This window comes from Mustela putorius, unplaced genomic scaffold (genome assembly GCF_011764305.1).
Source record: "Mustela putorius furo isolate JIRA1106 unplaced genomic scaffold, ASM1176430v1.1 tig00537227_pilon_pilon_pilon, whole genome shotgun sequence".
Lineage (NCBI taxonomy): Eukaryota > Metazoa > Chordata > Mammalia > Carnivora > Mustelidae > Mustela > Mustela putorius.
Genome location: NW_025422368.1, coordinates 6,201,579 through 6,273,667, shown reverse-complemented (window position 1 = coordinate 6,273,667; position 72,089 = coordinate 6,201,579). Strand labels below are relative to the sequence as shown.

At 40.8% G+C, this 72,089-nt stretch overlaps 1 protein-coding gene and 1 long non-coding RNA gene across 2 annotated transcripts; one reads left to right on the top strand and one right to left on the bottom strand.

Moving 5' to 3' along the window:
* Positions 1–15,095: 15,095 nt before the first annotated feature.
* On the bottom strand, positions 15,096–19,341 carry LOC123389978 (tubulin alpha-1A chain). The gene is made up of 4 exons (XM_045073177.1): positions 19,197–19,341; positions 16,896–17,118; positions 16,616–16,764; positions 15,096–16,287 (listed from the first exon to the last, which is right to left on the bottom strand). Exons 1-4 carry the CDS (start codon positions 19,197–19,199, stop codon positions 15,307–15,309), a joined length of 1,356 nt encoding a protein of 451 aa, XP_044929112.1. The 5' UTR covers positions 19,200–19,341; the 3' UTR covers positions 15,096–15,306.
* Positions 19,342–19,439: 98 nt separating this feature from the next.
* Positions 19,440–68,967, top strand: LOC123389979. Its single transcript, XR_006604658.1, has 6 exons — positions 19,440–20,628; positions 46,399–46,490; positions 51,228–51,400; positions 59,614–59,686; positions 61,041–61,256; positions 66,027–68,967. It is a non-coding gene; the product is annotated as an uncharacterized LOC123389979 (long non-coding RNA).
* The last annotated feature ends 3,122 nt before the right edge of the window (positions 68,968–72,089 follow it).

Sequence of the window (72,089 nt, the reverse complement as noted above, 5' to 3'; positions counted from 1 at the left end):
TATTTGACACAAAGAGAGATCACAAGTAGGCAGAGAAGCAGGCGGGGAGGGGGGGGAGCAGGCTCCCCGCTAAGCAGAGAGCCTGATGTGGGGCTTGATCCCAGGATCCTGAGATCATGACCTGAGCCGAAGGCAGAGGCTTAACCCACTGAGCCACCCAAGTGCCGCAAGTTGTAGGCCTTTGGGGGTCCAAACTAAAAGTAAAGGAGTTTACCAAAGTTCTGTAATCGTAGTAGGTCCCGAACATCCAGTTTTCCCCACCATGCTCTGTAAGACTACAGGTAGACCAGTTTTCAGTCTTTAGCTACTGCTTTCTGCTCAGCTTCTCAAACTATCATTATTCCTTTGAATCACTAATGCCTTGAGAGGAAAAGTGGCATCAAATGTCAGATTTACCTCTTTGCACTTCTTTTCTGTCTGAGATTTTAGCTCCTCGGCTGGCTTGGTAGCTCTCTGATTCCTATGCATAGATTTTTAATTTTAATTTTTATTTTATGTTTTTAAATTTATTTCAGTAATCTCTATACCCCATTGGGGCTTGAACTCATGAACCTGAGATCAAGAGTCACATGCCCTGGGACGCCTGGGTGGCTCAGTTGGTTAAGCAGCTGCCTTCGGCTCAGGTCATGATCCCAGCGTCCTGGGATCGAGTCCCGCATCGGGCTCCTTGCTCAGCGGGGAGCCTGCTTCTCCCTCTGCCTCTGCCTGCCATTCTGTCTGCCTGTGCTCGCTCTCTCCCCGTCTCTCTCTCTGATAAATAAATAAAATCTTTAAAAAAAAAAAAAAAAGAGTCACATGCCCTTCTGAGTCAGCCAGAATCTCCTAGATTTTTAAATTTTAAATTTTGTCCATATTTTCCAGTTGTTTTTTACTGCAGGTTTGGCCTACAACAAGATACTCTATCATTGCTGAGAACAAAATGCCCTGAAGAATAAAAAAATAATAATAAGAAGAAGAAAACAATTGAAGAAAAGCAGTGATACTCAAATGTACCTTAAGTTATTTACATTTGTGTAAATATTGTATCAATGTCAGCAAAGCTGATTTTCTTTCTTTTTCTTTTTTTCAAAGATTTTATTTTATTTTAAGATTTTCTTTATTTATTTGACACAGAGAGATATCCCAAGTAGCCAGAGAGGCAGGCAGAGAGAGAGAGATCCTACTGAGCAGAGAGCCCAGTGCAGGGCTCAATCCCAGGACCCTGGGATCATGACCAGAGCTGAAGGCAGAGGCTTTAACCCGCTGAGCCACCCAGGCACCCCTCAAAGATTTTAACTAATCTCTACTCCCAATGTGGAGCTTGAACTCACAACCCTGAAATCAAGAGTCACATGCTGTGCTGACTGAGCCAGCCAGATGCCCCAAAGAGGATTTTCTATTTACCTTTGAGATGCCTTGAGTTTCAAGGGCATCAAGTGATTTTTTCATTTGAAATTTCTCCTTACTTGTCTTATTTCTACTATAGCCATTATTTTCTTCATTTTTTTCCCCACCTCTTCCTTCATAGTTCTGAGAGTCTTGCAATTTTGCTTAGACAAGACTTATCTAAATTATCCCATTAAATTGTATCTACAGGTGATAAAATGATGCTTACTCTCTCCCTTTAGCTCTAGAGAATAAGGCAGTCATGAAACTGATTGAAAACATGCCATAGCTTTATTTCCCAATACTCAGTCTCAAATTAATCTTTTTAGTTTTTACACAGTTCTTTTTTTTTTTTTAAGATTTTATTTATTTATTTGACAGACAGAGATCACAAGTAGGCAGAGAGGCAGGCAGAGAGGAAGGGAAGCAGGCTCCCTGCTGAGCAGAGAGCTAGCTCAACATGGGGTTTGATCCCAGGACCCTGGGATCATGACCCAGGCTGAAGGCAGAGGCTTCAACCCACTGAGCCACCCAGGCGCCCCTTTTACACAGTTCTAATAATAGCTTGATAGTGTGTCTTTGTAACACATTTTCATGTGGCTAGCAGGCCTACAACAATTTCCTATTCTCTAGAAATGGCTTATATTCGTTGCCCCTTCTAGTCAAGGCTGATCAACCCACAGAAGAAGATTTGACCCACACTGGGCCAATGAGATCATTATTCCCAGGAATCTGACATTTGCAGCAATTAAAAACAGGGATAGAATTTTTAGAGCTGAGTAATTATGATACACAACTCTAAGATGGTCCCCATTGTTCCTTCTCCTCATATTCATGTCCTTATGTAATGCTTTCTCCTTGACTGTGGGCTGGATCTAGTATTTTTCCAATAGACTACAGCAAAAATAAAAAGATGTCACTTCTGAGGTAGGTTACAAAACGACTGTGGCTTCTGTTTTGGGGGCTCTCTTTTGCTTTCTTTCTTACTTGCTCTGAGGGAATCTAGTTGCCATGTTGCATACTACCCTTTGAAGAGGCCCATGTGTTAAGGAACTGCAGAGCTCCAGCCAATAGACAGCAAAGAACCGAGGCCCTCAGTTGAACAGCAAGGAGCTGAGGCTCTCAAAATAGGTAATGAATTCTGCCAACAACCAGAGGAATGAGGAGGGAAACTAATCTGCCCTCAGTTGGGCCTTCAGATTGACTGCAGCCCTGGCCAACAACTGAAACCTTTTGAGAGATCTTAAGCCAGAGGGACTCAGCTTAAGTGCACCCAAATTTCTGACCCTCACTGTTTCTCTTCAAATGCTTGTTGCTCTAATCTCTCCTGTGTAGCATTCCAACTGATCAGCTCTTTTAGTTCTCACCTCATTTTCCTCTTTTTCATCATCAAGGGTTTCTCCATGAGTTCTGGCATTTAACTCATTTGGTCTGCTTTCCAGGAAATTCTCACTGGGCTGGGCCTTTTTATGATATTCTATAGCAAGGATTACTTTTAATGCCACCCAGAATCCTTGGTTTTGCCTTCTTCTCCATGTCAGACCTTTGTATATTTTGACCTTCAATAACATGGACACTTGAAAATCTGCTGCTTTCTATGGGACACCTGGGTGGCTAAGTGGGTTAAGCCTCTGCCTTCAGCTGGGATCATGATCTCAGGGCCCTGGAATCGAGCCAGGCGTCAGGCTCTCTGCTCATCGGGGATCCTGCTTCCCCCTTTCTCTGCCTGCCTCTCTGCCTACTTGTGATCTCTCTCTCTATCTTTCTGTCAAATAAATGAATAAATATCTAAAAAAAAAAAAAAAAGAAAGAAAGAAAGAGAAAAAGAGAGGAAGAAAGAAAGAAAAAATCTGCTGCTTCCCGAAATATGGGAACATGCAAGTCAGACATTCTGCCTAGCAAGCCTCTGCCCAGGTACTTGAAACATTCTCTTTGAACTATTTCTGAGTTTCTGGCCTGATCTCCTTAAGCTCTTTTTCCCAGGGTTAGCTTCTCTTTGCTATATTATCTTCTACCCTTCTGATCCGTTTCATCTTTTACTGGATTAAAACTAATGGCCCACAGTATTGTCATATTCCTTCAAACCCTCTGCCTTACCCCACCCCATTCACCAGATGGAAGCAATGCTCTATGTCTCAGTTATTTTTTATTTACACTCTGTGGGGATAGGCTCTAACTCAGTTTTATATCACATTGACTTCCCATGATGGCTGTTTTGATGATAGTTTTGATGGTAGTTGAATACATCCAGCTGGTTCATATATGCAAACACTTTTTACCATATTTTATGGTATAGAATTTTGGGTCTGCTTTTGTTCATTTCCCTTTGTATAACTTTTGGTTGTATATTTTCAGCATGTTCTTGCATATAATTTTTTGTGAAGCATTTTGGTCTAGCCCTAAAATACCACCTAAACTTACTTCAGAGTGGAGAAGAGATGGTCCAGTATGTTTTCACATTTTTTACCATAGGTTGTCAGTCTCTTTAGATTGCTAAGCATATGAATTTTCATTTAATGGCCAAATTCAATAACTTTACTCTGCTTACTCAGGTCAAAAGATTATAATCTTGAGCACACTGCTATTAATATCTACCAAAAACACTGAAAAAAAGGGTATTTATGAGGTATTTCCCAAATAATCTTCAGTATTTAATTTCTCTGGTGGTTTTAATCATTTTAGAGAATCTGATGAAAACTGTATATATTTTCTCAAGATGTATGTGTAACTTTGTTTCAGTTATCTGTTGCTGTTTATCATCCCACCCCAAAACTTAGTGACTTAAAACAACTATTATTTCTCATGATTCCATGGGTCATGGACAGCTCCTCTGTTTCACAGAGTGTCATCTGGCTCATTCCCATAGTTGCATTCAGCTGGGATCTTAGCTGGGGCGAGAATGCCTAGGATAGTGGCATTTGCAGGTCTGGGGTCTATTTGGTGGCTCTTGGGTAGGGTGCCCTGGTTGTTTTTCACCTGACCTCTCTGAATGAAAACAAGCTGCCAGGCTTCTTAAGAGATTGACCTGAATCTGGCACAGCTTCCTTCTGTCATGTTCTATTAATCAAAGCAATCATAAGGCCAATGAAGATTTATAGAGAGAGGAATAGACTTTATTTCTTGATAGGAGAAATACCATGTACCTACAGGAATGAGAGAAATGGTTAGAAATTTGAAAGTGCTAATGGTAGATTGTCTTTGGTTTCATACTCAAAAAGCAATGAATCAAATTCACCATATGAATACAAGAATTAAAAACCACCCATATGATCATCTACTTTAGTAGATGCATGCAGAAGAATTTGACAAAATCCAACATCCATTAATTTAAAAAAACTCCAAACTTTCAGCAAACTACAAATAGAAGGAAATGTCCTCAATCCAATAAAGAACATCTATGAAAAACTGACAGCCGACTTTATACTCAATAGTGAAATATTCAACACTCCCTAAGATTGGAAACAAGACAAAGATATCTGTTCTCATCACTTCTAGCCATCAAGAATGAACTCCTGATTTTGATACTCTAAATTCTGTCTCTGAATTGAGTTTGATGATCAAAGGTCTACTTGCCCAGACACGCACTTTTTTCCCTTTCTGTTATATGCTGTGGTGTGATGCCACAGTCTATATTAAAAAAATAACATTAAGACTCAGCAGTATGCTAACATACACTACTGGTGGGAGTGAAAATTCATATTATTAGACAGAATCTAGCAACGTACTAGAAGAATAATCACTATAAATTAGTTTTTTGTACTGGAAATGCCATGATGATCTAACATTAGGAAAGATTTTAAAATAATTCATCATAGGAGCCCTTGGGTGACTCGGTTAAGGATCTGACTCTTGATTTTGGCTCAACTCATGACTTCAGGGTTGTGAGATCGAGTATGCTGAAGATTCTCTCCCTCTCTCTTTATACTCCCCTACCCTCTCTTAAAAAAATAATAAGTTAAATAAAATAATTCATCATAATATGTTGAAGAAGAAAAATGATGTCAATCTCCAAGTATTGTTGAAGACATTTAATAAAATTCAACATACTTTCAGGGCACCTGGGTGGCTCAGTTGGTTAAGTGACAAATTCTTGGTTTCCGCTCAGGTCATGATCTCAGGGTCCTGGGATCAAGCCCTCTGTCAGGTTCCGCACTCAGTGGAGAGTCTGCTTGTTCTGTTTCCTCCCCCTCTGCTCTGCCCCCTGCTCACATGTGTGCATACAAGCACAAGCACTTTCTCTCTCAAATAAACAAACAATCTTTAAAAAATTCGACATGCTTTCTGATAAAAATTCTTAACATATAAATAATATAGAAGTTCTGTATTTTTAAAGAGATTTTATTTATTTATTTGAGAGAGAGAGCATGCACACGTCTAAGCGAGAGAGCATGAGAGAGAGAGAGTGCACAAGCAGTGGGGAGTGGTAGAACAGGAAGCAGCTTCTCTGCTGAGCAGAGAGTGTGAAGCAGGAGGACTTGATCCCGGGACCCTGGATCATGACCTTAACCAAAGGCAGGCGCTTAACTGACTGAGCCACCCAGGAGCCCCAGAAGTTTCTATATTGATATGTGTTTTTCCATATATTGATAAAAACTTATGTATTTTTATTTACTTATTTATTTTAAAGATTTTATTTATTTGACAGACAGAGATCACAAGTAGGCAGAGAGGCAGGCAGAGAGAGAGAGGAAGGGAAGCAGGCTCCCTGCTGAGCAGAGAGCCTGATGTGGGGCTTGATCCCAGGATCCTGAGACCATGACCTGAGCCAAAGGCAGAGGCTTAACCCACTGAGCCACCCAGGTGCCCCAAAACTTATGTATTTTTTTGTTTATAATGTCTTAAGGCCAAAAGCTACATTCTAGTTAAAGATAGAAAAAAGGATAGGATAGATATCATAGCCACCACTGTTACTTTTTATTTTTTAATATGAAGGGATTAATACATAGAGAGAACTATAAAGTTTATATAATGGTATCAACAAAAATATTTACTTTGTTGTCAATTTTTAATCTTTTACATTTTAATTATCTCAAAATTCTTAGAGCCTCATCGATTAAATAGCAAGATAAAAACATTTTAATTAGGGGTGCCTGGGTGGCTCAGTGGGTTAAGCTTCTGCCTTCGGCTTGGGTTATGATCCCAGAGTCCTGGGATCGAGCCCCACATTGGGCTCTCTGCTCAGCAGGGAGCCTGCTTTCCTCTTCTCTCTGCCTGCCTCTCTGCCTACTTGTGATCTCTGCCTGTCAAATAAATAAATAAAATCTTTAAAAAAACATTTTATTTATTTATTTTTTAAAAAGATTTTATTTATTTATTTGAGAGAGAGACAGTGAGAGAGAGCATGAGCGAGGAGAAGGTCAGAGAGAGAAGCAGACTCCCCGTGGAGCTGGTAGCCCAATGCGGGACTTGATTCTGGGACTCCGGGATCCTGACCTGAGCCGAAGGCAGTCGTCCAACCAACTGAGCCACACAGGCATCCCTAAAAAAACATTTTAATATAAACAATCCAGTTAAAAGGTGAACAAATTTTAGACATAGCAAACAGATTAGTGATTGCCAGAGGTGGGGGAGGTGGGGTCATAGGTGGTCAAAATGGGTGAAGATGGTCAAAAGGTATAAATTTTCAGTTGTAAATAACTCATAGGGATATATAACATGCAGCATGGCAACTGTAGTTAATGATACTATATTGAATGTTTAAAAATTGCTGTGAGGGGCACCTGGGTGGCTCAGTGTTAAGTTAAGCCTCCGCTTTTGGCTCAGGTCATGATCTCAGGATCCTGGGATCAAGCCAGAATTTTGAGATAATTAAAATGTAAAAGATTAAAAATTGACAACAAAGTAAATATTTTTGTTGATACCATTATATAAACTTTATAGTTCTCTCTATGTATTAATCCCTTCATATTAAAAAATAAAAAGTAACAGTGGTGGCTATGATATCTATCCTATCCTTTTTTCTATCTTTAACTAGAATGTAGCTTTTGGCCTTAAGACATTATAAACAAAAAAATACATAAGTTTTGGGGCACCTGGGTGGCTCAGTGGGTTAAGCCTAAGCTTTTGGCTCAGGTCATGATCTCAGGATCCTGGGATCGAGCCCTGCATCGGGCTCTCTGCTCAGCGGGGAGCCTGCTTCCCCCACCCCCCACCCCCCCTGCCTCTCTGCCTACTTGTGATCTTTGTCTCTGTCATTAATAAATAAAATCTTTAAAAAATAAAAAAATAAAAATTGCTAAGAGAGTAGGTCTTAAAAGTTCTCATCACAAAAAAATGTTTAAATATATATGGTGACAGATATTAACTAGACTTACTGTGGTGATCTCTCTGCAATATATATGAATATCAAATCATTATGTTGTACACCTGAAACTAATATAATGTTATATTTTAATGATACACCAATTAAAAAATTATTACACTAAAAAAAGTAAACAAAGGATTTCTCCAAAGAAGATATCCAAATGGCCAGTTAGCACATTAGAAGATACTGAACATGAGGCACCTGGGAGGCTCAGTCAGTTGAGCATCTGACTTTTTTTTTTTTTTTAAAGATTATTTATTTATTTATTTGACAGAGAGAAATTACAAGTAAGCAGAGAGGCAGGCAGAGAGAGGAGGAAGCAGGCTCCCTGCTGAGCAGAGAGCCCGAGAGCATCTGACTTTTGATTTAGCTTGAGTTGTGATCTTGGGGTCCTGGGATCGAGCCCTGTGTTGGGCTCTGTATTCAGCGCAGAATCTGCTTGTCACTCTCCCTTTTCCCATTTGCACACACACTCTCTCTCTTTCTCTTTTTCTCTCAAATAAGTAAAAATAAAAAAAATAAAAAATAAAAGATAGTGGGGTGCCTGGGTGGCTCAGTTGGTTAGGTGTCTGGCTTTGGCTCAGGTCATGATCCCAAGGTGCTAGGATTGAGGCCTGCATCAGGCTCCCTGCTGAGCATGGAGTCTGCTTCTCCCTCTCTCAGCTCATGCTCTCTCTCTCAAATAAATTAATAAAATCTTTAAAAAAATAAAAGATACTGAACATCACCAATCAGGGAAATGCAAATCAAAGCCACAGTGGTATACCACCTCATACCCACTTAAATGACTATCATCAAAAGACAAAACAACAGAAAAGAACGAGTGTTGGCAAGGATCTGGAGAAATTGGAACACTTGTACACTGTTGGAATGTAACACATATAGACTCTATGGAAAAGAGTATGGAAGTTCCTCAAAAATTTAAATGTAGAATTACCATATGACCATTTCTGCATATATAAATAAGATAATTAGGAATAGGGTCTGAAAGAAATATTTATATACCCATATTCATAACAGCATTATTCACAATAGCAAGAAGGTAGAAGCAACACTAATGTCCACAGATAAATGATTGGATAAACAAAATGTGGTATATACAATGTGGAATATTATTCAGGCTTAAAAAGAAAGGAAATTCTGACACATGCTATAACATGGATGAAACTTGAGGATGTTATGTTAAGTGAAATGAGCTAGTCACAAAAAGACAAATATCTGATTCTATTATTTGAAGTTCCTGGAATAGTCTAATTCATGGAGACAGAGTGTAGGATGATGTTTGCCAGAGGCTGGGGGAGGGGGAATAGGGAAGTTATTTAACGCATACAGAGTTTTACTTTTGCAAGATGAAGAGAGTTCTAGAGATTGGTTGCACAACTATGTGAATGCACTTAATACTGATTTGTCTATTTAAAATATGGTTAAGATGACAAATTTTATGCTATGTGTATTTCACCAAAATTAAAAATAAAGTAAAATGAATATATATAAAAATTTTAAAAAACCAAAGTTTTAACATTATGTAATTCTAATGTTAAAAAGACCTCTTTAGGGCCTCCTGGCTGGCTCAATAAATTAAAGCCTCAGCCTGCGGCTCAGGTCATGATCCCAGCGTCCTGGGATTGAACCCCACATTGGGCTCTCTGCTCTGTGGGGAGCCTGCTTCCTCCTCTCTCTCTCTCTGCTTGCCTCTCTGCCTACCTGTGATCTCTGTCCGTCAAATACATAAATAAAATCTTCAAAAATTTTTATTGTAAATTTGTCTGTAGCACTGTACTCTATGTTGAAAGCAATTTGTTTTTTTTTTAGATTTTATTTGTTCATCTGGGAGAGCAAGAATGAGAGAGAGAGAGAGAGAGAGAGAGAGAGCGCGCACAACAGCCTGCTTGAGCCAGCAGGGAAGGGCAGAAAGAGAGGGAGAAGCCGACTCTTTGCTGAGCGGGGATCCTCACTTGGGGCTGTATTCCAGGACCCTGGGATCATGACCTGAGGTGAAGGCAGACTGATCACCTAGGTGCCCTGAAAGCAATTTGTAATTGAGAAAATATGATACAAAAAGTTTAAGACCTCATTACAGAAGCTTTATAAACTGTTTAAAAATGCTGAGTCATCCTCAGTCTGCTTCTGTTTATGTCCTATTTAGTATCTATTTATTCTTTTTTCCCAGTTTATTTTTGTTCTGTATTTAATTTTGGATAAGTTTTATTGTTTATCTTCAATTCATTTATCTTTTCTACTGTGGTGACTAACTTACTGTTAAGCCCATTTGGTATATTTTTAATTTCAGATATAGTTTTCATCTCTAGAATTTTTACATCTCTTTTCCCATATCTCTACTTAAAACTCATCCACTTTCTTGAATATGTATAATGTAACTTTTTTTTTCAAGATTTTAGACAGATCACAAGTAGGCAGAGAGAGAGGGGAAAGCAGGCTCACTGCTCAGCAGAGAGCCCAATGTGGGGCTCAATCCCAGGACCCAGGGATCATGACCCGAGCTGAAGGCAGAGGCTTTAACCCATTGAGCCACCCAGGCACCCCTGTATAATGTAACTTTTGAGGGTTTTATATACGAATACATTAATAAATCTTTAGTTTATATGTTATTTACATATAATTTCAAAACTATAATATTTCTAGTATGTTTACTGAAGATAGCTTATTTTTTTGGATTTCCTTTTTTTAGGTTAGATCTCTCTGGCTATACAATCAAATTACTGTGTGTTGGGGTGCCTGGGTGGCTTAGTCATTAGGTGTTTTTAGGTCCAGTCGTGATCCTGGGATCCTGGGATCACCCCACATTGGGCTCTCCACTCAACAGGAAGCCTGCTTCTCCCTCCCCACTCCCCACTGCTTGTGTTTCCTCTCTCTGTCAAATAAATAAATAAAATCTTAAAAAAAAAAATTACTGTGTCAAAGTCAGGTGAAATAATTCTGAATTCTCTCTGTAGTTAAGCTACAACTTGATACTTGGTTACCCTCCCCACTCCCCACTGCTTGTATTTCCTCTCTCTGTCAAATAAATAAATAAAATCTTAAAAAAAAAAATTACTGTGTCAAAGTCAGGTGAAATAATTCTGAATTCTCTCTGTAGTTAAGCTACAACTTGATACTTGGTTAAATTCATTTGTTTCATTTTGTTTTTAATTTTTAGAGATTTTTTTCCACCTTGATTTAAATCTTTATTATAGTTATGAAATACAATTACATGTTTCTGTAGTCAATAGACTATATCCATATTTTTTAGTTTTTGGTTTATACTTTGTTTTGTTTTGTTTTTTAAAGATTTTATTTATTTGACAAAAAGAGACAGCAAGAGAGGGAAAGCTAGCAGGGGGAGCGGGAGAGGGAGAAGCAGGCTTCTCGCTGAGCAGGGAGCCCGATGTGGAGCTCCATGTGGGGCTCCATGTGGGGCTCCAACGGGGGCTTGATATGGGGCTCGATGTGGGGTTCGATGTGGGGCTCGATGCCATGACTCTGGGATCATGACCTAAGCAGAAGGCAGATGCTTAACAACTGAGCCAACCAGGCGTCCCTATACTTTGTTTTTTAAACTGTGGTGAAATACATATAACGTAAAATTTACCATTTTAACCCTTTCAGTTATTTATTTTCTAGTTTTTAAAAAGATTTTATTTTTTTTAAATTTTATTTATTTGACAGAGAGAGACACAGCAAGAGAGGGAACACACGCAGGGGGAGTGGGGAGAGAGAGAAGCAGGCTTCCCGATGAACAGGGAGCCCAACATGGGGCTCGATTCCAGGACTCCGGGATCGTGACCTGAGCCAAAGGTAGAAGCTGAACTACTGAGCCACCCAGGCACCCCAAAGATTTTTTTTTTAAAGATTTTATTTATTTTTATTTGACAGACATCACAACTAAACAGAGAGGCAGACAGAAAGAAGAGGAAGCAGGCTCTCCGCTGAGCAGAGAGCCCGATTGCAGGGCTCGATCCCTGGGCTCTGGGATCATGACCTGAGCGAAGGCAGAGGCTTTAACCCACTGAGCCACCCATGCACCCCAGATTTTTTTTGATTTTTTAAGTAATTTCTACACCCAGTGTGGAGCTTGAACTTACAATGCCAAGATCAAGAGTTGCATGCTTTACAGGCTGAGCCAGCCAGGCACCCCATTTTAACCCTTTTAGAGTACAATTTTGTGGCATTAAATAGATTCTCATTGTTGTACAAAATCACTACCTTTCATTTCCAGAAAATTTTAAGTGTATCTTTTTTAGTTATCTCTGTACCCAACCTGGGACTTGAAGTCATGACCAGGAGAGATCATGTGTAGTCACTTGCTCTTCTGACTGAGCCAGTTAGGCACCCCTCAAGAACTTTTTCATCATTGCAAACTGAAACTCTGTATCTGTTAAACAATAACTTCCTATTACATCCTTCTCCCTAGCCCCTGGTAACCACTATTATACTTCCCATCTCTCTGAATTTGACTATTGTAGGTACTTCTTGTAAATAAAATCAGATAATATTTGTCCTTTTATATCTGGCTTATTTTACTTAGCTTACTATTTTCAGAGTTTATCCATGTTTTCATATGTGTCAGAATTTCAGTTCTTAAGGCTAATAATATTATATTGTATGGACATACTACGTTTTGCTTATCCATTCATCTGTCAATGAGTGTTAGGGTTGCTTCTGACTTTGGGCTATAGTAAATAAAGCTGCGGTGACACAGGTACACAAATACCTGTCTGAGTCACTGCTTTCAGTTCTTTTGGGTATATACCCAGAAGTAGAATTCTGAGATCATAGATCTATGTTCAGTATTTTTGAGGAACTGTATCCTGCTTTCAGTTGTTTTTTAAATCACACTGAAATACATGAGCTTACAGGTTTTAACATATTTTATATGGTTCAACCCACTGCTGTCACTATTTATTTTCAGTGCTCAATTTGTGCCATCAATGAGAGCCTCCTCTACTAGACTTCTGTATCCCTTTGATATAACTTTGTCTTTGATTATCTTCCTTGCTTTCTGGAATGAGAAAATATTTGGGGCTGAATTTGCATATTTCCTGCTCCCGGCTTGAACATCTCTAAAACATTGTGATTCCTTTTAGTGGAAAATGGTATTTAAAGACCACCATCAGGATGCCTGGGTGGCTCAGTGGGTTAAGCCACTGCCTTCGGCTCAGGGTCCTGGGATCGAGTCCCGCATCGGGCTCTCTGCTCAGCAGGGAGCCTGCTTCCCTCTCTTTCTCTCTCTGCCTGCCTCTCTGTCTACTTGTGATCTCTCTCTCTGTCAAATAAATAAATATTAAAAAAAAAAAAAAGACCACCATCTGGGGCACCTGGGTGGCTCAGTGGGTTAAGCCTCTGCCTTTGGCTCAGGTCACGATCCCAGGGTTCTGGGATCGAGCTACACATCAGGTTCTCTGCTCAGCAGGAAGCCTGCTTCTCCCCTTCCCACTTCTCCTACTTGTGTTCCTTCTCCTATTGTCTCTCTCTCTCTGTCAAATAAATAAATAAAATCTTAAAAAAAAAAAAAAACCTAAACTTTAAAAAAGTAAAAAATAAAAACCAACGGGGCGCCTGGATGGCTCAGTCGGTTAGGTGTCTGCCTTGGGCTCAGGTTGTGGTGCCAGGGTCCTGCAATTGAGCCTTGCATCAGGCTCCCCACTTACCTGGGAGCGTGTTTTTCCCTCTGCCTGCCACTCCCCCCTGCTTGTGTTCTCCCTCTGATAAATAAAATCTTTAAAAAAATAAAAAAATAAAGACCACCATCTAAGTGGTAGAGGTACTCATTCCTAAATTGGTCCTCAGCCTTTTCAGTGGACAAAATTATAGAATTTTTCATAATAGAAAATGTATAACAAATGCATAGTTATTTACAATTAAAATTAGGATTGTAGGGCTTTTATTTTTTTACTTCTTACTTATCTCTTGGGGCGTCTGGGTGGCTTAGTCATTGGACGTCTGCCTTCGGCTCAGGTTATGATCCCAGGGTCCTGGGATCGAGCCCTGCATTGGGCTCCCTGCTTTGCAGGAAGCCTGCTTCTTTCTTTCCCACTCCCCCTACTTCTGTTCCCTCTCTCCCTGTCTCTGTCAAATACATAAATAAATAAAATCTTAAAAAAGTGAAAAAAAATGGTACTTAATCTCTTTTATCCTACACTTTACTCATTCAACCAATAATTATTGTACATACATCTATCATATTCCTTATATTTTGCTATGTGCTGACAATGCACATTAAAAACTTACATTTGATCTAATTTCCACATTGTTTTTTTATCTGAATTAGTGAGGACTTTTACTTTTTCCCCCCCCAAAATCTATTCACATTGGCTTCTAAACTGCTGAGCAGTATTGGATTGGCTTTAAAGCTAGTTGATCTTGGCTTATTTCTTATTTTTCCTTATTTCCATTAACTTAAACTCAGATTCCAGTAACTATAATAGTATTACACCCCTTTGTTGGCAGTGTCAAAGGAAAAACAGATTAAATAGGCTATAAATACAAAAAAAGAACTTCCATCCCAACTGGATATTACCCTAGAACAAGATGGTGTGATAACACAAGACAGTTTGCTGTCCTTGGGTCCTCAGCTTTTTGGTCAGTTGGACTGGCAGCAGACCTCTATTGTGGAAGAAACCATTGGCCAAGAACTGTTCCTCTCCCTATGTTGGTGCTGATGCCTACAACTGCACTGTTCGTTTTATTCTTTGAAGTTATTTGCCCGTATCGAAATAATGTATTTGGAGAGTTAAAATTCAGACATACAACACATTAGAGTGAGTAAATATATCAGGCTTTTCTACTATGACATTTAGCTGAAATTAAGTTTGTAAAGAAGTAAAGAACTGGGGCGCCTGGGTGGCTCAGTTGGTGAAGCTGCTGCCTTCCGCTCAGGTCATGATCCCAGGGTCCTGGGATAGAGTCCCACATCGGGCTCCTTGCTCAGCAGAGAGCCTGCTTCTCTCTCTGCCTCTGCCTGCTGGTGTTCTCCCTCTCTCTCTCTGACAAATAAAATCTTAAAAAAAAAAAAAAAAAAAAGAAGAAGAAGTAAATAACTAGGGAGCAATTGCTTGGATAGCAGACTTGTTCAGAGAATCCTGGGCAGAGGAAACATCATGGCACTAGACACATGCCAAGATGAGAATGCATGAAAATAAATTTAAGACATGATAGTGCATTTGGAATAGTCACTATTTTGTCCTATGAGACTTGGCAGGTAACCAGACCTTTGGCTCTGTATTAGTAAATTATCAATTCTAAAAAGAGTACTAGCAATTTAAGTAACATAGTGGAGTTAAAATTTAAGAGCATGGATGTGGCAATTTTGTTATTTTGTATTTTATGATTAAGTTTTATAATATACTAAAATTTAAAATAAGTCACTTCATAATACAGAACTAAATACATGAATTTCAAACACCCAAATAGAAGATACAAGACTGAATCCATTTAAGACAGGGAATACTTTATTCAAACCCATCAGAGAAATGGACAGCTTGGGTCTGTAACAAAGCGTTGTGTTTTAAAGCATAGGTCAGTAATTGTATATGAGAGTATACACTGCTACATACAAATTAACTGATCAGAGCACTTTTCAATATTCAAAACAGAATAAGCTTCCCTGTAAAAGCAGCACCTTTGTGACATTTTTAACTTTAGTATTCCTCTCCTTCTTCTTCACCCTCTCCTTCAACAGAATCCACACCAACCTCCTCATAATCCTTCTCAAGGGCAGCCATGTCCTCACGGGCCTCAGAAAACTCCCCTTCCTCCATGCCCTCCCCCACATACCAGTGAACAAAGGCACGCTTGGCATACATCAGGTCAAACTTGTGGTCCAGGCGAGCCCAGGCCTCAGCGATGGCTGTGGTGTTGCTCAGCATGCACACAGCTCGCTGGACTTTGGCCAGGTCTCCACCGGGCACCACAGTGGGAGGCTGGTAATTAATGCCCACTTTGAAGCCAGTGGGGCACCAGTCCACGAACTGGATGGTACGCTTGGTCTTGATGGTGGCAATGGCGGCATTGACATCTTTGGGAACCACATCACCACGGTACAACAGGCAGCAAGCCATGTATTTACCATGGCGAGGGTCACATTTCACCATCTGGTTGGCTGGCTCAAAGCACGCGTTAGTGATCTCTGCTACAGAAAGCTGTTCATGGTAGGCTTTCTCAGCAGAGATGACGGGGGCATAGGTGGCCAGAGGGAAGTGGATACGGGGATAGGGCACCAGGTTGGTCTGGAATTCTGTCAGATCAACGTTCAGGGCTCCATCAAATCTGAGGGAAGCGGTGATAGAGGACACAATCTGGCCTATCAACCTATTTAGATTAGTGTAGGTTGGGCGTTCAATATCGAGGTTTCTACGACAGATGTCATAGATGGCCTCGTTGTCTACCATGAAGGCACAATCAGAGTGCTCCAGGGTGGTATGGGTAGTGAGGATGGAGTTGTAGGGCTCAACTACAGCTGTGGAAACCTGAGGGGCTGGGTAGATGGAGAACTCCAGCTTGGACTTCTTGCCATAATCGACAGAGAGACGTTCCATCAGCAGGGAGGTGAACCCGGAACCAGTCCCCCCTCCAAAGCTGTGGAAAACCAAGAAGCCCTGAAGACCTGTGCACTGGTCAGCCTGGTAGAAAAAAGAAATAGAGAAAACGTAGGATTACTGCTCTTTGCAACATATCCCAAGTAAATATATTGTCACTTTTCATACAAGTCCAAGAATACAGATCTTATTTTGACAAGAAACGCTTACATGGAGACCTTCGTAGAATTACTAAGCATTTCCTACTTACATGACACCAAATAGTTCATGCTTTAACTGGATTTTTAAAGAAAAACTATAAAGGAATAGTTTACCTCACTCCATTACACTTTAATTCGGTGTCTGAGATGAAAAGAACCTATTTCAAGTGTCTTCCTTAGGATCATTATTTACTTCGTGAGAATAAACATACCAGCTTCCGAATTCGGTCCAAGACAAGGTCAATGATCTCTTTGCCAATGGTGTAGTGCCCTCGGGCGTAGTTGTTGGCAGCATCTTCCTTGCCTGTGATGAGCTGCTCAGGGTGGAAGAGCTGGCGGTAGGTGCCAGTGCGAACTTCATCTGGAAAAGGCAAACACAGCAGCCCCCCATCACTCACCACCTGCACAAGCCTGCTCAACCTCACATGGTCCCCAAGACAGACCTGTCCCAGACCCCCGGGGGAGCTCACCAGGTTACAGAGGCCAACTCACCAATGACTGTGGGTTCCAGGTCTACAAACACGGCCCGGGGCACATGCTTGCCAGCGCCGGTCTCACTGAAGAAGGTGTTGAAGGAGTCGTCTCCTCCCCCGATGGTCTTGTCACTTGGCATCTGGCCATCGGGCTGAATGCCATGCTCCAGGCAATAGAGCTCCCAGCAGGCATTGCCAATCTGGACACCAGCCTGGCCGACGTGGATGGAGATACACTCACGCTGTGGGAAGGAAAAAAAGAAAATTGTAAAATTAGGTTATGTTAGCATTTTGAATTTTCAGCAAATTTTTGAAAATAATTCTAATTATATACAGGTATTCTTCAAGTGTATTTGAGATTATCCCTAATTCAATAGAAATTATTAAGGAAAAGCACTTGCTACAAATGCTGCAGATGGGTGTGGTCTGAATAATAATGTGGCGCTATTTAACCCATGTTCAAGCCCATTGTTTCCAGTCATGCTTGAATAGAAATTTTTTATATTTAAAATATATTTAAAGCACAGATTTTGTGAAATGAAGTAAGTTAAATTTAATCATTAATTGATTGGAATCAGTATTACTACTGCTTTCCTTTAAATGAGGAATTTCTTCTACATTTGACTTGGAATTTTAACATGGACATCTGCGTTGCAGCTGAGGCTAGATGCCACACCCCTCTGCAGTCTATCTGCAGAATCCATTAGTACTAGGGGATTGGAAGCTAAACAAGGTCTGCCTCCTGCATTGCTGCATTTGCTGTGCCTGGTACTAGCCTGTTCTGTCTGCTATATTATTTAACAGAGTAAGTTCTATTTCCAGAAACTGCCTACATGATCTCATTGTGCTATTCTGCCAGTTTTCCTTCTCTGACCCCGGCTGGGACCATATGCCTACATTAAAATGAATTAATGTAGATGCACTAGAACAAAAGACAGCTGGACAGAGGATAGTTCTTTGTCTGCAGCATTTTCATTACTTAAAAAGAAGTCTTTCCAGAATCTTCTCCACTGCAAAAGACTGAAAAATTATTAGTATCTTTAAAACAACTGTTCCTAAATTAGAAAAATATCAGAGGATCTACTTAAGAATAAAAGCCCGGGTGAAAGGATAAGGAAATATTTATTTGAAACAACAAAATAGTATTTTCATTCTGAGATTGTCTACTCACCACAGAATATTCATACTTATCACGTTCAATAAGAGATTTTCTTCTCTATGGTCTTTATGGCTATAAGTTCCATTGTCTACCCATTGTCTAGTCACTGACATATGGGCGGGGGCGGGGGTGGGGGTGGGGAAGGGCGTTTCCCTGGGTTCTGGGCGTTAGGGTACCCTGGCTCTCCAAAGTGGGCTTTTCTCCTGCTGGACGGACGTGCGTACGCCTAGCACACTGAGACGGGACAGACGGACAGACAACAAAGACACACACACTCCAGTCAGTAAGGGCGGGGTGGCCACAGACCAGACTTTAAAGGGCTTGTCAAGAGAACTGTGATTTTGCATCTCAAGAAAAAAATATTTCATCTAAGTTTTAACAGTGAATGAAAAACCTTTTAACGCCTACATTTCCGCAATGATGAAAGGCTTTTAGTTAAGTCTTCTGACAGTGAGAGCGAACCCCGCCCAGTGGCTCCAAGGCCCGAGAAGCCAGAAACAAACAACTCCGCCCCTGCGCCGCCCTGACGCGGGCTGCTAGGGGCTCCAGCAGAAACTAACCATTTTGTCCCCGATAATATACGGGTATCCTTCTAAAATGCCAAAGAACCGGGGAGGGATCTTTTTATACTAACCCAAGGTTCCGCTTTCTCCCTGTGCTTTCCCGCCCCCCTCCCTCCTTCCCAGCTACACCCACTGGGCTCGGGTCCTTTTGGACGAGTTCTTCTCTCCCTCCCCCTGGGAACAACGCCAGGAAGAAAAGCCTCTCCGAGTCACACGAATACCGTGCGCACAGACGCTGGGGCCGGGCAGACAACGCCACGACCGCCTTTCCCTGCCCCAGACCCTTTCGTCACCGACAGATGGACTGCTGGCGGCTCGGAAGGTCTCAGATAACAACTACTCGCTCTGTGCCGCCTTTGTTCTTCCCCACGGTCGTGCTGCGCCCGGGCGCAGTACTGGCTGGGCTCCTGCACCGCACTGCGGCGGCGGCCGGGCTCCGGGATGTGGGGCAGCACAGCTAAACCTCGCACACAAAGCATAAAGGCTACCCTTAGCCAAAGAAATTGTAAAGGAAAAAGGGCTTAAGGTTTTCTAAGTAGATCTTGGGGGACTGACCCCACCCAATGGCCACAAAGAGCCAGAGAAAGAAGATTCTTACCATGGTTGCTGCTTTGCGTCTGCCGAACAGATGGCGGAGAGGAAGAGGAGAGGTTGTTGCTTCTTACAGCGCGACTCTTAGGCGGTCGATGTAAGAGAACCTGCGGCACATGGGCGGATGCGGCTCCCTATATACAACTCGGTCACCATGGGGATGGGCTGGGGCCTTTTCCTGTTGGTCCAGACCCCTCGATCTGCCCGGAGAAGCCACGACAGGAGAGTGGTGATTGGTGCAAGCAACATGGGATGAGGTAATCTCTCCCCCACCCCCTTTCCCCTAGCATCCATAGACTGTTTGCATCCTTCAGACAAAGAGACTGCAAAAACAGTCAGCCGAGCATCCATTATGGGGTGGGGTTGGGGGGGAGGGGGCGGGAGAAGGCAAGAAAAAGAACTTGAATTGGATGATTTTTATATTGCTTAAACCTCATATTACAGTTGAAATCACCAATGTAGGTTTTCTCCAACACTTATATCGCGGATTTTGTGTTGAGATGAAGTATTTAATGGAAAATTACTCCCAGCCCCTCTCTCAAAGTATATTAAATTCTGCCACATTCTAGGAAGTTTCAACATCTCTAATTGCTTTACAGATAAAGTAGGAGAGAAGATGGGAATGATGCTTAAAATGGCTTAGGTAAATGTGATTTTTTTAATATAAAAAAGAGGTTTAATAATAGAGCCACGCAAAATGGTTTTTCAAGTTCAAGTAATTTATCTTCAGACCTTCTTTTGCACCCCTCCCCCAAATAACTAAACAAAAAGGGAAGATGGAAGAAAACCATACTAAATATGGAAGTACACAAGTAGTTCTAACGTGGTGATAATTAAGATCCAAGAAACATACCATAGTTAAATAGACTATTAGAAATATTCCTTTATCAGAAGTCTGTGTAATGTATTTTATGTAGTGTATTGTTCCTTAAAATGAATAGTCTTTCCTGGTATAAAATGGAGAAAATACAAGGAGTTCAGAAGCTAGTGCTGTTACCTGTGCCATGCAGTTATATTTTGCCTTTTTTTTTTTCCTGGAAAGAGAAGAATAACTAAAACATCAAATTAAAAAGGAGAGCTGTATAATGTAAGAAAGAAAACCATTTGTGATTTTGTCTCCATCCACGGACAACTATGTCAGCTTAATAACTGCTTTTCTTTTTTGTGTAGTTCTTTCGTGAATTTGGTAAATCTACTCAGAGATTGGGCTTCTAACTGTGGGAATTGTGGCCAGCCTCACACCGTTGCTATTCAACTAGAGACTCCGGTGGTTGCTCAATTGCCTCTTGGGACAAAAAGGCTTTGCTTTCACCCCTAGGAAATGGATTGCAGTAACATTCTTTTGCTATTTAGAAAGGCTCTATTATCAGCAAGGATGGGCTCTGAAAAATAAGACTCTGGACTGATCACCACCTGATGTTGCTAAGGAAATTTTACAGGTAAAAGAGGTTTGCTCTGACCACCAAGGTTGAAAATATATATTCTCGCAGATGATTTTTTAATGTTCGGTTTTCAGCAACAGCTTTTCAGGGTCTGCAGCACCATTTACAGTGCTCTGCGGAGCCCATTCATTCCTGCTGGGCTGGCAGGCAGGCAGAGCAGGCGTGGGAGGGAGGGACTTGAGACAGCTGCTGCAGGTTGTGGTGTGACAATGGCTGCCATGGATTTTTCTAGCCTGCTCTCCATAGCTCTGCTTTACTTGTTCAAGTTTGCTGCAGTAGTCTCCCTAGAAAAAAATAAAACAACACACAACTCATTTTATCTACTTCTCGCACATTCCATAGGAAAAATAATCTTAACATCCATCTTATCTCCATCCCTTTAGCAAATAAAATTATATTTCAGTAAAAAGACAGGAGAATTAAGGACAGTTTGAATGTTTCTTTCTGCACCTAAATGTACATTTAATAAAAATAAGAATTAAATGACATTGGGGAGTATAAGAATTTATAAGTCGCTCATTGAAAATACTTCTTGTGAAATATTAATAGTCAAATAAAAGAAACACTGCTGGACCACGGTAAAGTGTACAAATCTTTCCTTATAGAATGAGAGGCACAGTCTTGAATTTTATTTTCTTTACATTATAAAAGAAATATGTCATTTTCCCAATAGTTTCAGTTCCTTATGCAGTTTACAGAGGATTAAATAAAAGAGAGGCATGTTCATGCAATTGATTCTTTGTAATTCTATCTCAGAACTATTCTGTTCCTTATGCAAATGAGGATTTTTTTCTCCCCTTGGGTATAAGTAACAATAAGATCTAGGTCAGAAATAGATTATTTGAGCACTGATAATCTTAAATATATAAATGGGAGAGCAGAGAGAAATAATTAATCTGTTCTTTTTTCCCTCGTTATCTGACTTAATAGCATGCAAACTATTAAAAAGATTTTTTACTAGTTCACCTCTTTTTGTTTCCTGCCAATTTCTTTTACTTACAAAGTATAAGTATTCTACTAATAAATTTGTTCATGTCCACAGTAAGATTAGCATAAAACTTCTTTTCTTTTATAATATTTGTAGAATTTAAATTATTTATTTGTGTATCTACACCTCTTCTGCATTAAAATATGAATCCCAGTCTCTGGCAAACTGCCAAGCATCTATTAGACATTATACACACGTTTGTTAAATTAAATGAACAGTTTCTTTCTGTGCATATTTTCATTAACTACTATAATGACTAACTTAAAGGTATTGAATAAGTATTTTGCCTTTTTTATTCAATAAGCATTTACTGGGTTTTTACAGTGAGTCCTTGACCATCCTAGATAGTGTAATTCAGAGGTAGTAAGATGGTCTCTTTTCTCTAGAGTCTTTCAATCTTTTTTTTTTTTTTTAGGATTTTATTTATTTATTTGAGAGAGAAAACAAGCAGAGGGGGGAGAGAGAGAGAGAGAGAGAAGCAGGCTTACCTCTGAGCAGGAAGCCCAATGCAGGGCTCCATCCCAGGGCCTGGAGATCAAGACCCACATCAAAGACAGACACCTAACCAACTGAGCCACTCAGGCACTCCCAGAGTCTTCCAATCTAACTGAAGTAATAAAACAAATACACTTATATAGAAGAACAGCATGTGTTTGTAAGTATACAGAGAGGAGCTTTGTAGAATCCATTGCACAATCTCATGTGTTATAATTTATATAGGAAACAAGAAAGTTGTTTTTCTTTTTTCTTCTTCACTTCCTATTTATCCCTAAATCCATTCAATCTGGATTCTGCTCTTACCATTCCTTGAAACCAAATGCCCTCCATGGTTGTTGCTAAATCCACTGGACACTTTTTAGTCCTTGTTGACCTGTGATAAGCTTTGTCACAGTTGATATTTTATCTCTTTCTTGGAACACTTTCTTCCCTTGTCCTCAGAAACTCTACATTTTCTGGGTTTCCCTCTTACATTTCTTTGTTTCTTCTCTGTCTCTGCTGGTTCCTCCTCCTTTACCAATCTTTAAATATTGGAGTTTCTCAAGGTTCAATCCTAGACTCTTTCCTCATTTTATTCTATATGATCTTAGTCACTCCTAGATGATAGTAAGTGCATTCATTCCCAAGGCTTCAAGTTCTTTTTATATGCCCACCACTTCTTAACAACTCCTCTTAGTTCCAGGTTGTGTTGTAAACTTCTAGTCTCTGGCTGGGTTTCTCACAGGTATCCCAAATTGAACTAGGTATCTTCTCCCAAATATATACCTCCTCATTATGCGGTTCTCTTGCTCAGTAAATGCAGAAGCATCCATCTGGATTCTCATACAGAAATGAGAATTATTCTTGATATCTCCCTCTCCTTTTCTAACCACCATAGAATCAGTCACTAAGTCCTGTGAAGTCTACCTCCTAAATCACTCTCAAATTTTGTGCTTTTCTCTCCACCTCAACCACCTCCATTCTAGTAAGTACATCATCTTTTGCCTGGACAACTTTAGTACCCTCCTAGATTTTCTATATATTTGCTCTACCCCACCCAGTTCAGTCTTCACACAACAGCCGAAGTGATCTTATTATAATACATCTCAGAGATCATGTCACATAATACAGATCATGTCACTTCACTGCTTAAAGCAGATCAATGGGTGGCTCTTAGTTTTAAAATGAAGATCCCAAATCCTAAATATGGCTGCTTCAATTCTATAATGGAAGTAAATCTTATACTTAAAAACCTGTGAAAGGACATATTGATTTAAAATTATGTTAGGGGCACCTGGGTGGCTCAGTGTGTTAAAGCCTCTGCCTTTGGCTCAAGTCCTGATTCCAGGGTCCTGGGATCAAGCCCCGCATCGGGCTCTCTGCTCTGCAGGGAGCCTGGTTCCTCTTCTCCCTCTGCCTGCCTCTCTGCCTACTTGTGATCTCTGTATGTCAAGTAAATAAATAGAATCTTTTAAAAAATAAATAAATAAATAAAAATAAAATTATGTTAAAATGGAGATAATTTCCTGAAAGTTGATTTTGGTAGGAAGGCAAAGGAGTTATAAAAGCCAGCTAGTCACTTTGTAATTATTATGCTATAAAATTCTATTTTATTCATTTTTGTATTTATGCAATTTTAATAATAATAAATTTAACAATATAAACCCATGAGATCATAAAGATACCACAAAGGAAAAATAAAAATAGAAAAAAGTAAATTAAAAATAATCATCTGATACCATTGCACCACTGGAAGTAAGTAGGACACCAACTCCATACTCTACACATGGGCAATCAAATAAATGAAGATCGGGACGCCTGGGTGGCTCAGTCATGATCCCGGAGTCCCAGGATCCCACTCCCCCTGCTTGTGTTCCCTCTCTCTCTCTGTCTCTCTCTCTCTGTGTCAAATAAATAAATAGATCTTTAGAAAATAAGTACTAAAAAGAGGAAATTGTGGATGTTGAAGACAATTTGTATCTGCTTCACAATTTATTCTGTACTACCTTGAAGAGAAAGTTATAGAAATTTGAAGAGAAGGAAAAAGTCCTTGTATTAAGAGCTATGGTTTATCATGGAAGTCTTCACTCAGAATGGTGGCTCATAACCAAATGTTACAGGAGCAGAGTGAGTACTTTTAACAGAGAACATTATGTTAACAAAGACATAGTATGATGTTGATCTGGTGTACCAGGGAGAGCAAAAATCTTGTCTCAATTTGGGCATGCAAAGGAATGATGGATGAAGTGTTATATATGAGAAGTGGAGCTAGTTGATGAAACATTTTGAACTCCAGTCTGAAGAAGGAGTTGGGGCTTGAATCCATAGGCAGCGTGAAGCTTTTGTGTTCTTATAGAAAAGAGTGAACAGCATTTTAATAAGAGTAATATCAATACATTATAATTTATAAATATAATTCTATATTTTTAGTATTTATAAATTTTATAATTTATAAAATTAATCTGACAGCTAAGTGGAGTAGGGAAAGAGGCTGGATAATGGCACCAATAAGGAGGTTATTGCAAACCTAAGCAGAAGGTCTCAGATCTTCATAATTACAGAAGGAATGGTTAGAAAGGGATAAGAAGGGGCACCTGGGTGGCTCAGTGGTTTAAAGCCTCTGCCTTCGGCTCAGGTCGTGATCCCAAGACCCTGGGATCAAGCCCTGCATCAGACTCTCTGCTCAGCAGGGAGCCTGCTTCCTCCTCTCTCTGTCTGCCTCTCTGCCTCCTTGTGATCTCTGTCTGTCAAATAAATAAGTAAAATATTAAAAAAAAAAAAAAGAAAGAAAGAAAGGGATAAGAAAAGATACCATCCAAAGGAAGAATCCCAAGTGGTGACTGGCGGAACATGAGACAAAAAGGAAAGAGTAAAAACCCTTAAAGTTTTGAACTTGGTGGATTCGAGCATGAAATGGTTGATAATGGTGCTCTTTATAAAAATGGGGAAGTTACTGGGGACACCTGGCTGGCTCAGTTTATAGAGCATGCAGCTCTTGGTCCAAGAGTTGTGAGTTCAAGCCCCACGTTGGATATAGAGCTTATTGTAAAAAAATAAAGAAAAAGAGAGAAACAGAGGAGGGAAGGAGGAAGGAAGGAAGGAAATAGGGAAGTTGAAAAGGGATACAAGTCTGAGCAGGAAATGCATTTGTGGGGGGGGTTGTCAATCTGTTGATGTGGTCTTACAGTTGAACTTTACAGGGTTTGCGGTGATAGAGGGATTGGAAGCTGCTGGGAATTTGAGAAAGGTAAGGAGTAGAGGGGTGGTGATGCATATTTAAAACCTAATGAAAACAGCATTGTATGCTGGCAGTATGGTATGAGAATAGAATTCTCCAAGTATAACCCAGAATTTCAATGGGAAACACAATTCCTGTGCATGCAGTTATGTTCACCACGTGAAAAGCCTTTCTGTCTTTTTTCTTCTTTATTTTGAAAACTTTTTATCGAAGGATATCATACATGCATAAATTTTTACCAATCATAAATTTACACTTCAGTGAATTTTTTGCAAACTTAACATTATTAGTAGTGTAACCAGCAAGCAGATCAAGAAACAGAGCATTATCACTATCTGAGAAGCCTCCCCCTTGTACCTCTACCCAGTCATAATCTGCTCTCAAAGCTGTTACCCACTGGGCGCCTGGTTGGCTCTTAGGTAAAGCAGCCAGGTCTTGATTTACGCTCAGATCATGATATCAGGGTCCTGGGATAGAGGCCTGCATTGGACTGCAGATTTTCCTGAAGTTGTAACGTACACTCCCACTAGTAGTGTAAGAGACTTCTGCTTCTCATTGTAGCCATTCAGGAGAGTTTATAGTATAGTATCTATCACATTGTGACTAATGAGGTTGACACCTTTTCATGTGTTTATTTAATATCCTCTATGGTGAAATGCCTGTTCAAAGTTCTCTCATATTTTCTCGTGAATTGCCTGTCTTTATCTCAGTGTTTGGTTCATTATATATTATGAAGAAGAGCCCTTTGTTGGATTTAAAGATTACAAAAAAAGTTTTTTCCCTACTCTGCAGCTTGCCTTTTCACTCTCCTAATGGTGTCATTCTATAAACAGAAGCTTTTTAAGTAGTTCAATTTATCATTTTTTCTTTATTGTTAGCATTTTAAAAAAAGATTTTATTTTTCAATAATCTCTACACTCAACACAGGGCTTGAACCTATCACCCTGAGATAAAGAGTTGCAAACCTACCAACTAAGCCAGCCAGGTGTTCCTATTGCTAGCATTTTTTGATTTGCGTTTAAGAAATCTTTGCCTATGCACAGGGTCATGATTGAGATAGAATATATTCTAAAGGATTTATTTAAAGGACTTGTTGTAAACTTTTACATTCAGTTCCACAATATATATGGGAACTGATATCTTCGTGTGTATTTGGTATGAAGTAGAGATCAGACCCATTTTTTCCCTCATATGGATATCCAGTTGGTCCTGCACTATTTATTTATAAGACCATCCTTGCCCCACTGACTGAAGTGACACTTTTGTTATGAATTAAGGTACCATATGTATATATGGGAAGCCTCCTCTCACTAGCTCATACGTATTTCAACTTTATTATTTTCTAAATTATTATAATCGTTTTTAACCCAAGTAATTAACTCATATGGATAATCAACCCTATATGTTTCAATTAATTCATTTGTTTCTTCTTTTTGCTAACGCATATTGATTGCCTACTAAGTTGCGTATATTGGGCCAGGCATAGTGTAGGGTAAATAGATGTTAATTTAGCTAAGATTTAATTAGATATAATGCATTCTGATAAGTCCCAAGAAAGAGGCATGGCTTGATCCCATGCAAGGATGTATATATTACCTATAACCTCTAGATCTTTGGGGGATGGGGTAGTATAGAGAATGCAGGAAGGCTTCCTGGAAGAGACAATTCTTAGGATTGTCTTGAAAAATAAATCGGAGTAGCAGGTACAAATGGAGAAGAGAATGCATATGCAAATACACAGACAACTGGGTTAGTTTCAGAAACTGGAAGTGGTTTGTTAAGGTTTGTTACATAAATATAAGGAAAGGGAATTGGGGAGCCATGAGACTGGAGGGTTAGACAAAGAATTGATTATGAAAGGACCTTATTTCAAACTCAATGAGAACCATTAAAGGAAAGAGGACTAATGAACTTTGTATTTCAGAAAGCTACTTCTGACTGCTACCTGCAGGAAGAATAGATAGAACAGAGTTGAGGATAAGGAAACAGTGTAGGAAGACTGGTTAGAAGATTGGTGATTAGTAGATAGTAAGACTGACTCAAAGAAGTAGAAAGAAGTAGACCTACTTGGGAAATATATGGAAGGGTCTAGAGCTGGTGATGTCTAGGAATGAGGTGCAATGAGCAGTGAAGGATGGGGCAGACCTGGGTTCAGTTCTCCTTTCTGTCACAATTTAGCCAAGTTAGAAAGACCATTCTGCCTTCAAAGAACGGACTGGAAGAGTTTGAGACTGAAAGCAAGGAGACTAGTTAGGAGGCTACTACAATCATCTAGGCTTTGTGATGAGAGCCTGATTGAGGATAAATTTAGCTACAGGGACAGAAGGAAAGAGATGGATTGAAAGAGAAATTGATTGAGGAATATATAGGAGGTTGATTTATCGATTTGAGAACATACTTAATACATTAAAGACAGCAAAGAGGGGTGCCTGGCTGGCTCAGTGGTTAGAGCATGTGACTCTTTTTTAAAAAACTTTTTATTTATTTGAGAAAGAGAGCATATGCACCTGACACGAAGAGTGGGGAGGAGCAGTGGGGGAAGGAGAAAGAGGGGGTAAGAATCTCCAGCAGACTCCATGCTGAGTGGGGAGCCCCATGCTAGGCTGGATCCCTGGACCCTGCAATCACGACCTGAGCTGAAACCAAGAGTGAGTTGCTTAACCAAATGAGCCATCCAGGTACTCTGAGTATGTGACTCTTCATCTCAGGGTTGTAAGTTAGAGCTCCACCTTGGGTGTAGAGAATAATTTAAAATAAAATCTTAAAAAACAACAACAACAAACAAACAGTAGAGGACTGAAGAAGCAGCAGCAGCAGCAGCAGCGGCAGAAGCAGGAGTGGAAGTGTGGGAGGAGGAGGAGAAGTAGCAGTGGTGGTGGTGTAAGGAAATGAATAAAAAAGAACTGGCCAAAAAGGGAGGAAAAGCAAAAGATACCAATGTTACAGAAACAAAGGAAGGGCAGTGGGGACGCCTGGGTGGCTCTGTTGGTTAAGCAGCTGCCTTCGGCTCAGGTCATGATCCCAGGGTCGTGGGATCGAGTCCCACATCGGGCTCCTTGCTCAGCGGGGAGCCTGCTTCTCCCTCTGCCTCTGCCTGCCTCTTTGTCTGCCTGTGCTCGCTCTCTCTCCCTCTGTGTCTGGCAAATAAATAAATAAAAATCTTAAAAAAAATAAAAAATAAAAAAATAAAAAAAAAAACAAAGGAAGGGCAGTGTCAAGTAGAGTGCTGAATAATAGTGAATACGGCAGAGGGGGTGTTAGTAAGGGCAGGGGAATGCTCATTGGATTTAGCAACAAGGAAATAGTATATAATAAGGCTTGACACGAACACCTAAAACATGTTTCTTGGCCCAGAGAAGTTCAAGGTCCTATCATTAAAACTGTTACTACAATACATTGTGTCAAGTGCTGTGAGAGAGAGGACAGTGCAGGAGCTGCCAACGCAAAGAAGTGTGCTAAATTTCCCAACTTCATCCCAGTATAGTGTTCACTGTCTCACACCACCCAGTGCCCCTACCTCCTTTGTGGAATGCACACTGCCCTTCCTCATGCAAGTCAGAGTAAATTCAAGCAAGTAGGTTTCTCTTAAATTCTCTAACAAAAACAGATTTCAAACTCTAAATTTAAGCAAGGATATGGACATGATTATGCTGACATGATGAATTTGCACTTATCTTTACTTTAGGGTTCAGTACTGATCAATGTATTGAGATTTCGTTCTCACTATGTACGGCCTTTAAAAACTATCCTTGGCCAAATTCCACCATTAACAGTTTAGGTGAGATTATGACCCACATCTGAATTCAGCATTTTGTTTAGAGCTTAACATTATCTTTCTCAAACTCTGAGAAAACTCTGTGTTTCTCAACATAACACAACATTACTAAATAATCATTTTTTTTCTGGATAACAGTGGTAAGAATTATCAGTGACTCTGGTAACTGAGTTTCATCTATTTTGGGAAGGACTTTGGTGTGTATGGCAGAGAGAAATATTAATGAATTTCTATTCCAGAAGTAAGACTTATGAAATAACACAAACACCTGTACTCTGTTAAAAACAAATCTCTGGCATTGTAATATAAGCTTTGAGGTCACTCATGGATGTTCAGTCACTTACTGAAGCACTCTTTTGAACATCGTATTTATGCCCTGAGATACACATTTTAATTTTTAATTTTGCTCTGACATATTGGGGAGGTGGTTTACCTAAGCCTATTGACATGTGGGAAAAGGGACAATTTGAAGAGGCTCAAAGGCATCCTGAGAAGAGAAGAAAGAGAAGGAATTAGGGAAGACAGTAGATAATCTCAGTTTTCCATAAAATGCAATTTATAATTTGGTTGCATTTCATTAACCCAAATTACACACACTCACAAGAATGCACACTGACCGGCTTTGCTTCCGTTCCCCCCTCCCCAACCTTTCCCCTTAAAGCAGATGGAAATTAGGTGGCAGACTGGGAAGGTTGCCATGGTGCCCTGGCTACAAGGATTTGATAGTAGTCAAGAGAAGCTCCAGAGTCCCCTCCCCCAACCATCCAATGTGGGCTTCTCTTTTTCTTTCAAATTCTTGTTTTAATCTATTCCATAGTGTAGAAAAATCAGGGTGAGATTGATAGACTAGTAAACAACAGAACAGATGCAATGATGTTGTAAGAAGTAAAATACTGAGGAATTGTAACGTCCATTTTTATGTGGCACTAGCCACACAAAAAGTCAGAATTCACTTTTAAAATGACTTATACAACATGCTCCCATCTTTAGGACTTGTATTTCTTTCTGGCTTTATCCCCTTGGATGACCTGCAGGTATTTCAAGTTCAACATATCTAAATGGAATTAGTTATTTTTCTCCATTACCCTCCTTAGTATTCTATATTCTCAATTACTCTGTGTTCTCAAGGTCAGTTCATTGTCATCTTTCTATTCTACCAAGATAGATTAAAATAATAATAACCTTATATAATAATATAACCTTATATAACTTTTACATAATATTTCCTATATGCCAGATGCTATTCTTAGCACTTTATGTATATCAACTCTTTTAAGTTAATCCCAACTGATCACTAAATTCTATCAATTATATTTCAAATTGTCTTAATAAATATTTCCAGAATGAGCAAATGACTAATTATCTAAAGCTTGACAGCTTTATTAGTGGTAGACTATATAGGACTTGGTCTTTGAAGCTTCCTCTTTAAGTATTACATATATAAATCTAAGAGCCAAGACAGTAGAGGATAGCCCTTTTTTTTTTTTTTGTAATATTTCATTTATTTATTTGTCAGAGAGAGGGAGAGAGAGCACACAAGCAGGCAGAGAGGCTGGCAGAGGCAGGCTCCCTGCCGAGCAAGGAGCCCATGTGGGACTCGATCCCAGGACTCTGGGATCATGACCCGAGCCGAAGGCAGTGGCCCACCCACTGAGCCACCCAGGCATCCTGAGGATAGCCCTTTATAACATAGTAGAATCATCCTCTATACTGGTGCTTCCTAACTGCGCTGAAATAACGAGGGTACTAGTTAAAAATACTGATTCCCAGTACCCTCACCAGAAAATCCAATTTAGTAGGTCTAAATCAGTAAATGGTATTCTCTTAAAATTAATATTTACTATTTTGGAACTTACAAGTTTTAATAGTTTTGGGTGGTATGATTCAGTTATTTCTGAATTCTGAAAACTATTGGACAAGTTGACAAAGAATTACTCTCTAGACTGTTGTAATCTTAAAAGACACAACTCCCAAAAACAGGTGTTTTGGGAAACATTCTCAGTCTCCATTTAGATTTAAAAGTCAATTATGGGACCGTCTGGGTGACTCAGTTGGTTTAACACCTGACTCTTGCTTTGGGATCAGGTCACGATCTCAGGGTCCTGGGATTGAGCCTGGACCTCAATCAGGCTCCTCGCTCAGCAGGGAGTCTGCTTGAGGATTCTCTCTCTCCCTCTCCCTCTGACCTCCCCCTACTCTCTCTCTTTCTCAAATAAGTAAATAAATCTTTAAAAAAAAATCAATTATGCATGTGCAGAAAAGAAGAAAGTTTGTGTTTTTCTTCATCTGCCCAGCCTATAAGATCATTTAGGAAACACTTCATTCTGCTTCAACACTGATGATGCGATGATGCCTGTATAGAAAAGAAAGGATTAGAAAAGGCTGTGTTTTTTTTTTTCTTCTTTACCTGTTTATAAGAAAAGCTACCTGTTATTTTAGTATATAGATTATAAGAGATATAGAGGTTTACTCAAGGTAGCATGGCCTGAAATAAGTTCCCTCCGTGGAAGATTGTTTCTGGATTTAGTATATGCAATAAGCCCACTATTTTTTTAAAATGATTTCAGTATTTTTAGATATGTGAGATAGACTTCACTCTCACCCCTCATGTTACTAAGCAACATGTCATACAGTCGCTAGGAAACAGACTAGCAAGCTTGGGGGCACTTCAGTTCCCTTATCACCTTGCATAACACATGACTATACCCTAGAGAGTTTTACAGCCTTGGAGAAAAGAGAGAAAAGTTAATGGCATATAGAAAGGTTAGAAAAAGTGACAGGGGCAGGGAAATAGAATAAGGAAAAGAGCAAGGTATTTGAGAAGAGTGTGTGAGCTTGGCAGAGAAAGGCTATTACGCAATTTCCTTGAATGAGTCATGGAAAAACCTTAAATTGCCAGTGCTCTATTTCATATTCTGTATGCTTCTACCTTTTCTAGAAACAAATTGGAGACTATACTTGGAGAAGAGGATCTTTCAGATAGTATTACTGAATATTATCAGAAGGATAAAAATCGATTGTAACTTTGTAGAAGATTGCCTATTACAAACACATTAAGCAAGTCACACCTTATTTAAAATGCCATATCAGATCTGCAGTACTGTTTCATTCCATTTCTCCCCCAAAATGGGGAGTAAATGGACAGTATTACTGTAAATGTCCATTACAGTAAATGGACAGGGGAGTAAATGGGGGAGTAAAAATGGACAGCACTAAGAGAGAGGTTAGAATGTAAGTGTTCTTGAACAAATTAATGCTCCTGGGCAGTGTTTCTGTACAAAAGTTTAAAAATCAAATATAAAAGGGGGAAAGAAGACGCTGCTGTGCTCTACCTAGAAGACTGTTGGATCTGAAATAAGACACCAGGCTCCAGGTTTCATTGTGTGCATGTGAAAGGTTGAGTCTTTGTGTCTCTGTGGCATTTACTGTTGCTGGCAACCAGGAAGCTCCCTAGCAATTGTTGCTAGGTCCTCAGTGCCTCTGTTTGCCTGAAACCTTAATCAGTGCCAGAAACACCAGAGATAAAAATCATTGCACAAAACCCAGCACCCATTATCCCCAATGGTCCTGCCGCAAACAGTCTGTCTTGTGTTCAGTGAAAATCAGTGTCAAATGGAGACTTCACACCAATAGTTCATCCCCAATATCCTCTCCATGAATGCCTGTTCTTTCAGCACAGAGCACTGAGAGAACACTGAAGAACGGTTTAATTAAAGTAAAAGTTATATTCTGGTGTCACCAGCTTTAACTAAATGCCTAACAGTCTGAAAGAGGGACACAGACAAGAAAGATTTCATCAGATTTAGATGACTTCCATTTCTGAGGTCCCATCATGTTTATTTGACAGCTTGAGATCACCTTAGTGACCACAGAGTCATGGTGCAAATGATGGTACCATTTCCAATAGGACTCCAGAGACTCTGATAAAGATCCGTGTCAGGACCACCCCCAGAAATAACCTACATCATCTCTTGACATTAAACATTGGCTCTTAGGTGAGCTTCACCGACCTGTACAACCCACTACTCACGCCATCTTGTACAAACACACACCTTAAAATTTTGCTTCCTGTGTATTTCCTGCCTAAGTGTAGACAGAACTTTGAACTTACCTGGAAACAGTTGCAAATCTGGGCTAAGATTTAGAAAAGATTGATGCCGTGATGACATAAATTATCTCCTTCCATCAGGCATCTAGCTGCCAAAAGCAGGCTTGAAGAGATAATTATTGTGATTATTACTAATTTTTGAGCACCTGTTCAAGGCTAACTGCTATATTATCTAATCTAATCCTCAAAATAATTCTTGGGGATAGTTACAATTATATTTGCTTTATTCCTCCATTGAGGAAACTGAGGTGCAGAGAAGTTACATAATATGCCCAAGGTCTCTCACAGTTAATGAGTTACAAAATGAAAATTCAAACCTAGGCCAATCTGTCTCTGGTGTTTGACTTTGAACCACTGCTCTATGCATACAGTTTAATAGAGAATTTTTTTTTATAGAAATAAATTGTGTAGGACATCACCTATGTGTCAAGGTGGAGAATATGGGTCCCGGGGTCTCTCTGTCCCCTTATGGGGTAGTTGAGACTCCGAATGTCTGCCTCTTCTGGGGTTGACTTTTCCACAAAGGCCTCAACCCATCTGCCAGAACCCTTCATTGCCCCATCCTTGCATTTCCCCAGATCTAGGTTATCCAGTGTATAATAACATTCCATGGGGTCTTTAGATGAATGTTTCAGATTGGGTTCTGCAATATCAGCCCAGTCTGAGGCAAAGACTTGTCCCGACAGCCTTTCTGCATTTATCTGATCTCCTCTTTTCATTTCCTTATCTAATAAGAACAAGAGATCATTTTTAGGGACTGTGTGATCTGAATTCTAATTTGGAAAAGAATGCTTTTTCAAAAGAACCGGGTTGGAAAACTGTCACAGTTTACATTATCCAGAGCTTTGATCAGTGCCTTGGAGTCACATTGTCTCAAAATCTCCATTTTAAAGTAAAATATTTCCTTTTCCTTTGCATAACCAAAAAGCCCACTGAAATAGTTAAAAAACGCTTTCATTCTTACATACACACTGGACAGAAAACCTGAAATAGTCCCATGTGGGTGGTGTGCTGGGGCCTGCTCTAACACACAGACTGTAGGCTCCTCTTTCCAACTCTGTAGTCAGTGACATCACATTGGTGGCTTGAAACTGGTCATGGTGGGAGTGTTTACACCATGGAAATTGGCCAATGCTACAAACCAGGGCTTTTTTCTTTTTTTTTTTTTTTTAACCTCTCTCTCTCAGAGCCAGTCAAACTACTAGGAGAGGAGTTTTCAAGGACCAATGTACCAGCAGTATAACTTCAGGGAAACATAGTCCACCCTTGTGGCAGTGGGCATCATGTTGCTGGATTCTCATGTTGTATAAGTGAAGGAAGTCATCTGCTCAGTGATGTAGACTACTACAAGTTTTATTAAATGAGTGCCCTCAAACACAGGACTTGGTAGAAATTATGTTTACCATTAAACACAGGACATTCTCTTGTATGACCCACCACTTCTCAGCACATGGGGTACATCTGGCAGCGTCATAGATAGAAGTATAAAACAGGTTGCAAGGACAGCACAGTTTTCTCATCATAGCAACTATTGGAAGCTTTTGGATTCTGAGGTGGTTACCCAAAGAGTCTTTAATGAAATTTATAGATCATAGACCTTGTCTGTATGTGTGAGAAGGCTTATGACCTAACCTGGAATGATAATTTTTGAAAAATGGGATTTAAAAATATAATTTCCATGGCCAAGAGATTTAAGAATATTTATAATTATAGCTAACATTTCTTAGTTTACTGCTGTGATCTGTTCTAGGCATTGTACTTGGGTCTGCTTGTGTTAACTCATTTATTCCTCATTATAACTCTCAGAGATAGGTACTATAATTATCCCCATTTTATAGATAATAAAATCAAGGTACAAAATGTTTAAGTAAGTTGCTGAAGGTCACCAAGTAAGTAGCGGAGCCAGAGTTCAAACCCAAAAGTCTGAGTTCTAATCCTTTGTAGCCTCCTCCAATATACTTAAAAAAAAAAAAAAAACAAAAACAGATTTTAGGGGCGGCTGGGTGGCTCAGTGGATTAAAGCCTCTGACTTTGGCTCAGGTCATGTTCTTAAGGTCCTGGGATCGAACCCCACATTGAGCCCCGCATTGGGCTCTCTGCTCAGCGGGGAGTCTGCTTTTCCCCCTCTCTCTTCCTGCCTTTCTTCCTACTTGTGATCTCTCTCTGTCAAATAAATAAAATCTTTCAAAAAAAAAGATTTTATTTATTTGAGAGAGGGAGAGAGAAAGAGTGCACATGAGTGGAGAGAGGGGCAGAGGGGAAGGAAGAAACAGGCTTCCCACTGAGCAGGGAGCCTGATGAGAGGCTAGACCACAGAACCCAGAGATCAGGACCTGAGTCAAAGGCAGATGCTTAACTGTCTGAGCCACTGGGGTGCCCCCCCAGTATATTTTTCATACTAACCATAGATCAAGCTTAATGCTTAGGTACTTTCTTTCTTCCTTCTTTTTATTTTTTTTTTAAGATTTTATTTATTTATTTGAAAGAGAGAAAGACAATGAGAGAGGGAGCACAAGCAGGGGAAATGGGAGAGGGAGAAACAGGCTTCCCACAGAGCAGGGAGCCTGATGCAGGGCTCCATCCCAGGACCCTGGGGTCATGACTGGAGCCAAAGGCAGATGCTTAATGACTGAGCCACCCAGGTGGCCCTTAAGATTTTATTTATTTCAGAGAAAGAGAGAGGGAGTGGCAGAGAGAGGGAGAAGCAGACTCCATGCTGAGCAGGGAGCCTGATGTGGGACTCAAACCCAGGACTCTAGGATCATGATCTGAGCCGAAGGCAGATCCTTAACTGACCGAGCCATCCAGGCACCCCAACACTTAGGTTATTTCTAATAATTTTTTAACAGAACATGTACAATACTAATCAGTATTTTTCCAACCTTTGACCATTGACCCATTGTAAAAAATACATTTGTGTTCATATTATATGCCTCAAACAAAATAATATTCTTACTATGCATAATATTTTCTGATATTTTCTATCCTATTCTATTTCATTTTTAAAATACTGGTCGCAATTCACTAAATTGATTTATTGACATACTAATGAATAGTAAACCTACTGTTTGAAATTCACTGTAGTAAATTTTTATAAATGTGGCCCCATTCCATGGTTTGGTTTACTACTGGTGTCCTAGTTTATTTTATTTCTTTAAGATTTATTAATTTGAAAGAGAGAGAGATTGAAAGCAGAGGGGAAGGGCAGAGGGAGAGAGAATCCCAAGCAGACTCTGTGCTGAGTGGGGAGCCCACTGGGGCTTGATCTCATGACTCTGAGATTGTGACTTGAGCTGAAACCAAGAGTCAGACTCTTAACCAACTGTACCACCCAGATGCCCGCTGGTATTCCACTTTAGAAGCCACAGTATTCTATTTCCTTTCCAATTACCCTATGGTCTAGTGGCAAAATCACTTTCAAGGGACATATGATTTAAAAAGAGGCAAGAAGCCATGGAAATCTGGGCTGGGCTGATGGCAGTGAAAATGAAAAGAAAGAATATAATGGGAGAGTTTTAGAGGAAGACTTTCAGGATTTGACAGGACATGAGTGACTAGTGTCCCTCCTCAGATGATACAATTAGAACATCCTACATGTCCAGGCTGGGCAGAGGTGAGATGAAAATTATGGAGAGTCATGGGTCAATAGCCAGATGTAATGGTGTATCAAGTTTCCAGGCTCGTGGTGCTCAGGTTACCGCATTCTAAAGCTGAATCGCTAAATCCAAATGGTTGAAACAAGAAGAGAAGACATGAAGCAAGCAAGTTAGAGACCAGGGAGAGTTCCTGCCTACAGAAGTTCTAATGATCCGAAAAGGCGGTAATAAAGTGAATCCAGCAAATGATTCCTGTCCATAGTTCTGAGTGTTCCTTGAGAGTTTAAGTAAAGGAGATGGTGGTAGGCACAAGCATGTGCTGCATACTAACTCAAAGATTAATATATGGCTTCATTCCTTCAGGAGCTGAAAATCTATGCAGCATGATATGAAGGAGCATCATTAGAGACAAGCTTGTTTTCACCACCCTGCACAGCTAGCAATGATGATATTTGTATAGTGCATTAGAGTTTACAGAGAACTTTCACATCTGATATCTCATTTAATCTGCTCATCAACCATGTGGGACAGATACTGTTTTCATTTTATACACGTAATAAGAGAAAAACTGAGGTCTTGAACTCAAACATATCTAGATTTATGTATTTTTTTAAGTTTATTTACTGAGGTAGTCTCTACACCCAACGTGAGGCTCAAACTCACAACCCCAAGATCAAAAGCAGCATGCCCTTCTAAGTCAGCCAGGCACCGTAGCCCCCCTTTTTAAGTTGATTTTTTAAAATAATCTATACACTCAACATGGGGCTTGAAATCATGACTCCAAGATTAAGAGTTGCATGCTCTTCTGACTGAGCCAGCCGCATACCTCGCCTCCCCCCTGCCCTGCCAAGTATATCTACATTTAGGTTTCATTCTCTTTCCACCATTTCAGAGCTCTTTATCAATAATTAACTGTCATCATCAAATGAAATTTACCTACTGTAGAAGATGTTTTGGGAAAACAGCATAAAAATAAGAAGAATCAACAATTAAAAACAAATGCCTGGGTGCTCCTGGGTGGCTCAGTTGGTTAAGCGTCTGCCTTCTGCTCAGGTTATGATCCCAGCGTCCTAGGATGGAGCCCTGCATTGTGCTTCCTTCTCTGTGGGGAGCCTGCTTCTCCTTCTCCTGCTGCTCCTGCTTGTACACGCTCTCTCTCTCTCTTTGTCAAATAAATAAATAAAATCTTTAAAACAAAACAAAATAAAACAAAAAACAAACACCTGAAGCTATCTCACCCCTGCTGGAATGGCTATAATAAAAACATAGATAATAACAAGTGTTGATGAGGATGTGGAGAAATTGGAATCCTTGTACACTGCTCATGGGACTGTTAAATGGCACAGCCACTTTGGAAAACAGTTTGACCATTCCTCACAATGTTCAACACAAAGTTAGCATAGGACTCAGCAATTCCACTCCTAGTTATATACCCAAGAAAAGAAAATGTATGTCCACATAAAATCCTGTAGACAAATGTTCATAATAGCCAAAAAATAGAAACCACCCAAATGTTCGTCAACTGATGAATGAACAAATAAACTACTGTCTATCCTTATAGAGGAATATTACTGAACAAGAAAAAAGGAATGGTGTGTATGTCACAATAGAGATGAACTTTTTTTTTTTTTTGAGTCTGTCAACACTTACTTATCCAAGAAGCATCTTGAGCCATTTCCACACATTACCCTCCCCTCGGCCTTATTCATATTCTTTTTTTAAAAAGATTTATTTATTTATTTGAGTGTGTGCATGTGTGAGTTTGGTGGGGGAGGGCCAAAGGAAGAGATAGTCTTAAGCTGACTCTGTGTTGAGTGTGGAGCCCAACTCTGGGCCCTGAAATCATGAAATGAGCCAAAACCAGAGGCTTAACTGACTGAGCCACCCAGGCACCCCTTAAGCATATTCCTATATAGCATTTATGCTACCTGAAGGTTATCTATCTATCTACCTATAGATAGTTTGTGACTCCACAGGAATAAAGATTTTTTAGTGTTTTTAATTTTAATTCCAGTATAGTTAACATACAGTGTTATATTGGTTTTAGGTGTGTAATATAGTGATTGATGATTCTGCGCATTTGTCAGTGCTCATCATGATAAGTTTACTCTTAATTTTCCTCTCCTATTTCATGCATTCCCTTATCCACCTCCCGTCTGGTAACCATCAGTTTGTTCTCCATATTTAAGAGTCTGTTTCTTTGTTTGACTCTAGAGATGAACATTGAAATCATGTTGCTAAGTGAAAGAAGCTAGACATAAAAACCACATCTTGTATGATTTTGTTTACGTAAAATAGGCAAATTCATAGAGACATAAAGTAAATTGGTAGTTGCCTGGGGCTGGCGTAGAGAAGGTTTGTGGGAAGAAGTTGGAGAAAATGGGGAGTGACTGCTAATGTGTACAGGATTTCTTCGTGGGGTGATAAAAGTAATCTAAAATTGATTATGATGATGGTTGTACAACTCTATGAACCCACTCATAACCATTAAATTGTGCATTTTTAACTGGGTGAATTGTATGGTACATTAATTACATGTAAATAAAGCTTCTTAAAAAAAAAGATTATAGCCCTGAAAAAAATTATTGCCTGGTTCTGTTCACTGGATAGAAATAATAATATCCCAGTAGCAAAGAGCTTCTTTAGCCCCAAGATAGTGAGTTTTAAAAACTATTCTAAAAAAATAAAACAAACAAACAAACAAACTATTCTCAAGTCATTTAGGAGGTTAGGGCATCTCAGAATAGAATGTAATAAAAGAACCCAACTGCATTACAAATGTATGAAAAACCTCACTGAAGAGGATAGGGAGAAACAGTGCTCATCCAACTAACTTTGGAAATGAATGGAATCTATAAGACTAATGGTGAAAAGAACTGTAGATAAGTGCTGTACTCTAGGCAATAAAGTTGTTCCCCGCGAAGGTACAATTAACAGTTCTGAAACACTATGTATCTATACTGGAACTAAACCATTAAGTATAATGGATGGGGGGTGGTGGGAACCAAGTTTCCTTCTTACTGTTGGAGTTGCAGGTTACATACAAGCAAGAGAAGCAAGTTAGAATGTGATAATGGATTAAAGTTGGAGGCATCAGTAAGAACCCCTCTTTAGCTTAATATACATTTAATAGTTACATATAAAATACTAATAAATATGTGTGTATATGCACAAACTAGTATACGTACCATGTATTTCTTTTCTCTGCCAGCTGAAAATGTGTAGAACCAATGACATCCCAACAGCAACAGCACCCCAATCTTAAGTTAGTTTCTTTCTTTCTTTCTTTCTTTCTTTCTTTCAGTAAACTCTACCTCCAGTATGGGGCTTGAACTCATGACTCTGAGATGGAGAGTCACATGCTCTGCTGACTGAGCCAGCCAAGTGCCCCCTAATCTAAACTTCTTTTCTTTTCCTTTCTTTTCTTTTTTTCTCTTTTCTTTTGTCTTCTCTTTTTTCTCTTTTCTTTTTCCTTTCCCCTTCCTTCCTTCTTTTCTTTATCTTTCTTTTTTAAAAGATTTTATTCTTTTTTTAAAAAAGATTTTATTTATTTATTTGACAGAGATCACAAGTGGGCAGAGAGGCAGGCAGAGAGAGGAGGAAGTAGGCCCCCCACCGAGCAGAGACCCACCCCCCCACCCCATATGGGGCTCTATCCCAGCACCGCAGGATCACGACCCGAGCCGAAGGCAGAGGCCTTAACCCACTGAGCCACTCTGGTACCCCTAAGATTTTATTCTAAAGTAATCTCTACACCCACTGTGGAGCTCGAACTCACAACCTCAAGATCAAGAGTTGCATACTCCACCAACTGAGCCAGCCAGGCCCCCTGACCTACCTTGTGTTTCTAATAAAATTTTTCCAATAAAAGGAACTGGAGCTCCTTGGAGCAGTGACTGACTCTAGAAGTAAGGCAAGAAATATGCAAGATGTTCCTGGAGCAGCTTATAGTGCCAGAAAATAATGAAGTGCTTGAAAAACCCCAGAGTGATGAGGTATGTCAAAGGGATCCAGGAGCCAATTGAAAATAGCCCAATGGTCAAAGCCGGAGCAGTTTCAGCAACAAATAAATGAAGTAGTACTAAATTAAAACCTGGAATATAGGGACGCCGGGGTGGCTCAGTTGGTTAAGCAGCTGCCTTCGGCTCAGGTCATGATCCCAGCATCCTGGGATCGAGTCCCACATCGGGCTCCTTATTCGGCAGGGAGCCTGCTTCTCCCTCTGCCTCTGCCTGCCATTCTGTCTGCCTATACTTGCTCTCTCTCCCTCTCTCTCTCTGATAAATAAATAAAATCTTTAAAAAAAAATAACCTGGAATATAAAATATTTATGAGTACATACTGATATCAGTTAATCATCAATTAATGTTAATTAATTAGTGGAGGTGAATCGACAAAGCTCTCATGCAGGAGAATTTCAAATAATTTATGTAGATACACAGCCTTAACAAGATGGAGTGTAATTTGCCACTCGTCTTAAGTGTGGGTTGTGCATAATAGCTTCCTTCCAAGGAATACAATATGAAGGGGAGGAGAAGAATAACTTTTTTTAAATTATATTTTTAATTTTGATTCCAGTATAGTTAACATAAAGTGTTATATTAGTGTCCAGTGTACAATATAGTAATTCAGCAGCTCTATACATGATGAGTCAGTCCTCATGATGACAAGTGTTCTCTTTAATCTCCATCCCATAGTTCACCCATTCCCCCCACCCACCTCCCTTCTGGCAACCATCAGTTTGTTCTCTATAGTTAAGAGTGTTTTGGGATGCCTGGGTGGCTCAGTTGGTTAGGCATCTGCTTTCGGCTTGGGTTATGATCCCAGTTCCGCATCGGCTCCTTGCTCAGCGGGGAGCCTGCTTCTCTCTCTGCCTGCTGCTGTCCCTGCTTGTGTGCTCTCTCTCTGACAAATACATAGATAAAATGTTTTAAAAATGGAAGTCTGTTTCTTGATTTGTCTGTATGTCTCTCTTTTTACTTTTGCTCTTTTGTTTTATTTCTTAAATTCCACGTATGAGTGAATCATATGGTATTTATCTTTCTCTGACTGACTTACTTCACTTAGCATAATACTCTCAAGCTCCATCCATTGTTGTTGCAAATGGCAAGATTTCCTTCCTTTTCATGGCTATATAGTGTTCCATTATGTATATATACCACATCTTTATCCATTCATCTACTGATGAACACTTGAGCTGTTTCCATAATTTGGCTATTGTAAATAATGCTGCTATAAACATAGGGGTGCATGTATCTCTTTGAATTAGTGTTTTTGTATTTTGGGGTTATATATCCAGTAGTGTGATTACTGGATTGTGTGGTAGTTCTATTTTTAAATGTTGTTGTTGTTGTTAAAGATTTTATTTATTTATGATATGGAGAGATAGTGAGAGAGAGAACACAAGCAGGGTGAGCTGGAGAGGGAGAAGCAGGCTCTCTGCTTAGCAGGGAGCCTGATGCAGGGCTTGATCCCAGGATGCTGGAATCATGACCTGAACCAAAGGAGGGCACTCAATGACTGAGCCACCCAGATGCCCCTATTTTTAACTTTTTGAGGAACCTCCATACTCTTTTCCACAGTGGCTGTACCAGTTTGCATTCCCACCAACAGTGCAGAAGTGTTTCTTTTTCTCCACATCCTCACCAACACATTTTTGTTTTTTGTGTTTTTGATTTTAGCCATTTGGACAGGTGTGAGGTAGTGTCTCATTGTGGTTTTGATTTGCATTTCCCTGATGATGGGTGATGTTGAGCATCTTTCCATCTGTCAGCCATCTGTATGTCTTTGAAAAATGTGTGTTCATGTCTTCTGCCCATTTTTTATTTAGATTATTTGGTTTGAGGGTTTGAGTTTTGATTTTTTTATATATTTTGGATATGAACCCTTTATCAGATGTAATTTGCAAATACTTCTCCCATTCAGTATGTGATCTTATACTTTTGTTGATTGTTCCTTTTGCTGTGCAGAAGCTTTTTATTTTGATGTAGTTCCAATAGTTTGGTTTTGCTTTTATTTTCCTTGCCTCGGGAGGCATCTAGAAAAATGTTGCAATGGCTGATGTCAGAGAAATTACTGCTTGTCCTCTCTTCTAGGATTTTTATGGTGTCAAGTCTCATATTTAGGTCTTTAATCCGTTTTGAGTTTCTTCTTTTGTATGATGTAAGAAAGTGGTCCAGTTTCATTCTTTTGCATGTGGCTATCCAGTTTTCTCAACACCATTTGTTGAAGACACTGTGTTTTTCCCACTGGATAGTCTTTTTTCCTTTGTCAGATTACTTGGCCATATAATTAGAGGTTCATTTCTGGGTTTTCTATTTTGTTCCATTGATCTATGTGTCTATTTTTGCAGTACCACAGTTTATTTTATTACTACAGCTTTGTAATACAACTGGAAGTCCTGATTTGTGTACCTCCAGTTTTGTTTTTCTTTTTCCAGATTGATTTGGCTCTCCAGGGTCTTTTCTGGTTTCACACAAATTTTAGAATTGTTTGTTCTAGTTCTGTGAAAAATGCTTTTGGTATTTTGGTAGCGATTGCATTAAATCTGTAGCTTGCTTTGGGTAGTATAGACTTTTTTTTTTTTTAAGATTTTATTTATTTATCAGAGAGAGAGAGGGGGAGAGAGCAAGCACTGGCAGGCAGAGGCAAAGGGAGAAGCAGGCTCCCTGCTGAGCAAGGAGCCCGATGTGGGACTCGATCCCAGGACGCTGGGATCATGACCTGAACCGAAGGCAGCTGCTTAACCAACTGAGCCACCCAGGCGTCCCTAGTATAGACATTTTAACAACATTTTTTTTTTTCTTCCAACCCAAGAGCATAGAATGTTTTTTCATTTCTTTGTGTTATCTTCAATTTCTTTCATTTATGTCTTATAGTTTTCAGAGTATAGGTCTTTCACCTCTTTGGTTAAATTTTTTCCTAGGTACTTTACTACTTTTGGTATAATAGTAAATGGGATTGCTCTCTTAATTTCTCTTTCTGTTGCTTAATGTTACTGTATAAAAATCCAACAGATTTCTGTACATTGATTTTATATCTTTCGACTTTACTGAACTCATTTATCAGTTCTAGTAGTTTTTGGTGGAGTCTTTAGGGTTTTCTACATATAGTATCATGTCATCTGCAAATAGTGGAAGTGTTACTTCTTCCTAACCAATTTGGAATGTCTTTTTATTACTTTTTTTTTAAGATTTTATTTATTTATTGGACAGAGGGAGATCACAGGAGGCAGAGAGGCAGGCAGAGAGAGAGAGGGGGAAGCAGGCTCCCCACTGAGCAGAGAGCTCAATGCGGGTCCTGATCCAAGGACCCTGGGATCATGACCCGAGCTGAAGGCAGAGGCTTAACCCACTGAGCCACCCAGGCGCCCTTTTTATTTCTTTTTGTTCTTGGATATCCATGGCTAGGACTTCTAGTACTATGTTGAATAAAAGTGATGAGAGTGGACATCTTTGTCTTGTTCCTGACCTTAGGGGGAAAGCTCTCGGTTTTTCCCAGTTGAGTATGATGTTCGCTGTGGGTCTTTCATCTATGGCCTTCATCATGTTGAGATACATTCCCTCTAGACCTGCTTCATTGAGGATTTTTATCACGAATGGATATTTTGCCTTGTCAAATTTTGTTCACATATATTGAAATAATCATATGATTTTTGTCCTTTCTCATAGTGATGTGATATATCACATTGATAGATTTGTGAAAATAGAACCACCTTGCATCCTAGGAATAAATCCCATTTGATCATGATGAATTTTTTTTTTTTTTTTTTTTTAGAAAGGGCAAGAAGGAGAAGGGGAGTGAGAGGCAGAGGGGGAGGAGAAAGAGAGAATCGTAAGCAGGCTCCACACCCAGTGCAGGGCCCAGCATAGGACTGAATCTCACAACACATGAGATCATGATCTGAGCCAAAATGAAGAGTCAGATGCTTAACTGACTAAGCCACCCAGGTGGCTCAGGTTTTTTTTTTTTTTTTAATTAATGATTTTTTAAAAAATATATTGCTGGATTTAGATTGCTAGTATTTTGTTAAGGATTTTTGCATCTATGTTTGTCCAAGATACTGTCCTGTAGTTCTCTCTTTGTGATGTTTTTATCTGGCTTTGGTATCAAGGTGATAGTGGGCTCATAGCATGAATTTCAAAGTTTTCCTTCCTCTTATATTATTTAGAATAGTTAGAGAAGAATAGATACTAACTCTTTTTTAAACACTTGGTAGAATGTTTAAATGTTTAAACATTTGGTAGAATGTTTAAAAAACCATTTGTAAAATCATTTGATCGTGGATCTTTGTGACAAAAAAATAAAGTTAAGCTGTCACAACCCGAACCTACCCATGAGTTTTAGCATCACTAAGATAACCTTGGATAACCAGCAGTTGTACCCTCTAATGTGATGCAGTGTGAAGCATACAGTGCTACCTATGACAGATCCTTGAACCTGAATCTAATCAAGCATTAGAGCTAACTTCTAATTTACAGGAAATGTGGGGAATAGAGGAGTAAGTTAAATAAACCACTAAGAAGCAAATAAAGAATGGCTAAGGGGTGCCTGGGTGGCCCAGTTGGTTAAACATCTGACTCTTGATTTTGGCTCAGGTCATGACCTCAGGGTTGTGACATCTAGCCCCACATGGGGCTAAGTGCTGAGTTTGGAGCCTGCTTAATATTTTCTTTCTCTTGGGGCACCTGGGTGACTCAGTGGGTTAAAGCCTCTGCCTTCAGCTCAGGTCATGATCCCAGGGTCCTGAGATCAAGCCCCGCATCGGGCTCTCTGCTTAGCAGGGAGCCTACTTCTTCCTCTCTCTCTGCCTGCCTCTCTACCTACTTGTGATCTCTGTCTGTCAAATAAATAAACAAAATTTAAAAAAAAAAAGATTATCTTTCTCTTTCTCCTCCCTGCCCACTTGTGAGGGCATACTTCAACTCACTCTCTAGCTAAAAAAAAAAAAAAAAAAAAAGAATGACTCATTCTCTTAATTTATTTTTCTTTTAATTATTCAGCAAGATAATGGTCTGGGGATAAAAGAGAAAGGGAATGGTTTTGTATTTAAAGAGATAAAAGACATAACCAAAATAATGTGTTCCCTTTGTTTGGATCCTAATTAAAACAAACCAATTATAAAAATAAAATTTTGAAAAAATAAAACAAAATTTTTGAGATAATCAGGGAAATCTGAATATGGACCAAGGAATTGTTGTTAATTTATTAGATATGGTCAGTGAAATGTGACAGAAGGAAAAAAAATCCATAGTTCCATTTTTCATGCCCAGGAAACATGTTGTTCATTTGAACTCAACAATGGATCAGCTGAAGTGACTAATTTCTGTAGTTTTGAGAATGGAGTCAGCAGGTTTCTTTAATTCCAACATTGACTGCGGTAGGAAATAATGTGCTTGACCTCATTCTACATCTTGCTGGAAAATAGGATTAATGTTTGCCTCAGAACAGCAGTGTGAAGCTTAATGTTTCAGAGGAGGCTTTTGGACGAGAGGTGTTCAAGGAATCTGACCTGTTTGGGCTGTAAGTGAGATTGGCTGTTTTCTTGTTTCACTAAACAGAAATTCTATTTTCTTCTTCTTTTAGCATCGGCCTGGTGCCTGGTACTTCCTCAGAAGCCGACAGACCTAGGCCTCTCAACTTTCGGGGAAAGTTAGGATGTCTGAAGCCACAGCTAGGTAAACCATTGCCCTGCTGCTTGTTGGGTGCTGTTGCCCTCTCGGAGGACGTGCCTTCCCTGCTGCTCAGGTAGCCAGCCCTCCGCAACTTACACTTGCCATCCTCAGGAGGGTAGCAGGAGGATGGCTTAGGGCTGAGCTGCTTCAGAAAAGGCAGTTAGCCTAAGTTGGGAGAGCAGCCCAGTCTCAGAACCTGGCAGCTAAAGGGACTGGAACCCAAATGACACATCTAAATGTTTGGGAGTAAGGTACTATGAAAATGGGCAATGGCTTCAGTGGACATGTAAAAACTATTTGCCCAAAGCAGCAATTGTGTCTCTCTTTCTCTCTTTTTTAACCTCAGATAAAGGATGGATTTGAAGCTCTTCTCAGAAAACAGGTGGGATTGAGGAGATTTATTTATGACTTACTGGAAGCACAAAGAGAAGCTTTTATTGTTGATAGCTAGCTGGGTGGATGCCAGGAGACACATCCCAGAGGAGCTGTGCTGCCAAGGACTGACACAAAGAGAGCTGACCTAGTCCTTTTTTATGCTGACTGCTTGCTCAGAAATTATATCAGAGGACCGTAGTGAAAGACCCAGTGTGATCTGGAACAATCATGGAGACTTTAGAGCCATCCTAATTCTAAGAAACCATTTGAAGGGACATGGAGAAGCCATATATTCATTAGCTTTACATGGAACTAGTGCTCAGCTCGTATAGGAAAACTGCCTCGAGATGGCTCTGCATGGCCAGGAGTTCAGTATCAGCCTCCTTCCTCTTCCTTTGCAACTACAAATTCAAATTCAAGTTTTCAGCAAATGCCTCCTAAACACCTCCAGCGGGGGTGGGGGATGGGAAATCTAAGGAACACATCATTGCAACCAATAGTTTTAAGTTTGGGAATGTTTTTCAGATTCCAAAATGAAGGTCAGAAGGAGAAAGGGACAGGGTGTGCATGCTGGGATGACTGGGGTGGAAGGAAGAGGGAAAGATCAGGGGAGAGGAAAAGACGGATCTTGTAGGGAAGTAGTAATCCAAAATGGAGAATAATTCATAGATTTTCTTAGATTCAGCCAAACCATAGACTGTCAGGGCTGGAAGGAGCTTTAGAGATGATCTTCCTATCTCTCACTGGTCATCTTACTGATGAGAAACCTTGGACCAGAAAAGTGACTTGTCCAAAGAGGCAGAGCCAGGTGATGGCAGAAACAGGCTGGAAACTAGGTGTACTCACTGTTCTCATGACACCATTGACTTCCCACCATGTCTGCATCTGATTCCCACCGGATAGCTTTGACCTCTCATTCATCACTTTAAGAGCTTTGGACAAAGGGAATAGTAGTCAGCTGTTGGGATTGTGATTCAGTGCAACTTCCTTCTAGCCTCTGTGTCTTGTATCTTCACAATGTAAAGCAAATCAACCATGTTTTTCAACCAATTCATTTTTCATTTGAAAGATCTTCTATTCAAAAGATCTCAGATCTTTCATTTGGAAAATATGAAACTTACATGTAAAAGAGGAAGAAAAACCCCAGAGAATTGCTTTATAATGCAATTCACATTCTGTGATCTTTTATGGTATGGATCCTACACATGGCCCACAACCATCCCGTAGTATCAGCTGCTGTATTCTCCCATTCCTCTCCTCCAGCAGTGCTTTTTTCTCCCCAGTACTATGATTTTGGGTCTTCCAAATAAGCTGGTTGAAGCTGTTTAGTTTGTGGAATATTTGGGGGGAGGGCCATGCCTCGTAATTGGTATAATATAAAATATAATAACAGTGTGTGTCTAGAGCTCAGCCTCAGGTCTTTAATTACCTTCTTCTCACCTTTATCATTGTCTTGCCTTCCACTAGACATGCCGTCGCCTCAACTACCAACAGGCCAATACAGACATTTATATGCCTGTTTCCTTGAGGAGATGGGTATTTGGCCCCCAGAATACTCCAGGCATCTGAGGTCAATCTTGACATTGAATATCCATTCCCTGTTTCCTTGGGAGATGAGGGAGATTAGCCTCTTGATTTCTTCATCTGGACACCAGGACCCAGGCAAGGGAATACACGCAGGACAATGATAAGATGATCTCCCAAATTTGGGAGGAAACATTATATTGATAAATGTTTAAAAATAATTATTGTCCGTACAAATACACATGTTCTAGTCTCAAGAGATTCTGAATCTCCTAGACATATTATTGAGATTTGTGTCTAACCCACTAAATCAGCAAAACTTAATTTGGGGACATGTATTCAGTGTTCAATGATATGCTAAGCAATGTGGGGTAACAGTATTTTTTTTTATTTTTTTAAAGATTTTATTTATTTATTTGACAGAGAGAAATCACAAGTAGTCGGAGAGGCAGGCAGAGAGAGAGAGAGGGAAGCAGGCTCCCCGCTTAGCAGAGAGCCCGATGCGGGACTCGATCCCAGGACCCTGAGATCATGACCCGAGCCGAAGGCTGTGGCTTAACCCACTGAGCCACCCAGGCGCCCCTGGGGTAACAGTATTAGCTAATGTTTACTGAGTTCTTATAACGTGCCAGGTATCTGCTGAGCACTGTGTATGAGTTGTTGCATCTAGCTGTATAGCCACTCCTATGAGATAGGTATTTTTATTAGCTCCATTTTAAATTTTAGTAACTAAGGTATAGAGAAGGTAAGCCATCTGCCTGGTGTCCCATAGCTGGCAGCAGGAGAGCCAGGATTTGAGCACAATCTGCTTCCAGGACTTATAAAGAAGGATAAATGATGGTTCCTACCCCCCAATAAATTTATAATCTAGTTGGGGGAAACATGACTAACACACATTAAAACAATAGTAAATTATGTTAGATGCGCATATATAATTAAATGCTAAATTGGATGCTGTTAACTATGAATGCTTCAGGACATCAGAGGGCACAGGGAGGCATGGACCGGGGAGGCAGGATTTCATGAAGCTGAGCATTGAATGGTCCCTGAGATGTGCATGGGGGTAGGACTGCCTGGGGCAAGAAGGTGGCCAGAGTGCTAGAAGGGGGAGTAAGCAAGATCTGTGTGGGGAGGATGAGGCAGCCGGCTGGATCACGGCCAGGTGGAGCTGATGGGAAGGGCTGATCCAGCTGTAAGAGCCTTTAAAGCAAGCAGAGTTTAGGCTTGGTGCATTAGCGAGGAGAGAGTCATTAAAGACTCTGGATCAATAAAGCAATATTAGAAAAAAGACATTTAAAAGGAAGACGTGCTTGGCAGGACAGAGAGAATCATCTTATTAAAACTGCAGATGATATAAAGCTTGGAAACATATGAAATTGCTCTAAATTATTACCAGTTCTTATTCTCCCATTCAGTGTTAATTCTATTTGATCCTTAAGATTTATGCTTGCATTTATTTCACATTGGCAAGTTCTACCAATTCTCCCTCCTTAAAACTTTTCAAATTTGTCTGTTTTTCTACACTTCCTTGCCGTTACTTTAGTTTGGCCATCATCCTAATGATGAGGGGAGGTGTCAGAGGCCTTTCTGGAAGAGACGGTATGTTTCCAGAGTCCTGAATATTTAAGAGTTAGACAGGAATGAAGGGCAGAGGTAGAAAGGGGTGTGGGAGGGGCACCTGGGTGGCTCAGCCTGTTGAGCCTCTGCCTTTGGCTCAGGTAATGATCCCTGGGTCCTGGGACCGAGCCCCTTTATAAAAAGGGGGGGGGTAGGTAGGAGTGAGGAGGTGGGAAAAAGAGCAGGGGAAGGATAGCATAATGGGCAGAAGAAAGCAAACAAACAAAACAAATGACACGGAATTTGGTGCTAGACAAGGGTGCTACAGGAAGGAAAATGAAATTAGTGAAGGACCACTGGCCGGTGGTAACGGCCAGAGCCAGGCTAGAAGGCTGTTGAACTTTGTTACATGTTTTCAAAACATCAGGTCAGAATTTTATATCCTGGAAGGCAGAACACTCCCAGTGTGGTGGGAGGAAGACCCTTGAGGAGGGGGCATCTGACCTAGGTAGGCCTTGACCACACAGATTAGCCTTCTCAGTGGAGGGAATGATCTTGGCAAAGGCAAGGAGTCTGACACTTTGAAGGACAAGGATCCCGAATACCATACAAGCTCTAGGAAGATTTATCTGTTGTTGGGGGTACAGCACACTGGGAAATGGACCTAAATAGAGATAACCTAAATTTAAGGGTAAAACCCATCTGGAGACTGCTTATAATTTTAGAGAAATGTTGGTGGATGAAATAAGTAAAAAAATGTAATTATCTTTCAGAATCCAGTGAGAAGTTAGTGCTAGGTTTTTAACAGCTTTATTGAGATATAATACACATACCATACAACTCCCCTTTTGAAAGTAGTATGATTCAGTAGCTTTTAGTATATTCACAGAGTTGGGCAACCATCACCACAATTAAATGTAGAACATTTTCATCACCGCAGAAAGAAATCCTGCCCCTCTTTGCACCCTATCCCCACAGCTCCTGGTGATCTATTAACCTACTGCCATCTCTGTGGGTTTGCCTGTTCTGGACATTTCATGTAAGTGAAATCATATCATATAGTCTTTTGTAACTGGCTTATTTCCTAAATGCTAGATTTTGCAACTCCATGATTTTGTTATTAAAATGGCCAGTAGTTGGATTATACATTTTCAAATGAATTAGGAAGGAATAATAGGAAAAATTTAGAAATGATCGATGGGGCAGAATGCTAGTGTAAGAAGAAAGACTCTACGCCAGAAATCAGGAGGTTTGAGTTCTAGTCTCGATTCTGTTTTTAACCAGGTGTGTGATCTGGGGCAAGCCAGCAACCTCTCTGGGCCCCAGGCCTGTAAAATGAAAGGAATGGGATTTGAGCAGTGATTCTCAGCTTTGAATGCCCCACAATTGCCTGTGAAGCTTTTTTGAAAAATATACAACCCTGGGACCTTACCCTGCGATATTTCAAAACTCCTAAGGTAAGTGTATTGTTTCTCAAAGGTTAGAAACTACAGGGCTGACGTGTATTTTAGTTTTCCTAGTAAATCTGACATTCTATGAGGTAAAATTGTTTACCAAAGCATTTTTGCCTAGAGCCTGTGGCTCTTGGTCAAGGTCTTTTGTCTGTGATCAGTCATTACTTCAAATGGGGCAACTCCAGTGAGGGTAAGGATGCAGCAGCTGCTGATGGCTGTGATCCTGGGTGCCTGACTTGAGCTCACTGTGAGTCACAGCAATAACTAAGAGTAATTGGCCTCCCCCAATGCTTCCCACTTTACGGAGGACAGAAATAACTGAAAATAAGGAAGAAGCCATGTGAATAAATAGCATATATGTGGTGTATTGCTAAGCACTGAAATCTGTGAATGTGTAGGGTGTGTATGTGTGAGAGAGAGAGAGAGAAGATGCTTGACATTTTTTTAGTCCACTTCTCCATGGACAGCTGGTCAAATTCCTAACTTGCGAGACTGCTTGGATAGAAGTAGTTGAGTTTAACGACAGAGTAATGCTTACTGAAAGTTTTTAACAACATGGGAGGAGATACAGAATACTCTAGGGGAAGTCTTGGTTTCCCTGTATTCTGTTAATGAAAAGTGTAGACTTCTGAGCCTTCTTCTCAAGTACTAGCAATTTGTTACTTCCGTGCCTTTTTATCTCTCTTCAGCTGCCAAACCCCTTCTTAAAACAGGGGAAGGGGAAGCTAAAATTACAAGCTTTTAGCTCAGTAGGTGGAACATGTGACTTGATCTTGGGGTTGTAAGTTCAAGCCCCATGTTGGGTGTAGGGACTACTTAAAAATAAAATAGGGTGCCTGGGTGGCTCAGTGGGTTAAACCTCTGCCTTCGGCTCAGGTCATGATCTCAGGGTCCTGGGATCAAGTCCCGCATCAGGCTCTCTGCTCAGCAGAGAGCCTGCTTCCTCTTCTCTCTCTGCCTGCCTCTCTGCCTACTTGTGATCTCTCTCTGTCAAATAAATAAATAAAATCTTGAAAAAAAAAGATCATTCTTCTGGAGATGGATGGTGGTGGCATCGACACACTACGTGAATATACTTAATGGCACTGAAAGATGGTAAACTTTATGTTACATATTTTACCACAATAAAAAAGAATAAAAGACAAAAAAAATAATTAGACTAGAAATAAAGTGTAACAGACCAGTTAACAAACGAAAACATAGGGACAGGAAGGCTTGTTGTACTGTACCAGTAAAATGAGTAATCATTCTCTACTTCTGGAAAATGCATCCTAGGGAGATAGATAAATATATAAAGTTGGTTTATCTGAGCATTATTGGTAACCTCAGTAGAAACTGGGTGCTAAAATCATGATATATTCAAAGAATGGGATATTATACAGTCATTAAATTGATAAAGTTAGATTCATATACTACTTTGGAACATATGTATCAGAATGCTAGAAATATTAGAATTATATTAATGTCAGTTTCACAAAAATAAAGCAAGACTTCTTATAAGGTTTATGAATTAAAGCCAAATGATTGGATGGAAGAATATTATTCAGTAAGTGGTGGGAAGTAAACTGCTCACTCAGAAAGAAGTTACTGTACATCATTGAATATCAGATACCGCTGGTTGTAAGACACTTGCTGAGTTCAGAGATGTTAAAATGTGAAAAAGTGTATATCTAGAATTGACCAAATATAATATGTTTAAGGCCAGAAATTTATACATGTTGGTGACTGGAATGAAGGAAAGGGGACATGAAAATCATTAGATTAAGTGAATCTAAGAAGTAAAATGTTGGGGCACTTGGGTGGCTCAGTTGGTTAAGCATCTGCCTCCAGCACGGATCGTGATCCTGGGGTCCTGGGATTGAGCCCTGTATCGTCTCCCTCTCACAATACTGTTCCCCCTACTTGTGCTCTCTCACTCTCTCTGTCAAAAAAATAAATAAAATCTTTAAAAAAAAGAGAGAGGGGAACTGTTTTCAGGTCAATAGAATAAAATTATTTTATACTAAGTTAAAAGGAAGAGAATTGAAAGGCTTTGAAGAGAGGTATAAGATGGCCACAAAAGCATGCACTGAAGGTTAATTTTGTAACTAAACTAAAGGAAACCAGCAACTATCCCTGCTAATTTGGACGCTGTACCATAGGTAATAATAAGTGTTAGCTCATTTACATTTGTGAGATATCTTTCTCTACTTTGTCTCAGGTAGAGGTCAGGCTTTGATTTTTTTTTTTCCTAGATTTTATTTTTGAGGTGCCTAGTTGAGGTGGTTCAGTCTGTTAAAGTTCCGACCCTTAGTTTTGCCTCAGGTCATGATCTCCTGGGATTGAGCCCTGAGACAGGCTCCATGCTCAGTGGGGAGTCTGCCGGAAGTTTCTCTCCCTCTTCCCCTCCCCCAGCTCACTGGGATGCCTGTGCGATCTCGCACTCTCTCTCTGTTTCTCTCCGTCTAAAATAAATGAATCAGTCTTAAAATTATATATATATATATATATATTTTTTTTTTTTTTTAAGGCTTTAACCCACTAAGCCTCCCAGGCGCACCCAGAAGAATGATCTTTTTTAAGGTTGTAAATGCATATTGCCAAGTTGCCCTATAGAAATCAGTAACTGCTGTAGCTCACAATGACTTACTTATCAACTAAACACACATTTGTTAAGAGTCTCATGTGTCAAACAATGTACTAGATTCAGAATAAAATAATTATTATATTAGTTACATAAATCAGTTATACGTAAATATTGTATCAGTTAAGATGGTTTTGTTGATGGGGCACATGAGTGGCTCAGTAGGTTAAGTGTCTGCCTTGGGCCGGAGTCATGATCCCAGGGTCCTGAGATGGAGACCAGTGTTGGGCTCCCTGCTCAGCAGGGGCCTGCTTCACCCTCTGCCCCTCCCCTTGTTTGTGCTCGTTTTCTCACAAGTAAATAAAATCTTAAAAAAAAAATAGATGATTTTGTTGCAAATAACAGAAAACCCAACACAAATGGACAAGCAATAGTTTCCTTTCAAAGCATAGCTGAATTCAGTTCTGCTTCCATCACCAGGATTGTTTCTCTCTTTCTTTTGGTTGTCTTCTCTCCAAGTATTATGTTCATTCTCAAACAGCAGTCTTGCACCCTATTGACTCCATGTCCAGCAGAGAGAGGGAGAGAGAGAGAGCGCACCCTTCTTCCACTAACTCTGAAGATTAAAGTCCCGAGATCTACTTTAATTGGAAGGCTTAGAGCATATGTTCACTCAAACCAGTCAGGAAGGCCATAGGAATGGGACAATAACTGGCTAATTTAGACACCTGTGACTTGTCTTCCACCCTCATCCCAGGGTTGGGGTGGGGGGACATCTGAATCACAAAGACTAAGAGCAGAGAATTCTGATCCTGTTGCTAGAAGAACAGGAAGGGACCCTGGGGTGACAAAAACAATGTCCACTGCCATGCAAAAATAGAGCGAGCTATCATATAAGAAACCATACCCTACGGCATGTAAAAAGGCAGTTTTAAAAAAGAGAAAAGGAAAAAAAAAGAAAAGAAAAACAGAGGAAACAGAGGAAAGGGAGCAAAGTTCTTTCAACACTTATTTTGTATGTAGAATGCCATGCACTGTGCGATGTACTGATGTTCTAAATACGTAAAATATACATATATGGCTTCGGCCTTCTGGAAACTTATATTCTAATGAGAGAAACACATTTAAGCAGATCCAAATAGGCTGAGTGTCAAGAGAGGTGGAGAGGTGGTGTGCTGCAGACCCAGGAAAGTCTTCCCAGAAGAGATGACAGCTGATCTGAATCTTGCCCTGTAACATAAAGGAAGGTGGAAAGACACTTTGGGGAAAAGAGAACTGGGGAATGATAAATCGGTTAGTATCCAAAAACAAACATCTGTTGAATGCTGTCACATGTTAGACCCTTCTCAGCCCTTTTTCTATAATATTTTAAGAAATTAATATATTTAGAGAACAGTGAGTAGCCTGGCATTTTGGAAGGAAGGTTCATGAAAAGGAACACAAAACAAATAAAAACAAACAAACCCCAAAAGATCAGGCTGAAGAAAGCAAGTTGGGGTCAGATTATGGAAGGGCTATATTATACCTAATACCTAATGCAATAGGTATTGGAGCTAATAAAAGTTTTGTGGCAAGGGTTTGACATGATCAAGGTCATGCTCTATAAGCATTTTCCAGATTTGCTACCTGCAAGATGGTGTGGAGTGGAGAGCATTGAATTTGGGGAATCACTGAAGAGGTTGCTAAGACACGCCAGCCAGAGGTCAAAAGAATCCCCGTCTGCCCTCGTGACTCTCAGACACTGCTGACCTCGTAAACTCTCTCCACAGTGCCCTCTGGGATCTTTGTTTCATTGAACTGTCCCCTATATTCTTTTTTCTTTTTTTAATGCTTAATCTCTTTATAGAATGCACCCTCCTCCTCCTCGCTTTACCTAAGACGTGTTCTTTTTCTCCTCTCAGGAATCCACTTCTACTGAACCCCATTGAGCAAAGGTTTGATTGGCCTAGAGCTTGCCTATTTGCAAACCATTTCTAGGCAACCCTCTCATCCTGTGAGGATCATGCAATCCAGCCCTCCCCCATCCTTCAGACTTCATTTACTCTCCCGATTCACTTTTCAACACATTACTTTCTCCTGAAAGTTCTTTGGCCATTGTCTCTTTGATGCTAAATCCAATGGGTTTCACATTTTAACTTGGGGTATTTGATTCTGTTGACCCCTTATTTCTTGACAGATTCTCCAGAAATTATGTTTTTCCTGTTTCTTCTCATACTTATCCTCTGGCCATTCTTCTTTTCTGAAAGTTCTTCCTTCCTTTCCCCACTTCTTAAATGTAAGTGTGCCTTGGGCTTCTTCCTCAGCCATCTTACCTTCTCGTCCACCATGCTCTCCCAGTTGTTTGAATCACTACCCAAGTGTTGGTGAAGTGACAGCTCGCAAATTCACACCCCCAGTCATAGCTTCTCTCCTGATCTTTAGATCTATGTGTCCAACTGCCTACTGGACAGCACTAACTCAGTGTTTCTCTGAAACTCCAATTCTTCATGCCTGAAAGAGTAGGTTCTTTACTGTCTCCCCAGGCTCCCAAGCAAAAGCCTGGAAGTCATGCCAACTCTTCAGTTTCAATAACCACTTTTGGGGGTGCCTGGGTGGCTCAGTGAGTTGACTCTCTGCCTTCGGCTCAGGTCATGTTCCCAGGATCATGGGATTGAGCCCCTCATCGGGCTTCTTGCTCGTGGGGAGCCTGCTTCTCTCTTTCCTCCCAGCTCAGTGCTCGCTCTCTCTCTCTCTCTCAAAACAACAACAACAACAAAACCCCTCAGTAACCACTTTTAACCAGTCACTGAGCATTGTTAATTCTATCTTTAAGCTATCTCCTCTCCATTTTTACTCTAATTTCTTTAATTTGGGATCTCATTTTCCTTTGCCTAATTTATTAGGTTTTCATTTTGATACTTAAAAAAAAAAAGATTTTATTTATTTGGCAGAGAGAGTGACAGTGAGAAAAGGAACACAAGCAGGGAGAGTAGGAGAGGAGAAGCTGGCCTCTCTCATGGAAAAGGGAGCCCAATGCAGGACTCTATCCCAGGACTCTGGGATCATGACCTGAGCCAAAGGCAAATGCCTAATGATTGAGCCACACAGGCGCCCCTCATTTTGACAATTTTCAAGTATACATAGAGCATAATGGACCCCGACATATCCATCGTGTGGATTTAATAATTATTAACTTTTCTTCATAGTTACTTCATCTATTATTTCTACAGTGTTTTAGTGCAAATCCAGACATCATGCTATCTCACCCATTAAACCCTTCAGTATGCTGCTTTGTTTGAGGTAACATTATCACACCTAATAAAATGCACAAGAATACCTTAATCTTACTTAATACTCTATTTGTCTTCCACATTTTCTCTTTACAGTTGATCTAGTCGAGTCAGGATCCAAAGTTACTGAAGTCTCTTGGAAACAAAAACTAAAACATTGCCCTCCCTTGATTCTTCCTGCTGACTGAGTCAACTGTCTCATGTCACCTAAACTGCTGCAGTTGTGTCGTTAAGTCTTTTTGCCTTGGGTCTTGCTCCTTCCCAGTCCTCCCCCAATCTGTCTTCCCCACTGCCATCAACACCATCTTTATAAAATGCAATCAGAACAGTGTTATTTCTTTGCTTGGAACTTTGCAGTGATTCTTCTGAACTGCTACAATAAAATCCAAACTTCTTCCTCTGTGATATAGTGTTTTCATTGATCTCTACCTAAGTGCCCAGTCTCATCTTTGGTTGATGCTTTCTCATACTATGCAGGCCAAAAACATTCCCCCGCCCCCCAAACAACGGGCTCACTCTCTGTCTGAATGCCACATACTTTCCTTGCTTCCACCTGGAAAATAGCCTTCATTTCCTAAAGTTTTAGCTCTAGTTATCATCTCCTTTATGACTTTTTAAAATTTTTATTTATTTATTTTTTCTCTATTAGGTGTTTAAATTCCTTAAACCCCGGTCAAGGAGAATTGACTGTCTCCTCCTTCCACCCTCATCCCTCAGGGCTCCCACACACATCAGCCTTTACACTGCTGGCTCCTTCTGAGACTCCTAGAGGCCTGATCCTAGTCATTGTACCAGTCTTGCCAGCTTTCAGGGGCTTAACACAATAATGGGTTTTCATAAATACTTGGGGATAGGTGAGTGAACCATAAAGAGTGGGTTTACATTGCCAACTAGGAAACACTAGATTTGTTCCAAGGAGAAGATTGTTTTTTGGTTTTTTTTTTAAGATTTTATTTATTTATTTGACCGACAGAGACCACAAGTAGGTGGAGAGGCAGGCAGAGAGAGAGGAGGAAGCAGGCTACCCACCGAGCAGAGAGCCCGACGTGGGGCTCGATCCCAGGACCCCGGGACCACAACAAAAGGCAGAGGCCCTAACCCACTGAGCCACCCAGGTGCCCCCAAGGAGGAATTTCTAACAGTCTCTCCTGCTCATAGCCCTTGAGGCAACAGGCACAGCCAGACTTAGGTCAAGGAGGGGGTCATTCCTATTTGAGAGGAAGGCCCCTACCCCAAGTCTGTCGAGTTCCATCCTGCACCCCAGTAAGAGCCATGTGGTGAGTCAGGATCTATTTATTACAGGACCGTTGGATTCTCAGTAAAGGGAAGCCTTTCTGAGAACATAGTCCTTGGGTGAGGAGAATTCCTTCCTCAGAGAAAGCAAGTTGTCTTCCTGGCCGATATGATTTGTTATCAAGCATAGGATAAACCAGGAAATGGCAGGTTAGAGACAAAACTAATTAGCAAGCTGTTGTTCAGCGCCAGGTGTTTAAGATTTAAGAACTAATTTCATGACCCTGTGCATGGCCCCTCCCTCTTTGTCCTCTATTTTTTATAATAATCTTCCAGATGATGATACTGGACTTGATGATGTCTAAGATCATTTCCAGCTCTACCATTTTATGGTCTAATTTTTATTTAACACCAGCTTAACCTGTTTTTGATACAACAGAGGTTCAAGAAGTATTGATGGCATTTTACAGATATGGACACTGAGGGCCGCTGGGCCAGGGATTTGCTTTAGACCCATGCAGGTCGTGTCAGGGCCTGAATCCTTCCAGAGCTCTGTTTCATTAAGCAACCAATATTTCTGGGCTCCAGGGCAAAATTGCAGTATCTTTCCCTTCAGAAAAGTTGGTCTGGTTTTTCCCCACCAGATCTGAAGAAAAAAAAGAAAACAACAACTAAGGGTCAGAGTATTAATATGAAAAATATTAGAGCACACGTATTTCCCTTCTGCAGACAATGAGGGTTTGAATCTCAAGTCCATGGCGACGGGACTGCCAGGGGGTTGAAGGGGAACAGATCCGAGCTTGGCGGTGGGGGAAGCTGGGGTGGGGGGGGTGTACATTTCATACATTTCAGTGTTGGTGGAGTAGAGTGGGGGGTGGGGCTCTGATCCCAAGGGCACAGTGACAAGGTCAGCCTCACCTCTTCTCTCCAATCTTGGCCATAGCCAGTCTAGCCAGAAAGAGCAATCTGTCAAGTCTAATTAGAGTAGAACAAAGTGAACAATGGGCGCCCAGCTCGAAACTGACAGCGGGGTTGAATGGGGTGGAGGAGCCCGGGAGGAATGTGTGCTTTGTGTGCCTGGAATTGGTTCCTTCAAATGGATCCTTTCCGAACTCAAACAACTTAAACTGGATTCTTCTTCGCTTCACCAGAAATCTGCAGGTCCCTGCGCTGTTTAACACAGGCACACCCGGCAAAAGCCGAGAACCTGGCTCTGTTTCCAAGGTGAGGCTGTGATTGAACCTAGTTCCATCCTGCGTGGTCGGCATGGTGCTGTGTGTGTGCGACTGATATTTACTCATCTGCTCATGTTTCTCTTTTGTGTCTGATTATATTGGTGGTACTAGTGTTTCTTTGATTGTTTCTGAAACCCCTTTTCTTATAAGGCTTGTAGTTGGAGTCTGGAAATTTTGGAACAGCTTGGAATTTTAGTAGGACCACAGATAAGCACATTTAAGGTGCAAAAAAAATTTTTTTATGGTATTTTTGGCTTGTACTTTAAATGGTGTCTCTGATTTGGGTATTTTAGCTCTTGCATCAAAAGTAGGTTTCACAGGAAAAGGGTATGTTGTATACACGAATCAAATGAATATATTCCTTCAAATAAGTACACAAATGCGAGCTATTGAAGCTTAAAGGCTAGGCGTGTTCATAATCTAAAGCCTCAAATAATGGAAGCCTGTAATCAGCAAATATTATATTAAAGACTGATGGCTTGTTCATTTAATCCTGCCTCAGTGTGGGGCATACTCAAAGGTGTGAGAACGCATAATTGTCTGCAGTGGGAGGGAAAGGTTGGGAAGACAGTCAACACCAACATAATTTATAAGTTCTAAGTCTCAGTCTGCATGATTTTACTATTCTTTCCTGGGTATTATCTCAATCCTCGAAGCATCCTGTGAAGTATATTACTGCTATCTTCACTCTGCAGATAAGGACACTAAGGCCTTGAGAAATTAGCCCAAGTTTACAGGGAAATGCAGAGTCAGGCCTTGACCTTCGGCTGTCTGGCTCCAGGTCTAATGTACTTCTCAGCACTGTGTTTCTGTTGGAGTTAGGAGATACTGCATCTTAAAACTCACCAAATTCATAATAATAATGCCAACGTGAGAAATCTCTGCTCATCCTCTGGTTTCTTATGCACATGAGCAAGGCAGTGGATTTTTGTCTGGAAGGTTTCCTACCGCTTACAGTACTTTACTGTGTGTCGCTATTCTTTCTTTTCCAGCAGCGACACTTGTTTCTTTTCTGCTTTCCTTTTTTCCCCTTTCTCTTTTACATACACCTTATTTGAATAAATAATCTGGTAAAAAGATAAATTCTGCCGGGGCTACCCACCTCACCCCAGGCCTTGTCCTTTCCCCAGGGAAATCAGCTGTCAGTTTGGGGTATAACCAGCTGTTTGCGGTGTGTTTGCGTAGATGTGTGTGTGTGTGTGTGTGTGAGTGTGTGTAACATATTGTTTTGTGTCTTTTTAAAAATATACACGGTACCATGCTGTATTTTTTTATTCTGCAGTTTGCTCTTATTTTTTTAAAGCAGGTTTTTTTTTTTAAGATTTTGTTTATTTATTTGACAGAGAGACACACTGAGAGAGAGGGAACATGAACAGGGGAAGTGGGAGAGGGAGAAGCAGGCTTCCCACCCAGCAGTAATCCCGACGCGGGACTCAATCCCAGTACCCCGGGACCATGACCTGAGCCGAAGGCAGACTCTTAACGACTGAGCCACCCAGACACCCCTGCTCTTATTATTTTTGTCAACTTACTATGCCTGTGGAGATCACTTCATGGCGGTATGTTTCAATGTAATTCATTCTTTTTAATTGTTATGTAGCATTCCATGCATTGTCACTCTGTTTCCTCTCTACCTTGCTTCTGCTTTTGAAATGACTTAGTGGCACATCATGTCAACCATATTTGGATTTACGGCGCAGGTAGAGACAGACATAAGCTTTATGGCTCACGGAGCATTAATAAGGAAGAAAGGAAGGGAGCATAGGAAGCACCTACACTCTCACTCTGGGCTGAGGTGAGAGGCCAAGGCAGGCCTGGTGTTACCTATCAGTACATTTGCTATTTCTCAGCCTCGGAATTTAAGCATGTTGTTGTTGTTGTTTAAAGATTTTATTTATTTGACAGAGTCACAGCAAGAGAGGGAACACAAGCAAGGGGAATGTGAGAGGGAGAAGCAGACTCCCTAACAAGCAGGAAGCCCGATGAGGGGCTGGATCCCAGGACCCTGGGATCATGGCCTGAGCCAAGGCAGACACTTAATGACTGAGCCACCCAGGTGCCCCTGTTGTTGTTGTTTTAAACCCAACTGTTCTCTAGAGATACATTCCTTATCTAGAAGAAAGAATAGTAACATACTTGACAGAGAGCTGTGAGGATTAAGTGAGTTAACACACAGAAAAGAACATTAAAACCATGAAGATGGAGACTTGTCAGTTATGAATTGTGTTTATTACCCTCTTCCTCTTTCCCTCCCAACTCAGATATTATGTCTCGAGGCAATTCTCCCAAGAAGGGTAGTTAGTTAGAGAATGGAGCTATAAACGGTGTTATTAGATATTCTGAAGCATGACTGTGCCTAAAGGAGTGGCTTCTGAACGCTGACTTCTCTCTGGACTCAAGTCCCCATGAGGCTGTTTGCTAGTTGTGTGTCTCAGGTAATGTTTTGTGATATGTAAAATAAGGGCAGTAGTAATAGTAAACTTAGCCTGTGGTAAAGTGTAAATGAGATAATGTATGTAAAGTAAATCTATGGCATATCAGCCAGAGAAGCTGCGATATCTGTCTCCACTTCTGTTTTCTTTGGATGCAGTAGCACTCTCCAGTCTCTCCAGTCCTGACAACAAAGGCAGGACTAATCTCAGGATTAAAGCACAGCTATTCATCGCTCCTTTAGTCCATAATCTTTTTCTTTTCTTTCTTTTTTTTAAAGACTTTATTTGACAGAGAGAGACACAGAGAGAGAAGTAATGCAAGCAAGGGGGAGTGGGAGAGGGAGAAGCAGGCTTCCTGATGAGCAGGGACCCCAACACGGGGGCTCGATCCCAGACCCTGGGATCATGACCTGAGTGGAAGGCAGACATTTAACGACTGAGCCACCCAGGCCAGCCTGTTTTTTCCTTAAAGCAGCTCTTTCCTGAGCACCTAATGCGTGTCAAATACTCTGCTGGGTACTGTGTGAAACGTAAAGAAGGGGCGCGGGCATGACAGCACTCTTGTCCTCCAGATGCTTCTGGCTATAAAGTTGGAGTGCCTTAATATGCCAGCTTAACACAGGAAGGGACCTGTCAGATGAAAGGCATTCTGTAATATGCTGTCTGGGTAACAGATAATTATATAAATACAGGATAGTAGTATGAATATACATGCCCAGTGACTACTTTATCAAAATTTTCGGTTAATTACAAAGGTATATAGACTCCATAACACCTGCTTATTTGTTCCTTATCTACCTTCAGAATTATTTTAGAAGCTCATCTGGACCTCACCTACAGAACCCGAACCCTCAAATTAGCAGCTAATGCAGGGCGGTTTCCTGCCTGGGGACTGCTCTCACTTCCTCTTGAGAGTGCTAGAAAGAAGGAAGTCACCAGGAACTGGCAGAGAGGAGCTGCTCTCTCCTCGGCTGGTCTTGACGTGCAGATTTTCTATGAGTCTGGACCAAATAACCAATATTTAGTGAGCAGATAAAATCCCCCCAAAAGCAGGAACTGTAGTAAAGAGCCTGAGGATGCCACATAAAGGGACTGAAAGTACTTACTTTGGGGTGGGGGGATTCCCAAGAAGTAAACTGACAGTATTTCCAAACATCACCCTAGCCCTTCTCAGCCCAGTAAGCTTTCTCTTGACGCACAGAGCCCATTTTCTGTTGTGCATGTGAACCCATTCCAGCCAGCCCACACTGGACATCGAAGGCCACCTCAGCTGTCAAGCACAGAAGCCATGTGTGGCTTTTGATTTAAGAATCAGTCCAGGCAGCAGATGCTCTGAGGGCCCTGAGGGCTTGGGGAGTGGCCTGCCTATTTCTAAGACAAGCACTCTTTGTCTTAATTCCATGCTTATATCTGGGATAGAAAATTCTGAATGTTTTTACTTTGAAAAGAGCTATGTTAAATCATTCTTACTAGAAAGAAGTCATTTATGGTATAAAAAGGTGTGGTTTGTCAGAGAGCCCTTTTCCTGCTGAAGTGATTTCTTAGCAGACAAAGAATTTGCTCGTTAAATCATAAGCTCTGTGAGAAAGAGCTTCTGAAGCATAAGGTGCAGGACATGTAGTTATTAGGTTAAGTGGGATTCAAAGCACTCTGCCTCCATTACCCCTTTTGAAGGCAGCATTTTTATTTTTATTTGATGGAGAAGGGCCCCTCTCTGAAATTTTTGCCTAAAAATGCAAAATAAAAATTTATAGCAATTTATAGCACATTAGAATTCTAAAAATAATTTAGTCCTGCATTTCCAAAGAGTTCAGGGCTCCAGAAATATGCTGTCCAAATAATTAGTAGCAATTACTTTATTTTGCCCTTGTACCAGAGGCGAAAGCAGCTGGTGTATGAGACCTGAGCGAGAGCCCATTTTCCAAGGAAGAACAAAGAGAACCAAGAGAGAAGCTGCTTTGCTTTGTCTGAGCCAACTCCCTCTGATCACAGCCGGAAAGGCTCGGAGCTGTATCCCTCCCCATTACACTTGGTTCAGCAGTCCTGGAGATGTGGGGAGAACTACCTGAACAGTATTAGTGTTATCAGCTGCCCTGTTCATGGATCCTCTCCCCAGAGGACACTTTCATAACACAGTAACATTTAAGGAGACATTCCCTCCTTTACTTCCCTTTCTCTGCTGATAAACAAAATGCCGGGCTTCCTCTTGGATTTTGTCCCTGATTCACAAAGTTACTATATATTCATTGCTCTCCTTTGTGTTCCAAACACTGAGCTCTCCATGCTCACCTGGTTGGATCCAGGCTGTGAACCTAGCCAGTTGTGACTGCAGCCCAAGTCATCAGTACAGGACTTGGGGGCCCAACCTTCCTACTCCAGGACCCTCAAGAAGCCTTGTGTTCTAATTAGGTCCCTAATTAGTGTGTTTCTGATGCTACTGGGAGAAGGAGAGGGTCCTGTTTTGAACCAGAGCCTGTAATTTATGCCTACAGCTATACCCTGATGAGAGGTGTGAATTTTCATGTCAGAGAACAGGGACCCGATAAACAGCATGGCTAATCTAAAGGACACCGTTCCACCTATGGGTCTTTACTCCCTTACTGGAAGAAAAACAGAAATGGGTGATTTTTACACTTAATGTATGGAATCTTTGCTGCAAGTGGAAGGGACTTAGCACATCATTTGGGCAATTGAAGGACAGGGCTCTGGGGAGAAAGCATCAGCTAATGAAGGGCAACATAAAGTTCCTTGCAGCATAAAAAGAGAGGAAGCTGCCCTTTGGCATCATCTTGCAGGTTACAGTTCCCAGCAATCGCGCTGGCTTGAGAACAGCAGCGCAGCCTGTCATCTTTCTCTGGGCTTCAGCCATAGGGGGAGAAAGGTGGTGCCACGATTCTCTCCCAGTGGATGATGCTGACGTGTTCTAAGCAGATGATTGCGGAGGCTCCTGTCAAATGAGTGAAGAGAAAAGGGAAGTGGGGAGAGGAGGAGGGACTCAAGAAACACCACTGCAACAATCCTGGAATAAAAATGAGGGGCCGTTATGGGAAATGATAAGTGCATTCACCTTGAAACCCAGGGTCTTGCCCGTTTTTTCCAATTTGATTCTGATAACCATTTATAATATTTTGTAAATAACTGAAAACAGGATGGGATAAATCAAAATGAGCTCCGATAGGGTTTCTATTTTCTCTCTTCTTTGGGATTATCTTAAATAACAATCATCCTTTCAGGCTTTAGGAAGCATTAAAACCAGCCAAGCCCCTCGAAACATTGTTTCCCAAAACCATAACGGGCCTGCACGTTTCTCTTCTCGATAGAAAGGCTGCTCGGGTTTTGCCCATCACTTTCGGTCTCGCTGGGTAGGGGGTATATCGCGCGGCATCCTGAGTGCAACGGACTTCGGAATGCGGGCTCGGTCTGAGCCGACTGGGTAGCGACGCCACAGCCTCCGGCGAGATCCGTGCTCTCCCCCTTTTCACCGGCAGGCGGCGCTGTGTTTCGCGGCGCCCGCGGCCACCGCCCCGCCCCGCCCCTCGCGGAGCTCACTTCCGCCGCGGCCTGCGGAGGCCGCCCGGTCCCTCTCTTTTGTCGTGTCCTGTTGCGGTAGCTTTTCTCTACCCATCGCTGCCTGCTGACGTTTCTCAACCACCATGCCCTTGTGATAGTTGATACTACTAAAAATGTGATTTTGGGGTCCCTCGAAAGAAAGGAAATCCTAAAAAAAACCCAAAAAACAAAAGCCTGTATTGGGGATTGCGTAATCACTGATTTTTTAAACTTTAAATGCACGTCAACTTAGTCAAATAAAAAGAGCCTCTGACCTGACGAAGAAGGCAATATTTGTTAAAAAGTAGGATGATTTAAAAAAAAAAATCCCCTTCCTGTTTATTCCAGACTCCTTCCGTGTAGAGAGCGGCTCACGAAAATTCAGCTGCGGCTCCATCTGCTGGACGCGCCGCGCCACTGCAGGGTCCTGCCCCGGGAGGCGAGGCGTCCCCGGCGAAGAAGGCCAGGACAGGCTCCCGCACCAAGGTAGCGTTCACATGCAGATCTGCTTATTTAAAAAGAGACTAAACTGACCCTCTGCAAGAAACCAGACAACATCTGTTTTGAGGAGCCCTCGGGTCTCAATGTATTGGCGCGCAGTATCTGGGTGTTCTCTTAGGAAAGCCTGGGGCTTCAGGGAAAAGAAGGAGGCATAATTAATTTCATTACACCCCCACCCCTTTCACGTGCAGCGCTGAAAACTAAAACTGTATTTTTCATCAAGGCACACAGGGAAGTATCAGGAACAGAGGTCAAAATGTATTTGTTCTCCTGAATTTTGCTGAATGGAAAGAATTTCAAAGGTGAAGAGGGTGACAGACATAAAATTAATCTGAGAGTGGGGACGAGTTAAAATGTGGCCTGGCTGTGGTTTCATATAAAGTCAGTGAGCCCTATACCATTTTCCAAACTCTTGAGTCAGTTCTGATTTACTTGAAGATTTTCCTATTTAGGAGACTTCAGGCCCCTTTCACCCAAAAGTCTAAACCCATTTGCAAATGCATTTGTATACACACTTCTGCACAAACCTGCATTCACCATTGTTGCGAACTTTGCTAAAGGCCATAATCAGAAACTGCTTGGAAGTCTGATAGCAGTTTTAGAGCAGAATGACTGTTGGCCCACCCATCTGGAAAAACATGGTATCACTGATAGGAAACATTTCTAATGGAAAAATGTTAGCACATATATTTGTGACTCTCCTGAGACGGATAATAACTTTGTAGCAAAAATGGAATTTTTGTGTTCTGGGATAAGTTTATAATGGTTTTCCTGAAAGATGAAGTAGCTTTACCAACAATCTCATCTATAGGAACGTCACTGGTTATGTAGTCCTTGGGGTGAATATCATGTGATTTCCACACAGTCTGTTTTTTAATGATATCCTTTGGTGCTTTGATAACTAAGCCCTCGTGGCTGAAACTTACCTGATTCTACTGCCACAGTCAATAGTTTCGTGGAGAAAATGTTTACCCTTCACATGGGTACTTGAAGAAGATACACAATTAAGAAAGCAGATGAGAAAGAAAATAAAAATCCATTGCAACGATACGTGGGTGGACTGTAACAGAGAACTAGCAAACTGAGTATATTTTCTGTTTTGAATGAACGAATAGTTACTGGGTACCAGACTGTGACGAGTATGGAAAGGATCAGATGGCTGATGGCTACATCCATCATACCTTTCCTCTACTAATGTATTTGTAGAGGAGAGTCTTTCATAGACTTAAATTGCTTGCTGACACATCAGTACTGTGAGTGGGGGTATGAAGCAGAGAGTTGAATGTCCCTTAGTGAAGCTGCTGTCATGGCCTCTGGCTCAGGACAGTGAGGGAGAGGATCAGAGGTGGAGCAGTGAGGAACCAGATACCTTAAGCCCTCACAGTCTCTCCTCTGTTGTGGCACAAGGTAGTCCCTGAAAACTGAATGTTTTCTCTTCTGTGTTTTTCCTTATTTCCATATTTGTTTGGAGGGTGCCCCACACTTGGAGTCACATATATAAACCACCTGTCACTTTCTTTACCAGACCTCCCAAGAGTATTCATTTAGCACTATTTCTGGTGAACCTAATATAAAAAGCCTGCCCATTCCCTGAGCAATTGGGCCCAGGGTTCAAATATTTTGTTTTTGGAAAAAAGGCAAGGGAAAATTTTTACAGGGATGACCTCTCCCTTGACTTTCAGTCTATTCTAAATTGGGCTCTTGAGAAAATGTGACCGATCTCTCAAGAATATGAAACAGATTAAACTTGGTAGAAATTTCTGTCTGGACCCCACAGTTAGGTAGGTGTGTCTCTCCTGTTCAGAATCCTAACTTCACAGAAGAACTGCCTTGACACTGTCAATTAAGCTCATTTTTTGTTCTCTCAGAATAGATCAGTCCTCTTCTTTGCCCATCCTGCAAAATGTCAGGCTAACACCTCATAAGTGGGTCTTGGCTTTCTGGTCACTTCCTCTGAGACTTCCTTGACCCCCAGGGGAAGAGATTGTGGTCCTGATGAGTTCCCAGAACCTCACAGTTCCCCATCATAGCTCTGTAATATTATATTGTCACTGCTTATCTGTCTCCCATACTAGACTCTGACATTCTATAAAAACAGGGCCACGATTATCATTCTGTTCATTTTCCATCCTCAGTACCTAATTAGTGCTCAGATCAAGCAGCTGTTAGGTAGGAACTCAACACACGGAGGTGGGAGGGAAGGGTATTTCTGAGGGAGGAACTGACATGAACACATACGAAGATATAGACCTGGAAGAGTGCCTAGGAGCATAACTGTGGTTTGGCTGAAGCTTGAGAGGGACTGAAAGGAGAGACAAAAAGCATGGTTGTGAATATTGTGAATTTTAATTTAAGGCAGTGGTTGTGGGAAGATGAAATAGCTGCAGATGTTGAAATTTCTGGTGTATTGTGTATCGGGTAAGTGCTTTGCATATTTTCATCAAAAATATGGAGCCTTGGATCTAGCCCAGTCCACTTGTGGAATATCACTTAATTGGCAAAACCAACCTCCATGGTTAAACCACTCAGTTAAACACTCATTTTCTGTCAGAAAAAGTTTAGCTTCATTTTCTAATTTAAAACAGTATATTCCAGAGCGCCTGGGTGGTATAGTTAGTTGAGCAGCCAACTCCTAGTTTTGGCTCAGGTTGTGATCCCCAGGGTTGTGGGATCGAGCCCTGCATCAGGCTCTACGCTCAGCACAGATTCTGCTTGAGATTTCTTTCCCTCTATTCCTCTCCCTGCGCAACTTTAAATACATAAATAAATCGTACCAAAAAATTTTATGTATTTATTTTTTTAAAAGATTTTATTTATTTATTTGTGAGAGAGAAAGAGTGAGAGCGAGCACAGGCAGACAGAGTGGAAGGCAGAGTCAGAGGGAGAAGCAGGCTCCCTGCGGAGCAAGGAGCCCGATGTGGGACTCGATCCCAGGACGATGGGATCATGACCTGAGCCGAAGGCAGCTGCTTAACCAACTGAGCCACCCAGGCATCCCAAAATTTTAAATGCTATATTCCTACAAGGTCTTCCACCACCTCATTTGTGACTTCTTTTTTTTTTTAATATTTTTATTTTTTATAAACATATATTTTTATCCCCAGGGGTACAGGTCTGTGAATCACCAGGTTTACACACTTCACAGCACTCACCAAAGCACGTACCCTCCCCAATGTCCATAATCCCACCCCCTTCTCCCAACCCCCCTCCCCCCAGCAACCCTCAGTTTGTTTTGTGAGATTAAGAGTCACTTATGGTTTGTCTCCCTCCCAATTCCATCTTGTTTCATTGATTCTTCTTCTACTCACTTAAGCCCCCATGTTGCATCACCACTTCCTCATATCAGGGAGATCATATGATAGTTGTCTTTCTCTGCTTGACTTATTTCGCTAAGCATGATACGCTCTAGTTCCATCCATGTTGTCGCAAATGGCAAGATTTCATTTCTTTTGATGGCTGCATAGTATTCCATTGTGTATATATACCACATCTTCTTGATCCATTCATCTGTTGATGGACATCTAGGTTCTTTCCATAGTTTGGCTATTGTGGACATTGCTGCTATAAACATTCGGGTGCACGTGCCCCTTTGGATCACTACGTTTGTATCTTTAGGGTAAATACCCAGTAGTGCAATTGCTGGGTCATAGGGAAGTTCTATTTTCAACATTTTGAGGAACCTCCATGCTGTTTTACAGAGTGGTTCACCAGCTTGCATTCCCACCAAGAGTGTAGGAGGGTTCCCCTTTCTCCGCATCCTCGCCAGCATCTGTCATTTCCTGACTTGTTGATTTTAGCCATTCTGACTGGTGTGAGGTGATATCTCATTGTGGTTTTGATTTGTATTTCCCTGATGCCGAGTGATATGGAGCACTTTTTCATGTGTCTGTTGGCCATCTGGATGTCGTCTTTGCAGAAATGTCTGTTCATGTCCTCTGCCCATTTCTTGATTGGATTATTTGTTCTTTGGGTGTTGAGTTTGCTAAGTTCTTTATAGATTTTGGACACTAGTCCTTTATCTGATATGTCATTTGCAAATATCTTCTCCCATTCTGTCAGTTGTCTTTTGATTTTGTTAACTGTTTCCTTTGCTGTGCAAAAGCTTTTGATCTTGATGAAATCCCAATAGTTCATTTTTGCCCTTGCTTCCCTTGCCTTTGGCGATGTTCCTAGGAAGATGTTGCTGTGGCTGAGGTCGAAGAGGTTGCTGCCTGTGTTCTCCTAAAGGATTTTGATGGATTCCTTTCGCACATTGAGGTCCTTCATCCATTTTGAGTCTATTTTTGTGTCATTTGTGACTTCTAATTCAAAAGTAGCCATTGTTCGCAGCCCAGAGGTTTGCCAATATTTGTCCAGGGTGTGCTGCCCTATCAGTGTTTCTTATGTGGCTCTCAAGAAATTTTCCCTCAAGTATAGTGCATTCTCAGACGGTGCCTTCTTTGGGGGACAAAGCACAATTCCTATGGCTCAGGAGTGGCTTTCTGTTGAGAAGGGCCTGAGCAATTGGGAAAGGGGAGATAGAAAAAAGAAATCAGCTCAATGCCAGCCATTCGCAGGCAGATCACTCTCAGGAGAGGGTACATTTTGTAGTTCAGAATCTGGAAATTTACCTTAATACTATACTATCTACAGTATATACAGTTGGCTCTTGAACAAGGCAGGGTTAGGAGCACCAACTCCCCCATGCCATTGAAAATCCCTTTATAATTTTTAAACTCCCCCAAAACTTAACTGGTAGCCTACTGTTGACCAGAAGTTTTACTGATAACATAGAGCATTGACTATATTTGATATATGATAACATACATATTTTGTATGTTAAATGTATTATGTACTGTATTCTTATGGTATAGGTAGCTAGAGAAAAAAAAGTATTATTAAGAAAACATAAGAAAGGGCAAATACATTTACAGTACTGTACTGAGACAAAATTCACAGGTCAGTGGACCTGTGCAGTTCAAACCCATGTTATTCAAGGATCAACAAACCCCAGGTTGAAAGCTGTGGTTTTAAAGAACCTGGATTTTATCCTACAGACCTGTGGTCTCAAGAGTAGAGTATGCAGGGTACAGAGAGAAAATATTACAGATTCTTTTTTTTTGTTTGTTTGTTTTTTTTTGTTTTTTTTTTTTTTAAGATTTTATTTATTTATTTGTAAGAGAGAGAGAGTGAGAATGAGCACAGGCAGACAGAGTGGAAGGCAGAGTCAGAGGGAGAAGCAGGCTCCCTGCGGAGCAAGGAGCCCGATGCGGGACTCGATCCCAGGACGCTGGGATCATGACCTGAGCCGAAGGCAGCTGCTTAACCAACTGAGCCACCCAGGCGTCCCAATATTACAGATTCTATTTATACTTTTTTTATGCCTTCCTCTTAAACTTTCTATATTGGTAGATGCTTATGCTTTAAGGTAGAAATATAGTTTTAAAATAAATTACATGTGTGTCTATAAGAGGATATGTAAGCATTAGTTTACTGATAAGTGCATTCAATCAAAAAAAAAAAAAAAATCTGAGGACCACTTTTAAGCTCCGTGGAGAAGCACTGAAGGTTTTTGAGTAAGGGGGTGAAAGTGAGCATAATCATTGACTGTAGGTCATAGGAAGGGACCATACCAAGCATAGGTGGATCCACAAAAGTACCACCCCTGCCACTGGAGAGCGGCAGACAAGAAAATCAAGTAACAGTAGTGAATAATAGGAGTGAATAGTGTATCACTAATTAAAGGAAGGCCAATAAGGAAGAAATTTTAAAGAATATGGAGAGAGCAATTTTTTAAAAAGATTTTATTTATTTATTTGACAGACAGAGATAACAAGTAGGCAGAGAGGCAGGCAGAGACGGGAGGGGGGTGGGGGGAAGCAGGCTCCCCACTGAGCAGAAAGCCTGATGCGGGGCTTGATCCCAGGACCC

Bases quoted from the DNA above. Each gene is read 5' to 3' on its own strand.
- LOC123389978 (XM_045073177.1), bottom strand. The intron at 16,765-16,895 runs GTGAGTTGGCCT...TGCCTTTTCCAG, and splicing joins CCTGGAACCCACAGTCATTG to ATGAAGTTCGCACTGGCACC. The intron at 16,288-16,615 runs GTATGTTTATTC...TTTTTCTACCAG, and splicing joins TGGACCGAATTCGGAAGCTG to GCTGACCAGTGCACAGGTCT.